The 69,556-nt window shown below is 33.5% G+C and overlaps 8 protein-coding genes and 1 long non-coding RNA gene across 16 annotated transcripts in view; 6 read left to right on the top strand and 3 right to left on the bottom strand.

Moving 5' to 3' along the window:
- Positions 1-1,472, bottom strand: part of LOC105799455 (mitochondrial fission 1 protein A) — a 2,554-nt gene extending 1,082 nt beyond the window's left edge. Inside the window, exons 1-2 of one of the 2 annotated variants that reach the window (XM_012630033.2) lie at positions 1,275-1,472; positions 732-870 (exon numbers count right to left, since the gene is read on the bottom strand). In XM_012630033.2, coding sequence (XP_012485487.1) covers positions 732-870; positions 1,275-1,367 — 232 coding nt within the window. In that variant the 5' untranslated portion in view covers positions 1,368-1,472. The other variant, XM_052621082.1, reaches the window with a different exon arrangement.
- Positions 1,473-3,372: 1,900 nt separating this feature from the next.
- Positions 3,373-5,005, top strand: LOC128032398 (uncharacterized). The gene is made up of 3 exons (XR_008188492.1): positions 3,373-3,438; positions 3,908-3,994; positions 4,782-5,005. It is a non-coding gene; the product is annotated as an uncharacterized LOC128032398 (long non-coding RNA).
- A 7,120-nt stretch (positions 5,006-12,125) lies between these two features.
- Positions 12,126-15,957, bottom strand: LOC105799451 (hypothetical protein). Of its 2 annotated transcripts, none has more exons than XR_008188765.1 (2): positions 12,903-15,957; positions 12,126-12,497 (listed from the first exon to the last, which is right to left on the bottom strand). XR_008188765.1 is itself a non-coding variant. In XM_012630026.2 (2 exons), exon 1 carries the CDS (start codon positions 15,705-15,707, stop codon positions 15,561-15,563), a length of 147 nt encoding a protein of 48 aa, XP_012485480.1. In that variant the 5' UTR covers positions 15,708-15,954; the 3' UTR covers positions 12,126-12,497; positions 15,517-15,560. The 2 variants fall into 2 exon arrangements, 1 of the variants encoding a protein (XP_012485480.1); XM_012630026.2 differs by having other exon boundaries at positions 15,517-15,954.
- Positions 15,958-20,992: 5,035 nt separating this feature from the next.
- Positions 20,993-26,010, bottom strand: LOC105799450 (uncharacterized). Of its 2 annotated transcripts, XM_012630024.2 has the most exons (7): positions 25,846-26,010; positions 25,631-25,712; positions 25,467-25,535; positions 25,074-25,171; positions 23,671-23,770; positions 22,104-22,286; positions 20,993-21,395 (listed from the first exon to the last, which is right to left on the bottom strand). In XM_012630024.2, exons 3-7 carry the CDS (start codon positions 25,521-25,523, stop codon positions 21,273-21,275), a joined length of 561 nt encoding a protein of 186 aa, XP_012485478.1. In that variant the 5' UTR covers positions 25,524-25,535; positions 25,631-25,712; positions 25,846-26,010; the 3' UTR covers positions 20,993-21,272. The 2 variants fall into 2 exon arrangements, with proteins under 2 accessions (XP_012485478.1, XP_012485479.1); XM_012630025.2 differs by having other exon boundaries at positions 25,467-25,712.
- Positions 26,011-34,765: 8,755 nt separating this feature from the next.
- LOC105799449 (uncharacterized) lies at positions 34,766-39,897 on the top strand. 2 transcript variants are annotated; one of them, XM_052620877.1, is made up of 8 exons: positions 34,766-34,835; positions 34,966-35,037; positions 35,568-35,710; positions 37,321-38,202; positions 38,356-38,496; positions 39,109-39,206; positions 39,304-39,372; positions 39,566-39,897. In XM_052620877.1, the coding sequence occupies exons 3-8, from the start codon at positions 35,581-35,583 to the stop codon at positions 39,707-39,709; spliced, it is 1,464 nt and encodes a 487-aa protein (XP_052476837.1). In that variant the 5' UTR covers positions 34,766-34,835; positions 34,966-35,037; positions 35,568-35,580; the 3' UTR covers positions 39,710-39,897. The 2 variants fall into 2 exon arrangements, with proteins under 2 accessions (XP_052476837.1, XP_012485477.1); XM_012630023.2 differs by having other exon boundaries at positions 34,802-35,037; positions 39,531-39,616.
- A 4,194-nt stretch (positions 39,898-44,091) lies between these two features.
- Positions 44,092-51,612, top strand: LOC105799447 (probable vacuolar amino acid transporter YPQ2). 2 transcript variants are annotated; one of them, XM_012630015.2, is made up of 12 exons: positions 44,100-44,630; positions 44,746-44,788; positions 45,879-45,905; positions 46,010-46,102; positions 47,385-47,530; positions 48,162-48,327; positions 48,423-48,545; positions 48,976-49,095; positions 49,903-49,923; positions 50,534-50,592; positions 50,703-50,793; positions 51,190-51,612. In XM_012630015.2, the coding sequence occupies exons 1-12, from the start codon at positions 44,416-44,418 to the stop codon at positions 51,259-51,261; spliced, it is 1,176 nt and encodes a 391-aa protein (XP_012485469.1). In that variant the 5' UTR covers positions 44,100-44,415; the 3' UTR covers positions 51,262-51,612. The 2 variants fall into 2 exon arrangements, with proteins under 2 accessions (XP_052477323.1, XP_012485469.1); XM_052621363.1 differs by lacking the exon at positions 51,190-51,612 and having other exon boundaries at positions 44,092-44,630; positions 50,666-50,788.
- Positions 51,613-51,954: 342 nt separating this feature from the next.
- LOC128031880 (thioredoxin-like fold domain-containing protein MRL7L, chloroplastic) lies at positions 51,955-54,368 on the top strand. Its single transcript, XM_052621364.1, has 5 exons — positions 51,955-52,919; positions 53,020-53,564; positions 53,674-53,755; positions 53,836-53,947; positions 54,037-54,368. The coding sequence occupies exons 1-5, from the start codon at positions 52,818-52,820 to the stop codon at positions 54,162-54,164; spliced, it is 969 nt and encodes a 322-aa protein (XP_052477324.1). The 5' UTR covers positions 51,955-52,817; the 3' UTR covers positions 54,165-54,368.
- Positions 54,369-54,689: 321 nt separating this feature from the next.
- Positions 54,690-58,152, top strand: LOC105799448 (hypothetical protein). The gene is given in 9 exon segments (XM_052621250.1): positions 54,690-54,693; positions 55,015-55,283; positions 55,390-55,444; positions 55,447-55,463; positions 55,595-55,687; positions 55,689-55,724; positions 55,827-55,922; positions 56,143-56,254; positions 56,336-58,152. Coding segments are annotated over 8 exon segments (585 nt in total). The 3' UTR covers positions 56,158-56,254; positions 56,336-58,152.
- Positions 58,153-64,298: 6,146 nt separating this feature from the next.
- LOC105799446 (uncharacterized) lies at positions 64,299-67,222 on the top strand. 3 transcript variants are annotated; one of them, XM_012630012.2, is made up of 8 exons: positions 64,299-64,487; positions 64,976-65,087; positions 65,174-65,234; positions 65,368-65,406; positions 65,565-65,677; positions 66,407-66,659; positions 66,769-66,815; positions 66,937-67,222. In XM_012630012.2, exons 2-8 carry the CDS (start codon positions 64,980-64,982, stop codon positions 67,099-67,101), a joined length of 786 nt encoding a protein of 261 aa, XP_012485466.1. In that variant the 5' UTR covers positions 64,299-64,487; positions 64,976-64,979; the 3' UTR covers positions 67,102-67,222. The 3 variants fall into 3 exon arrangements, with proteins under 3 accessions (XP_012485466.1, XP_012485468.1, XP_012485467.1); XM_012630014.2 differs by having other exon boundaries at positions 64,961-65,087; XM_012630013.2 differs by having other exon boundaries at positions 64,300-64,487; positions 64,970-65,087.
- Positions 67,223-69,556: the final 2,334 nt, after the last annotated feature.

The following is a 69,556-nucleotide window of genomic DNA, read 5'->3' as shown; positions in this document are numbered from 1 at the left end:
AATTGCCAAGGACCATATGTGGAGCCAGAATGGATGGTGGCACAAGAACACCTTTAATAATTCTACTGAAAAGTTTATGCTTTAATTACTCACCAAAAGGGGGAGGGGGGCGTATTTCTCAAGTTCTCACAACTAGAAACATTGCATAAACAAGCATTTTGAAGATTTAGCACAAATATGACTTATGATTAGAAACACACAGTAATGAAGCAAACAAACTAAGGTCTAGAAGATAAAAACATAGCCAAGTCAAGAATATAGTCACAATAGATTAACTTGGTATTATAAAATATTTAAAAGCTTCACTAAGGCTTTGCTTGGTATGAAATATGGGAAACAGTGAGGATGAAAATTTTGTTAATCAAATGGTTAAGATTATAACCACTTTCTTACTTTGTAGCTTAACCATTAGATTGAGAAAATTTCCATTCCCACTCTTTCCCATCCTCTATACCAATCAGAGCCTAAAGGTAACCATCTGAAAGCATTCAAAGCAATTAGAGGAAGCAATAAAGGAAAATGAGGATAGAGAGAGACCACCTATAAAATTTAGGAACATGAGTAAGATTTGACAAATATTTACGTTGACAACATTGGATCACTATTACTTTATTACAGTTACAAACAGGCAGACATGGTAGGACAAAAGTAACATACTCTGCATTAATTTGTGAAACATAATATAGGAAAGAAACCCACAAGACAGGGAAGATGGTATATCAATAATTGACCTTCAAGCATAGCTATCCCACGCTGCACATCTTCAGCTTGCCTAGAGTGAACAAGCGCCCATGAAAGTCGCATGATGCTTTCGCTCTTCTGTTCCTCCGAACTACCCTTGGCAGCATCAGCAACTTCTCTCTCACACCCCTTCCACCAATACCACAAGTGAAACCAAATGCCAAAACAATAAAAAATGAAGAAAATGAGTGTCCACGAAATACAGAAACCCCAGTAAATCAAGACAACATAAATATGTAACATTCCCCAATGCTCCACCCACTTTCTTCTAATTCTATGCTTCCAGCATTGCCATGATAGCCAACATTCAGACTTTGCTTGAACATTTTAAGAAGCTTTACAATGATATTTACCACTAGATGCCTCGAACCCTTTATACGGACCAAAAAAAAAACAACTAGAGAGAAATACCAGACCCTAAATGAAAAAATTAAGAGAGAAATAAGCTATGAAGGCGCGTATTATTGCTACTAAACCAATCTGAAATGGATAAAAATACAAAGAGTAAATGGAAAAGTTGAAAGTATACTAACGGCAATGACGTCGCGGTCACACCAAGGTATCTGATCGCCACCACCGAAGAAGGTCCCGATCGATTCAAGGAATTGCCCGATCTTCGCTTCCATTTTTCAATTATGAGTCACAGTTTTATCAACAAATCTTAACGGAGCCTTTGGTTGGGTTTTTTTTCCTCCCTCTTTAGTTCTCTCGTGTGGGCAGAACTTGAGGATTAAGAAATTGACTTTTTGGTATTGTCAGTTGCGATGCACGTGAGGTATTTTTACTTTAGAAACTACCAAAATTTACGGGAAGAGAGTTATAATGGTCCGTCTGTTGGTTATTTATTTAATAAATTTGATGTTTAGTTGATTAATAAATGCTTTGAGACTAATTTGCAAACGAGATCAAAGTTTTGCTATTACATAGAACAATGGTTAATTGAATGATTAAACCAAGATGTAAATATGATAGTGGATCTTTATGTCATCATTCATATTGATAAGATTTAATTAATTTAAAGAATGGTTAATCATAGCTTAATTAAAAAAACCAAACTATATAAGTTAAAATAATAAAACAAAAGATGATAATTTTTATATCTTCCTCATTTTAGTTTCTTAAATGTTTAGAGAAAGATAAAGGATTTAACATTTCAACCTTTAAGCTTTAATTGATCAAGACACAAATCAATCGGACATTAATCGCGGAAAAACTAAAGTAGCGGAATAATCGTTGGTCTCATGCTGGAGCTGGTTCTACTTAGGTAATTTCATATTTCAATTAAAGTAAATGATTTGATTTCGATATGTAAATTGATACCTATAAATATATATATGAATTAGTGGTTGAATTGCTTGATTTTAAGAAAAGGGAAAGACCATGATTAAAAGATATCATGGCATTATACTTGAAAAGGAAAAGATCATGGTCATCCTCGAAACAATGGAAAGGTTGAAAAGGACATCAATTGAATGGCTATTATGTCAAAGTCCTAAGGTTTGTTATGTGAATTTTTGAATACATAAGTGAGATTTGGGATTATGTACGTGTTATGTAAAGTAAATTTATAATTAAGTTATGTTTACATATATTTGAACTTACTAAGCATATTGTGCTTACATATCGTGTTTTTCTTGTAGATTTCGCGAAGCCTAGTAGATTGGAAGTTCAAGTCAGAGCATACACACTATCCATCTCTTACTTTGGTAGATGTTTTGAGTTATTTTGGATGTTGGTTATGAATGGCATGTATTAGGACTTTCGGTTGATTTGTCCATGTTGTTTATGTTTGGTACTTGATTTGGTAATATTTTATGGTCATGGATTTGTTTGGTACCTTGATCTAGTGAATTACTTGTAAATATTTTAGGACTTTTGCTTAATGTTGTGATGATGTATATATAAGTTGTTTATATGTATATAGAATGAAATGGAAATTTGAGTAGTTCTAGTCTATATATTTAAGGTGATAGTTTGATATGAATTATGGTTTCTTGAAAGTAGACACAAATGGTATGATTGATTTGCAAATTGGCTAGGTGATAGTTTGCTTATGATCAATCTAAATACAAATGAGTTTGGTGCTTGATAAGTGTTGATTTGGTTCATTTTTTTGCTTATAAATTGTGGTGTCAATGAGGGCACATTGGTTAGACAACTAGATTGATTGATTTTTGGCTTGTTTAGATGTCTTTGAATGTGTTTTAATCATATGAATTGGTTTAGTTTGATGCCCAATGTAATGGCCTAAATTCAAGGTTATCGGAACAGTGGTTTCGGGACCACAAATCCGATGAGGGAAAATTTATTTTTCTTATATTTTTATGGTCTATGATTTCATGGAATGATTTTGTGAAAATTTCGTTCGAAAATTTCTACGTTTGGGCACTCAATTTAGTCAAAAGGACTAAATTGTAAAAAGTGCAAAAGTTGTGTTCTACATGTTAGAGGTGTCCAATTGTTATGAAACTTTAAATTGGAGGTCCTTATATGGTAATTATACCATTGGTAACTTGGTAGACAAAATGGACATGAGATAAGTGAAATAGAAAATTTTTAAGTTAGGGGCAATTTGGTAATCTAGTAATTAAAATGAATTAAAAGGGAAAAGATGGCAAAATCATCATCTTCTTCATTAGGACGAAATCAGCAAGGGGGGAAGCCATAGTTAGGGTTTTCAAGCTTCCAAGCTCCATAGTAAGTGATCCCAAGTCCCGTTTTTAATGTTTTTTACGTTTTTGGAGTCCCAGTAGCTTAATTTAGCTTATTCTAGCAATAATTTAACCTAGGGTTTATATTTGGAAAAATACCCATAGGTGAAAAGTGTTTATTTTGATGTTTTATGATAGAATATGAAGCTAGAAATTATGTTAAACAACTTTTGTTAGCCGATTTTAAGCAAAAACGAGTAAAACGACATAATCGGTAAAAATACCTAATGTTCATAAGTACATGTTAGAGTGGGAATTTGATGTTGGCATAGAAGAGAAAAATGTTCATCATGTCATAAAACATAAGAATAAGGGATGAAGTTTAATTTCCGAGCCTTGGGTCAAAAATGTAATTATGTAAAAGTTTAGGGGCAAAATTGTAATTTTGAAAAAGTTAGAGTCAAGGGCTGTTTTATTGAATGTGAGTATTAAATAAGTTAAATTTGCTATTTTAGATCAAGAAGAACGAAACTCGAGGTTAGACAAAGGGAAGAATAAAGTTGAAGACTAAGTTGTTGAATTGGACTATATTTGATACCGAGGTAAGTTTACGGTAAATAAATGCAATATTTCAATATTTATTATCAATGCTGTTATTTTCCAGCAACTATGAATTTATTTTATGAATTTATTTGATGATGATCTAAGCATGAAATGATAGAGAATTAAAATTAAAAAGTCCCGTTGATACATAAGGATGGTACTGGATACGAATGTCATGACATTTGGGTAAAGAGGTCCCATGTAAGACCATGTCTAGGACATGACATTGGCACCGAGATGAGAGGTCCCATGTAAGACCATGTCTGGGACATGGCATTGGCACCGAGATGAGAGGTCCCATGTAAGACCATGTCGGGACATGGCGTTGGCATCGAGATGAGAGGTCCCAGTAAGACCATGTCCGGGACATGGCATGGGCACCGATATGAGAACATCCCATGTAAGACCATGTCTGGGACATGGCTTTGGCATGTTATTATCGAAGAGACCCGAGTATCCTTATTATTCCAATGTAGCTCAACGGGCTTGTAAACGAATTATGTTCATGAAAGTTCGTTTAAAGCATAAATGGCAAGCTCGTAAGTTATAAGAGTTAAGAACTTATTATACTATCAATTGATGTTCAACGATGCAGCAAGAGTTGAGTAAGTTATGTACACAAGTATTCTAAGTAAACAAGCAAGAGAACTAGTATGAGATTAACTAAAGAGTAAACTAGAGATATAGACATTTGAGTTTAATTATTTAAGTTAAATATTGTTATTTATTTGCTAGTAAACTTACTAAGCTTTATGCTTACTTCTTTTATTTCTCTTTCTCTTATAGTATTGCAAAGCTACTTCAAGGATCCTAAAGAAGTCGGAGATCGTCCACACTATCAACCACAACTGCTCGGTATTTTATATCGAATCACGTTTGAGTTATGGCATGTATAGGGATTTAGTTATTTTGTATGTTTATGATTATGATTTTGCTAAAGAATGGTGTGTAAGTATTTGATGATGTATGGTTATTAAAATGGTTAAGTATGAAGGTATTTGTTGTTATAAGAGTCTAGGTGATAAATTATGTATGGAAATCATGAAAGGATGAAATTTTGCAAAGAAACAGAATTCAGGCAGCAACAGTGACGTGACTTTGAAAAATCACCCAAGATAGTATAAAATGAATTAGAGGGTGAATGATATATGGAATTAAATCTTGTTGAGTCTATTTTCATGGAAAAATAACGGTGTAGCGAAAGGAATTTTATATTTTAAGATATGTGAATTTTCGTGAGACAGGGTCAGAACAGTTTTTGGTGTCCCCTGTTTTGAGTTTAGAAAATCATTAAAAATTTTAAAAAAATGGTTATGAGTTATAGTTTATATGTATAGATTTCTCATTGAGTTTATTTTCTGTAGAAACAAGTAATAACTTCATATGAAAATCCTACAGTGAGAAAACTTATTTTTAGTGACTAGAGGTCAGGGCAGTCAGGTGGTGAAACAGGGGAGACTTTAACTAATAAACTGTACTAATTGGCTGAACCAAAAATTATAAAAATTTTATGGTGAGTAGATATATGAGTCTAGTTTCAGGGAAAATTTACGGAATTAAATTTCGAGTTCTGTAGCTCAAATTATAATTAATTTAGTAACTGCTGCGTGATTGGACAGATTTGCTGTAAATAGTGAAATAAATTTTCAAACCTAGTTTTTATGCTCCGAATTGGTAAGATAAGCTAAGTAATGCCTCGTGCTCGACTCCGGAAACGGTCTCGGGTAAGGGGTGTTACACCCAAGCAATTGGGCTTGAATTGGCTTGCATTATGAGTAATTTGTGAAGCACACGACCTAGGACACGGTTGTCGCATAGTCAAGTGCCACACACGGCCACACCACATAGCCGTGTGTCATTTAAATTTTAAGTGTAGGATGAACCACACGATCTAAGAGAGTCATACGGCCTGATGACACGACCGTGTGACCAAACTTCGAATGTACACACGGTCTGGCACACGACCTGCGACATGGCTGTGTGACCCTATTTCGAATACCCACATGGGCAGACATACGAGTTGGGACATGGCCGTGTGACCCATACTTCGAATTGAACACGACTGGCCACACGACCATGTTTTCAAGCCATACAGCAGTGTGACCCCCTGTTTTCAGAATTTTACACCTTTCCCAAATTTCTCTGTTTTGTTTTAAAATGGTTCCCGAATGTTCCCAAACTGTTTTTAGGGCCAATAGGCTAGATTTAAGGCCTGTAATTGTATTTTATGCTATAAATGAAATGTTTATATGAATGTTAGGAATTAACTTGAATAATTATCTTGTTTGTGATTAATTGTTTGTACTTATTTCTGTTGTGACAGCCCGAATTTGGGGTTAGCCGGAATAGTGGTTTCGAGACAAAAAATTCAACGAGAAAAAAATTTATTTTCATTATATTTTTATGGTCTACGATTTCACAAAATGATTTCGTGAAAATTTCATTCGAAAATTTTGACGTTTGGGCACTCAATTTAGTCAAAAGGACTAAATTGTAAAAAGTACAAAAGTTGAGTTCTATATGTTAGAGGTGTCCAATTGTTATGAAATTTTAAATTGGAGGTCTTTATATGGTAATTAGACCATTGGTTAAGTTGGTGGACAAAAATGGGTATGGTTAGGCATGTTTCCAAAGTTTTTCATTAAGGGCGTTTTGGTCATTTAGTTATTAAAATGAATTAAAAACAAAATTAAAAGCCAATTTTTGTCCATCTTCAACCCCTAGGCCGAAAATTGCATGGAGAAACCATGGCTAGGGTTTTTCAAGCTTCCAAGCTTGATTGTAAGTTCGTTCTATCCCGTTTTTAATGATTTTTACGTTTTTGAAATCCTCGTAACAAGATTTACCTATTTTTACCATTGTTTTGAACTAGGGTTTGTGTTTAAAAATTTACCCATGAATGATATGCATGTATTTTGATGTTTTATGGAAGAATATGAATGTTTGGAGTGTGATAAACGATTTGTACTAAGTAATTTTCGATGAAAATGCCTAAAATGATTAATTTGTAAAAGTTATAAAATATGTCACAAGTGTGTGAATAAGTGATTATTGTGGACTGCTATAGTTATGAAAATGGTTCAGGTAGACCTAAAATGTAAGGAAATTGAATAAAAATTAATTTACGAGCCTAGGGGCAAAATTGTAATTTTTTGAAACTTTAGGGGCAAAAATGTAATTTTTCTAAAGTATGATTTTTGGACTGGAATGAATAGTATGAAGATTATATAAGTTAATTGTATTGTTATAAACAAGAAAGACGAGAAATTGAAATTGATCGATAAAAAGAAAAGTGAGAAAAAGTGAAAATTTCTCCAATGAACCTTTGGAATAAAAAGGGATACGAATGAAGTGACAGAAATGATCACATGTGTGGCACGGATTGTGTGTAGGCCACTATGTAAAAGTGAAAATGATGGTCACGTGTGTAGTACTATGTGCAGGCTACTACGTGTACCGGAATGATAGGTTGCATGTGTAGTACTATGTGCAGGCTACTATGCGTACCAGATAGTTTCGATCACGTGTGTAGTACTATGTGTAGGCTACTACATGTATCGGATGGTAATGGTCATATGTGTAGTACTATGTGCAGGCTACTATGTGAACCGAACATCATTAATTAGTAAGGTGGTTGCTATGTGCTGATTCTACCGGACATCATTGATTAATAAGGTGGTTGCTATGTGCTGAATCCATCGAGTATCTGTTATTATTCCGAAGTGTTCATCGAGAAATTGACTAAGTGTAATTGAATAATGAATATAGGTGTGGAATTGAATTGAATATCGACTTAGAAATGGAAAAGTGAATTTTGAATTGAATTGTGATTGAAAGTGAAAAAGTGAAATTATGAAAGAGTACATTTAACAATAAAACAGTTTAGACAGCAACAGTTGTGTGACTTTGAAAAATCACCAAAAATGGTTGATATTGAATTAGAGGCTAAATAATATATGAAATTGAAGTTGAATGAGTCTTTTTCACATAAAAGAAACATAGAAAGCAAAAGAGTTATATATTTTGAGATATTTGAAGTTTAGTTAGACAGAGTCAGAATGAGTTTGGAATCCCCTGTTCTGACTTTGGAAAATTTTCAAAAATTGTAAAAAAATAATTATGGGATAAATTTTATATGTTTAGAATCCTTAGTGAATCTATTTTTAAGAGAAACAAACGGAAAAAATATTCAAATTCTGTACAATGGGATAATTAATTTTTAGTAAAGAGAGGTCAGAACTGTCGAGCAGTGAAATAGGGGAAACTTTAAAGAATAAACTGTACTATTTTGCAAAGCCAAAAATTCTGAAAATTTTACGGTAAGAGGATATGTGAATCTAGTTTCGGGGAAAATTTATGGATCTTAATTTGGAGTTCTGTAGCTCCAGGAAAAAATAATTTAGTGACTCTGACTCGAATAGACAGCTTTGAATATACATGTGAGTGAATAGTGAAATTGTAGTTAATGTTGTTTAAGTGTGTTATACACATTAAGGATGTGGAATGGAGAGGAGGAGGAGGAAAATTGGAAGAACATATGAATGATTTGCGTATAATTGGTCATATGCTCGATTATAATCGATAAACGATTAAAAATAAATGATGTTTATAATTGTGCATTATTAGTTATAGTTAAAGTTCATGTGAGAAAAGAAAGTTTCATAGTATGTGTATGTGGTATACTTGGTATATGATTTGGTATGTAGCAATGTCAGAAATGGTTTATGAATTAACTCATGTTGATAAGTTTGATACATAAATAAATGTGGTGCTTATCCATGCTTATAATGCTTATACTATATGTTTATTTGGCTAGCATGTTTGGTGTGTATGCTTAGGCTTTGGCCAAGTTGTGGCTGGATTACGCCACATTAAATTTATAAAATTATGCATTGAGATGGTAAATGTCTAGATGAAAATATGCTTGTGATCATAAAAGGGTGGTAAGGTTTAAAGTTTGTAACTTTTATTAAAATGGTTTATCATATGGTTAGTCTTCAAAAAGGCTAGCTTGCGACTACGGTTTAGTGTAATGTTTATATCTTGTGTGATATGCATAGGAAATGAGAGTGGAAAGGAAATGAAATACTAGGTTCATGCTTGAAGTGTAAAATGATGCAAAAAGGGGACGTTAAGTTAAACGATAAATATGTATTAGTATTTAACTTAATGAAATTGAATTATACGTGAATTAAATGGAAATTGCAAATGATATGATTTGAATTAAATGAATTATTGTGGTATTGAAATGTATATTGGATTGAGAAATTGAATTGAATCGTGAAAATGAGAATCGTGAATTAAATGAAATGGAAATGAAGTATTGAATTGCATGAGTATGTATTGGGTCTCATAAGCCCTATTTGTTACAAGTATAGTATTTTGAAGTTATAACGTGAAGATTTATAAAAGCATGTTAAAAATTTGAAGAGTTTAAATTTGAATGAAATTTTATAACTCAGTTTAACATGTTTATAAGTGTATGTTTTCTGGTAATGCCTCGTACCCTATTTCGGCATTAAATACGGGTAAAGGGTGTTACAATGTGACATCGTCAGATTCGGTCATAACGTTTAGACCGGATTTTGGGTGCTACATCTGTAATACCCCGTATACTTAATTCGACGATAGAGACAAGTTAAAGGATGTTACAGTTCATATAACAATGTACTAGATAAAAAAAAAAAAAAAACATTTTTAAGAGTACCATTGCATGAAGCCACTTAAAAGCATGCATGAACAAGCATAGTTAAGGAAAAGGCTATTTGATGATAACCAAGATAATAAATAGAGGCTTAAGGTGTTGAGGGGCAAGTGACTCCAATATTGAAGTTTTTACATTAGGAGTTAAAGTGCATTTTATTATCTTTATTGGAAAAATAGACAAATTAGCTTATGTACATTAAATCAAAGTGTAAATTGATTATTGTATTAAAAATTCTATCCATTTTACTATTAAAATTGGTTATTGTACCACATGTAACTATTTGATTTCTTTGTTAGCCACACTAAATTTTAACAATAAAATGGATAATTTTTTTAACAAAAAGATTAATTTACTCTTTGATCTAATGAACATGGACTAATTTGTTTATTTTAAGTAAAAAGATAAAATATAATACATACAAGAACCGCCATGATACTTTTATCGCTCCTATTCACATCCCCACAATTAAGAAATTAAGATGGTGTTGGTTAAAAAGGCTATTGATACATTGTGTTACATGTTAATTAATTATTATTAGATTAGTTTGTTATCATTATTTTATTAGGAGATTTTATTTATGAGTATTTTATGTCTTTAAGAGATCTTTTAATTAGAAGTATCTTAGAGAGAGATTAGGAATTTTTCTTTATTTATGGTTTCCTTAGGTTATAAGTATTTTATTCAATAAACCTATGTAACCTCTATTTGTACATTAAACCAATTTTTAGGAGATTTAATATTCTCTCTAATGAGGCTAAGGAATGAAATTCCCTTTGACAAGTTTCACTTATTCAACATAGATCATTCGCAAAGAAGAAGTAAAAACCAAGAAAAGAGTCTAATAAGACAGATGGATTGCCTGTGGATCTTTCAATAACAAGATGTATCAGTTGGGGTCGTAACAACTTGAAATCAAAGCCAGAAATAATCGGTGATTCTGGTACGAGAGAGGAGTTGGAGTCATTTAAAGTAAGAACATAGTCAAGAATTGATTAGTTCATGCTGCAGGGGAGAAAATTGATGATTTTCACTCAAAACTTTGATAAGGGAAAAGGGGTTGACAGCAGTAACAACAATGTTAACAAAAACAAAAGTCGACTAGAGAAACACAGTAAAATCGATTAGAGACTGCGACAAGATGGTTCCCCGATCCACGAAGTTGGATTTTCCTACTTTTGATGGGAGAGAAGATCCTCTAATTTGGTTGCACCGATACGAAAAGTTCTTTGCGAATCAGAAGACAACTGAAATAGACAAAGCAAGTCTACCCGCTTTTCACTTGACAGGAAAGGCACAATTGTAGTATTATCAAATGGAGTAGGAACTACGATTTGGACCACCACTGCGCGAGAATCCTTTGGGGGAATTAGCAAAGTTGAATCAAATAGGATCGGTGGAAGACTATCTTTGCCAATTTCTAGAATTGTTAACCTCTGTAAATTCCATGAGAGTGGATCAACAAATTAATTTATATACCATAGGATTATCACATTCAATCTAACTTGTGAGATAAAATATAAACTAACTCAAGTTGTCGACTTACATAGTTGGGAATCGACAAAGGATTTTGGTGCTAGCAAAAAAGATCCTCCTTTTATTAAAAAGTTGACTCGTGTAGAGATGGTAGAGCGAAGAGATAAGGATCTTTGCTACCATTATTATTAAATCAAGAGGAGTTTAAATCTCAAACTTGCGGACAAGCCATGTTAACTAATTATTATTAGATTAGTTTATCATTATTTTATTAGAAAATTGTATTCATAAGTATTTTACATCTTTTAAGAAATCTTTTTAATTAAAAGTATGTTAGAGAGATATTAGAAGATATTAAGAATATTTCTTTATTTAGAGTCCTTTATTTTGGTTTCCTTAGCTTATAATTTTTTATTCAGCAAACCTATGTAACCTGTATTTAAGAGGCCAATTGGTAGCAGTAAAAGGAAGTTAGATTAAACCAAATTTTATAAGATTTAAGATTCTCTCTAATAAGTTTTAAGGTTTAGAATTTTCCTGGATAAGCTCCATTTGTTCAACATAGATCATTTCCGAGGAAGAGGTAAAAATCAAGAAAAGAATCTTAACAAAACAGACGAATTGCCTATGAATGACCGGTGACAAGATCCATCAATTGGGGCCGTAACACCTTGGCTCAAATTGTTTCTACTTTCTTTGCTTACAAGTGCTTATCATGTTTTGAATATGCTGTCTGCAAACCCAAGATTTCTTAGTATGCCGAGGACATACATGCCATGTTCCTAAGTACATCACATGCACTCGACCTATCCATCTCCATATTACATCCTGGCTTTACTAAGCTTTATAATAAGTTTATAGGAACCCTAATGCATCTACCTATAATCTCATATAGATATCGTTGCATAAGAAATAACAACACAAACCTATTGGTAGTTGGATCAACATCATAACACAAATCACCAGACTCTCATCATCCAGACATAGTTGTATAAATTGAGTAATGTTCGGATAAACCAGTAAGACTGATCATCAAAGATTCGAGTGTGCCTTCCATGAATGCCACAAATCTGAAGAAAAATTGTCTTTCTGTACAAAGTACGCTGTTCATACATCCAGTAGTCTTATCAAAGACGAAGACCAAACCATGGAGCTTTGTAATACAGGCAGACTAATATTATCAAACTGAACCGACACTTTACAGCACACTGGAATTTAAGAAAACCAATAACCGAGCTTTGCAAGCCACACCAATAAATGAAATTAGAAATGGTTTTAGCCTTTTGGTTCCCTATGCTCCTAATTCTTCTTTCAGGTTTCTCCTGCAAAATATAGAAATAAGAAAGTATCTTTTAGACAAGGATAGACGCATAACAATAAGCAAATACCACAATCAAAATGATGGATGAAAGCAACATTTTGGACATGTTATACAAACTGATAAGAGGTTAGCACCCCAACTTGCATTACTGCAACAAGAGTAGTTTTGATTGGCAAGGAGTAATCTCAGTTAAAGTTACTGATTTCTACAAATGGCTTATTATAAATGTTTAAATCTGTTCAGCACTTAGCATAGCTTGCAACAAAGCTTCAAATCACTTCACATATTAAGCTCAAAATATATTTAGTATAGGAAAGGGCATGGACAGGAACAAGAAAATGGATAACTATCATATTATTTCCTTTTCACTTTTTCTCAGTACTTTATCTTTTCTTCTTCCTTTTACCTTTCTTCTTCCCTCCTTTAATACACCTTTTTCCTTGCCAATGAGCAAGCCAGCACCACTGCCTGCAGCTGTACAGGCTAGGAGCTGGTAACAAACAGTGTCAATTTGGCCAGATCTCATGCCACCAAGTGCCAATCTGGATCAGAGAGCCTGGATCAACACTGGCCAACCTCCCTAAGGCCTTGGCAATTCAAAACTGGATTGGTGCCAGCAGCTGAGGAGGAGAAAACAGAGAAAGGAAAGAAAAAAAAGAAAAAAGAAAAAAAATAGCTCTCCAACTCAACATTTTTCTTTTTCTTTTTCAAAAGCACTTTGCCAAATCATTATATTTATTAGTAGTTTTTATGGTTCGTAAGGTATATTCCATGAAATAGTCTTCCTGTTTGTGTCCCAAACCAAATGAAAATAGACCAATGTCATTGAATATTGGCTCAACATGGCAGATTCGGTATTTATCCCTAACAATTAATTAACAGCCGACTTCCAAAACAATAATAGGTCCAAAAGAAACAACAGTAATAATTAAGCAAAAAATTGTAAATACAAAAACAAACAAACCCTATGCCGATGCCATAGAGCCCATTACAAAGCCTTCTAGAGCTGCAGTTCAGAAGTGTTAAACAATGTTCCATGATAGCAATGATAATAAGCAATCAGGCTTCACCATATTTAAAAACTAAATATCTAACATGCATACACACATGTATCAATTCTTAGCCCGAAAAGCATGTACGTAATCAATTTTGTATGTCATTAGATGGTAACATAGGGAACAGAAATGAATTATCCATATAAAGTAACACTTCTTGGAACCAAACTTAAGTACATCTATCTCTTCCTAGAAAACTTTGTCAAACCCAGAAATGAGGACTTTACAGGATCAAAAATCACAAAACAACCTTAAATCAATAGACCAAATTAGAAGATATCTTGAATAAAGTTAAACCATTGATTGCACCAAAAACCTTCAATGAAGCATATCTATACTCTAATTCCAAAGGTTCCACAAGTGCCAGGTCAAGTAAAGGCTTCCTAGAAAGCTATACGTAGTAATTCATATGTTATAAGTTCTTGTCCAAAGCTATCGCAAGAAGTTAGATGCAAGAATGGAAACCGGGAAATGAGACGATTCTCATCACCTCACTTCCTTGTGAAGGAATCCACAACAAGAAACTTCTTCAAGCACCAGAGTGTTGGAACTCTAAAGAACCAAAACACCTCAAACCATAATACCTATCTGGTCTAACCTAATCAAATATATGCATTTTTACTCTTTCATTTCATGTCCTGTAGTCTAGCAATTTACAAGAAATGCCTTCAGAACAACTCGCATATGTCCTTCAACTGCAATTATTACACAACACAGCAGTAGGAAAATTTTAACTATGAAGGCCAGACAAATGTCACCTTAAAAAAATCCATTAGTTGTTACTAAGTTTGATGACATGCAATCAATATAATTAAGTTGGAAGATACAGAATAATACTCCAACCAACATATGCTCTAATTAAGTTCATAATTGTATATTTTACCTTTCTTTTAAGGAAAAAAAAGGGTTCTCTATAATTCATCGTATAGGTGTTTGATCCTAAGGAAAACAAGTGAATCCCATTACAATTAACTTTAAAATTCCGAATGCATGCATCAAACATAGAACTTTGGCGCATCCACCACTACCTAAATTGTAAAACAGGGTGAGAAACCATTCATGCTAAGAGATATCAAATTAAAAGATAGCTGAAAAGCAAAGAAAACTAGAATTTTGCAGACAGATAACCGTTGGAAAACAACTCAACAAAATCAGATCCAAATGTCAGCTTCCTAAAGCTTTAAATATGTAATAATTAGCAAACTGAGGATCAGCTAAGAATCTTTTTCATTGGTAAATAACAAACTCGTCTAACTTAAGGATATTACAAAAAGTAACTGAAAGCTGTCTAAGTATCTCTAAATGGGTTTCTTTTATACACTTCGGTGCAAAATGAAGCCATCAATAATCAGCTTTCAAGTAAATCTCCAATGTGAGTTTCAGAATTAACACTTTAGCAATAGGATCATGCTCGACTTGCCACTGATGGGGAGTCCTCCCAACCATATCCCGATTCCCTAGCAGCTTCTATCCCTTTACCCCCTATGCTTTGTTATTATTATTATTATTAATTAAAATTCTAAGTTTCCCAAGTCGAATAAGGGTTCATCTAGTTAACATAACAATTTATGGGAACATGATACCTATGAAGAGTATGACAACTTGAAGAACTGATAATTTAGTAAAAAATTATGCTCCACAAGTACATCTAGTTGGAAACAAAAATTCGAAAGGAATAAATGGCAAGATATAAACAAAAATTCCTCTTCAACATAGCAAACTACAAGCAAAATAACATTGTAATGACAAAAACCAAGTAGTATTATGAAGAACCTGAGATGGAATCGACCATGTAACACGCCAAACAAGAATAAATAGAGAATGCGAGTCTTATACCAAACAAAGATTTCAGAAGTAGTAATATAATTTTAAAAAAGAAACTGATTTTGGTCATATATAAACATAAGAAAGAAAAAGAACATGAAGGAAAGAAGTATAATTTGATGGATTGAGAAGAAAACTAACCAGAGATGTGGATTTGATTGAAAAAAGAAAAAGAAGAATTGAGATTAGCCAACGTGGAAGGGACCAATATCACCACTTCGGAGAGAGGCAGCGACTTCATCAGCAATTGTCAAGCAAGAACAAACCCACCCACTTAAAGCTATCCACACCATCTTTGCCATCTCTAGAGCCACGCCCAATGGCATCGTCATTTTCTCCCCTGCTTGCTTTCTCTTTGAAATCAATAAGTAATTAGTGGTGTGGTTATTTTAAAAGGAAAGGAAACCCAATTTTTTGTATAAAAAATAATCAACCCTTTTGAGGAAAGAAATACAGGAGATGATTGAGAATCAAGTTTGGGTAAAGTGAAAGTGAAACGCAAGACTTAAGATTTCGTGCCTATCTTTCCTGTTTCCTTTTTCTTGGTTAATTACACGCCGGTCGTCTCATATTATATTGGTTGAGATGCATTTGCCAATGCCATCTCGCCACCCAATCTTTTTGCTGTTAGAATAAATGTATGTTCCACATGAGTTCTTTTTGTCTTTTTTTAATTTTTTATATGTACTAGAATATGTCCATACTAAATATTTTAAAAAAAAAACATTTAAAGGTTGTAATACACATTTAAAATTTAAAATTTATTCCTTAGTTTTTATACTTTAATTTTAAAACATTCAATCTTTACTACTTTCAGTTTAATTGTGCATTAAAGTTAATGATATTCAAGATAAGATAATATTTTATCCTCACTATTTATATTTTTTGTCAATTTGGTCATTACCCTTTAAAAGTAAAAAAAATTAAAATTAAAAATATTTTAAAAAAATAAAATTATGATTAAAATTAGAACTCTTTAAAATTCAAAAAATAAAATGATTTTCAAAATATAAAAAAATAAAATTCAATATTATCTAAATTAAACCAAACTAAACAATCGAAGTAGGAAGGGATTGAAATATCTATTCGAGGAGAGATAAAAAATCAGTTGATCTTCCTATCTCAAGGGCTACTAGTTTTTTTTTAGAAGTATTATGATTTTCTTGCATTTCTTGTATCATTTGAAAATGTTTCTTGTCGTTGCTGGAGTTGGGTTTGGGGCCTTGAATATTGTCCGGGTTAGTATCAGGGTTGAATTAGCAAGTTATGCGGTCTGGTTCTCCCAGGTAGGGTAATTAGTGGTATGAAATCTAAAGAAAATTGGAAACAAAATGTATTTTCTTTTTCCATATTGAGTTAAAAGATGGAAAGAAAAAAAATAAAACATTTGAAAAATTCATAATTTTTAATTAATATATATATATATTCTCCTCTCATCATTGTAATTTAGAAATACTGATTTTAATACATTAAGATGAAAATGATCACCCATCCTATTTCTTTCCTCTCATTTTTTTTCCCAACCAAACACTATCAAAATTGATTTTTTTTTCACTTTTTCACTTTTTCACTTCATCTTTCAACTTTTCCACCCAACCAAATGCACCCTAAATGGAGATGAAAATAGTAATTGTGTTTGGTATGCTGGATAAATATGTGTAAGCTTATGGTTGTGCATTGCTTTTGGTCCAAATATGCAAGATACTATGAGTAATAAGTGAAAATATCACAATTTACTTACTATCTTAATTTGATGTCCCCAACGGATGTTTCAACACGAGTTGGAATGAGGTAGACTTATAACAATTTTTAAAGAGAATAAAGCTAAGTAAAAGATGACACACAAGATTTACTAATGTGGTTTAGATAACAATCTTAAATTCAATCTACCCTTACAATGGTTACAATCACTAATCCCGTTTTAACTCTCCAAAAAAGTGTATAAAAATGAGTGTAATAAACAAACCAACTACAAGTAGTAACAAGACACAAAAACAGGTCAAGCAAAAGCACTCCGAAGACACATTCAATGTGCATGGATGCTGCCTATTTATAGGTTATGACAGACTGCTTTCCAAGTAACTTCGAGGAGGGCAAAATACTAAAAAAAGCCAATTTTTTTTAAATTTATCGAAATGGGCCCGGTATTTTATTATTTACCGGAATGGGCCCATTTCCCCTAAATCGCGTCCGTGTCGGTATAAGTCGAAATGTAAGTCAAGAAATCGCGTCACGTCAGCGCTATGTCGACGTGGCAACAAAGCGCTTTCAAGGTCAGCGCTTTGTTGCCACGTCAAGATAGCGCTACCGACGTGGACGCGATTTAAGAGAAATTTTTTTCGGTTTAAAAAAAATCGAATTTTTTTAAAATTATTTAAAAATAGGGATTTAAAAGGAAATTGAGAGCTAATTGAGATTAAATATAAATTTGAGAGAAATTGAGAGGAAATTGAGAGGAAATTAAGAGGAAATTTGAGAGAGGATTTGTTTGTGAAAAAAAAAATGGGAGGGGGTATTTATAGGGTTTAATTTTTTTTGACCGTTTGCACTGTTCACGCGCGGTCTAAATCGCGTCTTCATGGACGCGCCACGTCAGCAAATCGCGTCCACGTCAGCATAATGAGCTGACATGGACGCGAATTGCTAACACATTCCCTGACTTCGCACTGACCTGGACGCGATTTAGGAGAAAGGGGCCCATTCCGATAAATAATAAAATACCGAGCCCATTTCAGTAAATTTTAAAAAAAATTGGCTTTTTTGGTAAATTGCCCCTTCGAGGAGATAAAACAACATTTTGAATTGAAGAAATTATCCACAAAAATCTTCTATTTGAATTTAGAATATCAAGCCTTTATAAACAAGTAAACTCAAAACAACTTACCCTCTAAAGTAAGATTAAGTCAAAGGCTTAAAGATAGAATAAGTTTTGATTTGAATAATCCGATCAATTTTCTTCTTACCTTCGTAATAAAGTCCATCATCGAAGTAAACATAATTGCAACTTCAAACCAAATTCATTTGATAGAAAAAAAATAACCAAAATAAATCAAGTAAAAAATGGCAACAAATTCATTGCACTTTAATTGCCTTAGCTCACTATATCAAGTGCTGTCCCAAATGGTGATCGAACAAACAGTGGAAAGTCCCAACAATAAGAATTTAGATAATAATAGTACAAAAATAGCCAAGGAGGCCTAACCTGATAATTTTGTCCTGTTATTGCATGTTGGTTGGTTGCATCGAATCGCATTGAGGTAGCTAGGGCATAACAAATTTTCCAGTCCATTTACTAGGGTGTTTTAGTTTTTTCAAGTGGTTTACTAGTGTTTTTAAGTTGTTTTTGTATATGTTTCGTTTTAGCGTTTATGTTCGTTTTGGGAGTTAATGTTTTATGCTTTTTACGAGTGTTTGAATGTAAATAAATAAGATCCTTGGAGCTTAATTTTGGTGGCTGTAGGCTGGAGATCAAAGGTTGGTGAAATATGGTAGAAAATTGTTCATGATTGAAGTAATTTGGAACATGACTTGGACTATTCTATTCCCAAGTATCGACACCTGACTCGGATATCAGTACCCTTGAAATCAATATCTTAATGAAGATTTGAGAAAGGCATTATATCTATACCTACTTTTGAGGTATCCTAGCCGCTAAGCAGTTATTGCTTGTCGGCTCTCATTGGCGCTTTGGTGATGTGGCTACGATTGATGTGTTTAAGGACCCGTGGCTTGGTGATGATAATAATTTTTATGTTGACTCTATACCCTTGTCGGCGTTGGAAGACATGAAAGCAAAGGACCTGAAAATTGATGGTCTATCATGGGATAGGGATTTGTTGGATGGTCTTCTGGCTCCTTATGATGTCTCCCGAATTTTGCAAGTGCCGGTGGCTTTAGTAGGGCCTCTGGCGGACTGTCGTATTTGGCATTATTCTAGTGATGGTCAATATTCGGTCAAATCGGCTTGTGCGCTTGCATTTAATAGAAGGGCTCGTAATGCTCGTTTGTTGCAGTCGAGCATATGGGCATCGTTGTGTAAATGATTTCACATGGTGTCTTTTGCGGCAGTTCATACCTTGTAAGGCTCGTCTTTTGGAGAAAGGAGTGGTGCTTCCGTTGGATTGTAGCACTTGTGGTGAACCTGAGGATTTGGACCATGTTTTCCTCCGCTTTTCGCGTGTTGTATACTATAGGTATGGCAGCAGGCTGGATTCACTGTTCAGCCTGCTACTGTTCTTGATTTTGTTGAACAGAAACTTGGGGGGGTGAAGCGGGGCATGAACGAGATCGTCTGCTTACACTTCTTTGGAGCATCTGGTATAATCGTAATCTTCTCTGCTGGCAGCAAAAGGTGGTGCCTGTTTCCCATGTTGTTTTCTTCGCTGAAGCATATTTGATGGAGTGGAGGGAGGCGACCGGATTGCTTGATCGGGTCCAGCCGCAGCTGTCTTTCGCGCCGAGGGTGCTGCTAACTGGCAGCCGCCGCCTGCAGGCATGTTGAAATGCAACGTGGATGCTGCTCTCTTTCGAGAGGAAGCCGCGGACTGGGCTGCTGTTCTCCGTGACTTACGTGGTGATTTAGTTGCATGCTGTACAGGTTATCTTGGCGCGAGTTTGTCTCCTTTGCTGGCGGAGTCAATGGTGGTACGAGAGGCACTGTCATGGCTCCACTCGTTGGCCGTTGATCGGGTCGTGATCAAGTCGGATTCCTGTAGACTGGTCCAAGCTTTATTGGGTCGCCATGCTTGCTCTGCTGATTGGGGAATCTATTTAGCCGACTGTCTCATTCTTAGGTAGTACTTTAGTATGGTTTCCTTTCAATGGATTGGAAGGCTTGGTAATCGGGTGGCGCATACCTTTGGCTCGTGTTGCCTTGACTAGAGCAGACTTCTTCCAGTGGGATGGTATCCCCCGATATCTCTTCGCAAATTTTGTCTGATGGTACTTGTTGTAATGAAGTTACAAAAGATAGCACGAATAAAAATGAATGTATCGAATAAGCCTATTGACTTAAAATTAATTTATGTTCTTTGAATCATTTTTGATGTTTTTGACTAAGTTTATCCTTAAAAAAAACAATAATGATGTTCATTGATGGATAACATTGTTAGTTGATGTATAGATATTGAAATCTGATTATTTATGCTCAGATTTGGTCTATGAAAAGTTCAAGAAAATGTTAAAAGATATGTATTTGAGCATCACTTATTCAAGACAAGAGGCGTACAAAACAAATTAACTATCAACTAGTAATTAATAACGTCCGAGTAACATTTTGATATGATTAGTTTAATCATACGCATCCTCTTAATTAACAGCAAACATAATTTTTTAAATATTAATAACCAAATGATTTTAGACAAACTGTACACCATTAATATATATGTATATGACAATTATATACCATAAAAAATTGATATTAAAAATTAAAATTGGATATATGTTTCAAGTCGGAAAAAATGAAAACTTTGAACTACTTAATTACAATTGAGTCTTTCAAGATCCAATTTAGTTTGAATAAAAAATAATATGGCTTAAACTCAAGAATGATACAAACCTAAGAAAACAAGAATAAAACAAAATTGATTTGAAGGTGTAAAATAATCCATACTTGAGATAATTCAACATCAAAATGCTCGAGCTTAGAATACCTGACCCAAAGGGTCCATACCAAAATCCAATCCAATCCACCCATTTGCCATCACTACTGATGTGCAGGATTAATAACATTAATAACTTCGGAGTATAGATCATATAAACCCTAAATGAAAATGGAAGATACATTGTGGTCAAGATGACATACAAAACGTATATTAATGTTCTTCAGAAACAGAAAAACAACGGAAATAGAACATCGGCAAGTGCGCAAGGCCATTAATAGAGGTAAGTAAGGCATGTTACTCATCATCCTTGTAAGGATACTCTTCTGGAACTTGCTTCAAAAGTTTAACCTGCAACTCATATGCATCATCTCCTCTAAGCATATCACGAATCCAGGTGACTTCCGTCTTCATTGCCACCTGAACAACAGAGGGAATCACATAATGAAAAAAATTACAAAGAGACCCAATTGCCCACAAGTACTGAGGATTTGGAATATTCTAATGCAAAAAGTGGAAATATGTCCCAGTTTTCTATTTCAGCCTCCTATTCTTTAAGTAGAGGATGAATGAATTATTGCTCCATGAAACCATCAACAGACTTTAAAAGTGCACTGATTAAAGTTAAAGAGGCATGGCATTAAATAATAATCTGGCATCGACGTATAAGAAGCTGACAATAGCACGTCATTGAAAAATTATAGGTGAACTTTCGTACAACACGAATATCTTTTACCTGTTGGAAAACAGAGAATACTTTTACTCTGATTGAATTGCTAGTAATTAGGAATGATTCAATGCATACAATACCTATGAAGTTCATGACTTCCATTCATGGCTATGATTATAATAGATGGCCACATAGTTCCATCTCTCTAGAGGTCATGATCAAACTCACACTTTAAGCAAAATAATAAAGAGGTGTAAAGTTTTTATATGTTCTATACCAATAATACACAAAATAAATGAGATTTAGGGCATCAATGTACTACAACAGCCATGGCATGATTGAAGTGGTAGTCAAAGACCAAAGATGTCTCCATACTTCAATTGCCCATCAAATGCAAAATAGATCCATAATCTAGAAACTATAAAATAGAAGGGGATCAAAGATGTATTTCCACTCACCATCTCTAGGGCTCCTCTTATGACTCCACTTAAAATGTTGCAATAGTAGAGGCCTTGACAAGTATCAGGAAGCTCTACAAAGTCCACAAGGGGATTATCCTCCAAAACAATGCTGCAACAAGTGCCATCAGCATCCCAGTTCATGACAGATGCAGTGACCCCAAGGAACATTTTGAAACCCACCTATAAAGAAGCTTCATTAGGGCTAACAAGAATGGGGGGCTACTTCATACTCGTTAAAAAACAGAACTAGGATGACATCTTAATAGCTCCAGCACAAACAAGTCCAGCAAACATTTCAAACCTAAGGCAATGTGCAAATATTAATCAAAAATCTTTCAAAAGCTCATGTTTGTTCATTGAACTGTAAAATAATCTATCTGAAAAGGGGAATTGAATAAAAAATGAAGGCATCCGTATGTCTTTGTGAAAATGCATGTCCACAATCATACACGTTTCCATGCACATGTTTTGTTAATCTATTTTCAATTGACAATTTATGTACCAGAGAACAAGAATGCATAGACCATCATCCATAACAGTCTACTATAGCATAGCCTGTAATATAGATCTACTTGAATGGAGAAAATAAATTAGTGATGCAGTTGACCTGCTGTAACAAGCAGTAAATCATACATTGTTTTGGCAGGAAAGCAACTGATAAGCAACTCGGTCAAAGAGAATATTGCCACTCTGTTACTGCATATATGTAATAATGAAGCATGCTGGCAGCAGCATGGAAAAGTGTTTAGGTGTGATAAGGGAGGCTCTAATGCACAAGCCATGAATTGACACATATCCAATAATGAGAAGTTTAGATGGTAACTAAGTAGGCTTTAAGTCTTAAATATATGTTTCTTCAAGTAAAAGTTGAAGGTTCTTAAAGGTTCTTAAATATATGTTTCTTCAAGTGTCATAGTAATCCTTACAAAATTTTGGGTAGTTATAAATGCACGTTCTGAGTTTAGGGGGTTAGTTCGGGTTTTTCTTATGTTATAGCCTTATAGGGTCTTTATTTATAGTTTAGGTGTTGTTTTATATTTAGTTTCTTATTTGGAGTCCAAGTAGCTGTAGAAGTTCTAAGTGCTAATTTACTCTTTCTGGATATATCCAATCTTAGTTTAATCTCTATTGAGATAGAGAATTCTTATTACCATATCCCACCATTATACTCTTTTATTGTGCAATGGAACCAACCCAAGCTGTCTATTCTCCCCATTTTCTACATTTAATTGTCTGTTTCATGGAAACCCCAAATAAGCAAATTGTAATAAAGTCCTAATATCTGTTCCTCGTAATCTAATAAGAGATTTACTCATATTTATTACACTGACCAATATTCAAACTCATACATCTTCATTAGTTATTTCAATAAATCAGTTAGTCTTTGCTAATTGATTTTTATCAGCTCAAAACCAAAAAAAAAACAATATGCTTAAAGATAACAGAAAGCAAAAATATGCACTACTCCAAATAGCATTATATGAACGGCAGATCATAGAGCAATTGTGGAACAGATGAAAGAAAATTTGATTCAATATAGATAAACCCAACAGTAATTGTACACCTTGGCAATCATTTCCGCTGTCTCCTTAAAGTCAACACATCTGGACACATTTGATTTTGCTAGAAACTCATCAATTAGTCTAATTCCTATATTATAGCCCCTGCGTGGTACTCAAAATAGCTTAAGTAGTCAGAAATTTGTCATTATGTAATCAAGTTATTAACTAAATTACATAAAACAGAAAGCTATCAATACTGAGAAATGCTAGCAATCCAAAATGCGCACAGTAACAAACGAACAATAAAGTGTATCCACAATCCAGTTTCTGAATTTAGCTGACATGCCAAAGAGGAGAAAGCACATCCAAGAAGACATCAATTCGGTCAATAATCTAAATAGTACGTAACTCCTAAACTGATTATTCTCCCTCCCTCCATTCCCCATGCAAATACCAGTCACATGAAAGCAATCACCTATTTACCTGCTCTCACTTTTTCACAGATCTTACAAAATCACCATCTCTGCTCTAATAATAAAACAAATTCAGAAACATACATTGAAGATGTCTCGTCAAATTCATGCATAGATCTCCCCCCCACCCCCAAAATTCCCACTGTTGAAAAATAATGAAAAATGAAAGCTTTTACTAACTCCAAGTTCCTCTCAAATTGAATCCCAGGATAACCCCTCTCAGCAGAAGTAGATCACTGTTTCTCTAAAGAAACATGTCAATGAATTCCCTAATTTCCTGGTCATCAAAATCCATAAATAAATAAGAGAACAAACATCCTTCCCAACAGCCAAATGGCATCTAAACTTATCTCCAAGACCATCCCAACAATAATCATTTGACTTTCATAATAATTACAACATATAAGCTTAATTAAGATTTAAGAATGACTACAAACTGATCCATCTATTACACATAAGATTAGGCGACTGTCTAAAGAAAGGGTATGCTAAAAAATTAATCCACTATGGAAATGAATGAGGACTGAGGAAATAGTTTTGAGCACAGAATAAAAATGAAGACATAGGTGTACAGTGCCCATTAACTCCCGGTTAAGTTGTAGAAAGCTACAGGAGTTTTTATGATGTTCCAATAACTAGTAGTGTTTGTGAGCCAACCCTTCATAGCATCAAGTTGAAAAAATATATGGCCTGAATGAGTCGAAGAAATGCATAAAGATGCATTTAGACATGCACAGATACATCATATACACCACGCACATGTGCACCCAAATGTTGATGTCTTGGAATCAGGCTCCTATCATGATAAGAAGATAGCATAGCAATATTCAAATACAATAGTGTTTTATTGGTAATTCAATGTCATAAAAAAAGAAGAGGAGTTAAACCTCGGCAAATCAATATAACAATGACATGAAACCCATCATAAATCAATCATAGATCAAATGGTTATACTAAATAACTATTGAAGTTTGTCAAAAGAAAGAGTGTACATTTGATCAAGCTGTTTGTTAACCTCCTCAACCTCCTCCAAGTCAGTAAGCAATTGACGCACTATTGCTCCATAAGTCAAAGTGAATAGTTCTGCATTCTGCATCAGTTCAAGTTTTTCAAGTATCAGAAACATAACAATTATCAACAGCACGACAAACAGCAGTATAACTTCAGTTTGGTAGCCAAAAGATATTAAACAGATTCTACAAATCAAACCTAGAACAGATCCCTCCATCATAAAATCTCTCTTGCTCTCTCTGAATACTACGGCGATAAAGGAAATGAACAAATCCTCAAACGATAAAAAAGGAAATTAAAAGAGGTGAAATGGTCCACCAATGTTCCAAACAGAATGAGAAAAGTAGAAGAATTTTAACTGTGTTTTATCTTACCACGCGTTCTACGCTGGCGAAGATCGCATCTCCGGATCGAGGAGCGGCGGGAGGCATTTTTCTTCAGATCTAATCAACTCAAATTCCGAAACTCGGTTCAAATTAAATTAGGTAAATGTTTACGCAAATTTCTATAATAACTAAAACCCGAAATCACATATTACCTGGAAGTGTTCAAACGGAGGGAAGTACCGTAAAGACGAACGAAAAGGCCTGGACCAGTTGCTGTAATGAAATTTTCCTCTTCTATAAAAAAAAAAGAAAAATTGCAGTCGTCGTATTAGGGAAAATTCTAAAAAGAGCCCGCTTAGCCGTTGGATCAAAAGACAGTGATGTAACCCATTGATAAAAAACAAAAGACCAAATAAACCGGGATTACCCAGTTGCAAGTTCAGAAGAATAAAGATATCTCCTCTCCGTTTCACGAAATCTGAAAGGTAGAAAAGTGAGAGATCCAAAGATGGCACCAAATTAGAGGATGAGTTTTAAGGACGAGAAAAACCCACGACCTCTACATGAAGACGATTTCGCGCTTCTCAAAACCTATATGATCAACTTCTATCGCTTTTTCATTTTTATTCTTGGGTTAATATATCTCTTGCTACCTAAATTTAATTTCAATTGTCAATTTGGTACTTAAGATTATTTTCCAATTGGATACTTGAGTTTAACTTTAAGGCTTATTTCCCAAAAATTTGATTGTTGACCTTCATAGTTTTCCTCAATGTCAAATAGGTAAGATAAATTACCAATCATACAGCTAGAGCATCTGTTATCAACACCAAACATGACACACATGATCAATAATGACCTTTAACAATTGATTTGTAATCAACATCTCTAATCATTTCTCCTCCATATAAGATTTTCCTCTAACATTGAGTGCGGCCGTGAGTAATTGCAACAACTATTATATTTGTTTGTTTCAGCCTTAAGCTCTCAATATCTTGAATCATATTGGTTTGATATGCCAGAACTTCACAATAGTGACACACAATATTATGATTGTGGCACCCCTACTTGTTTGCACAGATTGACAACACATTCATAGAGCATTCTTCACAATCAGTGTTATTTGTGACTTTGAAAAACATTGTAAGAGTTTATGCTACGACTTTCCTTTTCTTCTTGATATATCTTAAGCCATTTTGGGGGGGGATTTCTTCTTCCAATAGTAAGTATCTCACCAAGTTTCTTACCAATAGTATTGGGTTTTTCAACATAGACTGAGCTGCCACAAGATCCTTTTGTGTAGCCTCCAAACAACCAGTCTTGACATGTAAGAAAGAATTTTCCACCCCAAACTACTTGATCAACTTTTGATTCACTTTCTTCATACATGAAATTTAATCCACCAATTTAACATTAATATCACAAACTTATTCCTATTTCTCCAACATAGCCTTGTAAGTCTACAAAAGTTCAACATTAGATTCATTATTTGAACCACCATCAGCGTCAATGTTAATTTCATCTAGTGTACTGACTTGTGTGGTGAAAACAATATAGTTTCTTACATAATCCTCATCATCCTTGAACTACTGGAAGAGCCCTCATTACTCTTGGTAACACACAAGGATTTTTTTAGGGTATTATTAACACACTCAACTTATATGTGTCCAAATCCATGACATTCATGACATTTTATGCCATTCTTTTTATCCTTGATAGCCTTATCATTGGTCACCACCCCTTTGTCTTTGTTATTGGTGAAGTTTTTGGCAGCATCGAACTTTTTATTCTTCCTAAATAACTTCTTAAAGGCTTTATTTTTTTTTCATTGATCACCTTTGGGCATGCTCCTCCTTGATTCATCAAGATTGATTTTAAATGTTTGCAGTAATCTAATCAATTCATAAATCCTCATCCTGTCAATTTCCTTGGTCTTTTCAATGACATTGACTTTATTGGCAAATCTCTTAAACAAAGATCTAATAACTTTTCTAACCAACTTCTAATTAAAGTATTCATGGCCAAGTGCAAAAGCCTGGTTGGACAAATCATACATCTTTGCATAAAACTTTCCAATAGACTCATTCTCCAGCATATTGATAGTCTCAAAGTTTGTGGTAAGCATTTTCAACTTAGACTGTTTTATGATGTTTGTTCATTTATTAGCAATCTGAAGGATATCATAGGTTTCTTTTGTTGTTCTTCTATTGGATATTCTTTTGAATTCTTTGCCATCAACTCTAAAAAATATATCATTCAGTGCTTTAGAATTTTCATTAGCCAACTTCTCTTCTTTAATGGTCCAAGTGAGCTTAGATTAAGGAGTTTTTACATCAGAAGCGTCAGTTTGATGGAGGTTCCTAAATAGTTAACATAACACACCAAGCCTTTTCATCCATAGACTTGATGAATGCATTCATTCTAATCTTCAGTAGGTGTAGTTGGAACCATCAAACATAAGGAGATAAGAGATAGACGAACCTTCTGTTTCAAGCAAGAATCAACACCAAGAACACCACTTAATACGTCAAATGTTAAACTTTGATGCCAATTTGAAGAAAACAATTGATTATTATAAGAAAAATATAAGTAATTATAATTGCTAGGCATAACAGCTGAAGAACAAAAACGCAAACACAATTAGTTATGCAATTCAATTTCCACATACGTCTGTGGGGCCTTGCCCAAATAGATAATTCACTATCTTCAACCTTGTAGAAACAATTATTTAAGTTTTACTATTCACCAGTGTAGCAACCTCACATTTGTACTCAAGATCTAGATCTCTCTCTACTAGGTTTGTAATACCCCGCCCAGCGTAGTCTTGTTGATGATTTGTATGCGCTAAAAGTTAAGTACAAATTTAAGTCAAGGTAAAACTGATTTATGTTCTATCTGCTAGTAAGGTATTTGTATAAGTTGTGCACCATGAGTGGTGGACTGTTTGATTTATAGGTAAATCTGTTATGTTTTACTTTTCGGGAAAAGTTTAAACTGTAGTTTTGTGTTTTGGCATGGTCATTATGAGGAACCCGCCAGAAGTGTTTCTTTTCTAAAATTTTTGTATATTAAGTCCTTTTGTTTGTTTACGCCAGTAATGATTTATAGGATTTTGAATCTAATTGTTTCCTATTTATGCATGTGTGCCTACTATTATGTTTAGTTAATTCCTTATTAAGCCTAATTAGGAATTTATAGAATTTTAATGATTATTTTAATGTACGATTTACCTATAATGATTATGTTGGCCATGTTAGAAAATGAGTTAGTGATCTGTCGTAATTTAGTATAGCAGGTTAAACTAATTTTGCACTTTATAAGCTTGAAAGAAAGCATTTCCATTAAGTTTTAATTATATTTATGTTTTCTCAAAGTTAATAAAATGTATAAATTGAATCTTTTATTGACCTCAAGGGCCGAATGAAGCCTAAGGGTGAGCCAATGAACTTTGCAAGTGTGCGGGATACCATTAGAAGGCGTATGAAATCAATATTGGTCACTATGTCGCAACACAGAATAAACAGTGTCGCAACATAAGGAGTAGAATGAAAAAATCACAAAACTACATTCGATGTCGTGACACAGCCTAAGGGTGTCGCGACATACCTTTAAAGATATCCCAATAGGAGTATACTAACTCCTCTGTCGCGACACAGGTCCTAGTGTTTCGTGACATCAACTCTAGACAAAAACTAACGCGAGCCAGGGGGCATTTTGGTCTGCACAATCAAACTTAAAGCTCGGGAACATCATCTAACCTAGGGTTAAGGACAACGACCACCTAAAATCTATAAATAAACTCCTTTGTCACATGTTATAGACATAAATTCCTTAGTATTGTTTTCTACTTTTAATTCTAGTTTAGATTTTCTTTCTTTTAGGTTTTTAGATTTATTTTCAAGTTGTTATTGTTTTATCTCGAGAGATCTGATTTGTGAAGACAATCAGACTTTGTGGATTCATATTTATCTCAAACATAAATTAGGTGTTTTCTTAAACTCTACACTTCAATTCATTTACCATGTTCTCTCTTTATATCAATTCTATATTGTTTATGAAAACCATGAGGAACTAATCCCTTTATGGGGGATTAGCGAGTGGATGTATGACCTACTAACTGTTTTATAGGGTTACTCAATGGATCAATTGTTTGAGAAAGGAAGAACCTAAAGGCCTGGCAACCCTAGGAAGTCATTAATGTAGGAATTAACCCAAAACTGGTTTGGCTTATCCGAGAACACCTTCACCCCAAACTAGTCTAGACTGTGAGGTTAGAAGATAAGTAGTCATTGCTGACTCATTATTTGAGTGGAAGATCAGAAGATCCTGCTGGAATAATAGCTAGTTAATTAATGAGGAACTCGAAGCGATAATTGATGGGGATTACCGAAGTGAGTTAATCACCCATAAGCAGATTTGACTTATTATATTCTTTGATCTATTAAATTTTATTTCTTTATGGTTATTTTATTATTACAAAAATCTTAAAAACTTATTGTATTTTACTTTTGTATTATAACTAAATTAAAATACTAATTAGATCTTTCAGTGTTTAGGTCAAAATTGATCTAGCACTCACCTCCATTAGGTACGATCACCGGAGTACTCACTACTCCATTGTAACTATATTAAAACTAGACCCGTATACTTGTGTATACTGCCTTATATATCCATATCTTTTACTACAGTATTCATACTCTAGACGTTAGTACGTTCGGAGGCGGTCAGTTAGCATTGCATGCCATCCACGTGTTAGCTTTGGGAAAAGAAGCTATGAGATATATATAAATGAAAACCTTTGTAGTGAGGGGTTTTTTTCTCCTTTATTTTACTTTGTTATACTCTGAAATCCTGTTAAGAAGAGTTCATTATTGGAGAAGAAGCAACTGATCGATTCGAAAGATAGAGTTATGCATGAAGCAGTAGATATAATATAGCAAATTTTATTGAGATTATTGGTGAGTTTTCATACTATGCTATTCTTCTCTGTCTTGCATATAACAATAAAGTGTGTTTGTCATAGTTAGAGTCTAGGTGTGAACAGGACCTTGAAACCTTGGAAATGTGTTATATAAAATTGTTTGTATGTGCACATGATCATGATATGAAACATATATGACTTCCTTGGGGGTATGAACTCAGTATCCAGATACAGTGAGCTATTGGTAGGGCATGTTAGTTGCAAACCAAAATGGCAGATAAGTGTGACTACTGGTAGGGCATGTTAGTTGCTAACCAGATAGGGATATATGATGGGCCACTGGTAGGACATGATAGTTGTTAACTAGTTTGGTGGTCATTGGTAGAGTATGTTGGTTACTAACCAGTTGACGTGAGCGTTAGGTTTTGTAGGGCATGTTAGTTGCTAACTAGCCTAACGTTATGGGTGTTGCCTACGGTAGGACATGTTAATTGTTAACCACGACAAAGAGCCCTGAACTCACAGGAACACGTAGGTGTTCAAAATGATATGACACGTATGATCTACTCTGATATGTGGGATTCGATGTTCAATCCAAGGAATGTTGTGTAAAGAGTAAGTTAATGTCTCTGTATGTGTTATATGATTTGTTATGTATCGAAAAGAATAAGTTAATACGATTCTATATGTGTTGTATGATACATATATCAATTGATTTCCAAAAGAATAGTTAATGATTAAGAAGTATGTTATGATTCATGTTGATGAACGTAACGTATTTGTTAAGAATTAATGATTGGTATATTGAATCCGTCCTAGTGAGTTTTGGAAGCATGTATGAATTTGCCTAAAGGGATGTTTGTGATACAAAGGTAAATGTGAGAAAAGATCGTGTTTGATAAAGAAGCATCAATTCTATTCAGATTATAATTCTCTTTGGAGGAAAGGATATAAGTGTACGTACAATGTTATGAAAGATGGTATGCACCAGATGTGAGAATTCGCCTAAAATGTTATACGCCATGGTAACGTGTTCACCAATGTGATAAGAGTGTCCACCTGTATGTCTCGGCATGTAGAGTTCTGTGTATTAGTCTATGTTATGAACTTGCAGTGTAATATGTTCTTATTTAAGTGTTGAGTTTTCCTAACTGGAACTCACTAAACTTACCCTATTTTCTTTTCCTTCTTACAGGTGATATTTCTTCGTAGACTATTTGAAGAGACTCAGCTAGAAGAAGCAATCTCTACAGTAAGCTTCATTTGTTTTTGTTTGTAACATGCATATATTTTGGGGGTGTCTTATAAATCTATTCTAAAACTAATTATGTAATAAATATATTTCTTATTCAGTTACATATTTATAAGAATGTTACTTATTGAGGGACTTGTTACAGTTTATTAAGTTATGATTTATGAAATGATTTCTACTTGTCTATGCCAAACTATTTTATAAGTAATCGTTACTACTAGTATTGTATTTCAAAGAAGAGTCTTCAACCAAAGATTTAAATCCATTTACTTTTATCCTGTGGTGTATATTGTTTGATAAACTTGTGTTTTGAAGATGTTTTCTGATTCTCTACCTAGTGAAGTTGTTATGGATCACAATTGAACTAAAAATTGAGCTAAGTTTGTCTTCTGTTTATGTAATGCCTCAGTCGATTCATGGGGATTGAGGTGTTACAAGTTGGTATTAGAGTTTAAGTTGAGTCAATTTTCGGACAATTGAGGGCTGAGTTACGCCACAGTATGCATGTTACATGTTTTTATCTAGTCCTTTATAGATTTGCTAAACTTTGTTTGTATATATGTATTTGAGATGTTTTTGGATTCTCGTGATATTATTGATAAAGGTTTGGAAAGTAATAATCTTCAGACTCATGGTTCAGAACCGTCAGTTGATCTAAGAGTAACCAGAAATACTGCAAATGATGTTTTTGTTAAGATGATAGAAAGATGGTTTCAGATACATGTTAGTGAGACCATGCACAATTATCTCGGGCTTCCGTTTATTATCGATAAGAATAAAACTCGAGTATTCCAACACATTTTCTGTCATTTTTGTAATAGGATAAATAATTAGTCGAAAAGGCTATTATCCTATAGTGGTAAAGAGGTCTTTATTAAAGCTGTATTACAATATTTGTCTACTTATGTTCTTTCAATTTTTCATGTTACCAAGGGCACGATCGATAATATGATTTCTAGGATGCGAAGTTTTTGGTGGGCTAGTGAGTCAAAGGGTCGAGCTTGGGCTATAATGGCTTGGAATGTCTTATGCACACCAAAGGGTATGGGAGGGATTAGATTCAAAGACATTAGTCTGTTCAACATTGCATTGCTTGGTAGACAAGTGTGGTGCATTATCAATTATAGATATACCCTTTTGTTTGTAAGTTCTTAGTGCCAAATATTTTCTAGATGGTGAAGTGTTCCACCTGAAGGAGGTGGATAAACCTTTTTTTACATGGACTAGTATCGTGACGGTGGCTAAAGCCTTAGAAACCAATTTTGGGTGGCAAGTTGGGGATGGCATGAATGTGAGGATCGGGTCAAATCAGTGAGGTTTCGAGGGTCTTAATTGTAGTGCCTTGCGGTGCCCTTATGAGGGTATTTGGGAGAGGGTGATTCGCGATTTATGGAAATCTCACTATATTGAGTGGGATGGCGAACGTGTTTGTGAGCTTTATGGGGAAGGAATGGTGGAACATATTTGTGAGTTTCTTATCATTCCTAACGGGCCGCCAAATATAATCATTTGGTTTCATAATATGAAGGGGATTTATACTACAAAATCTGCCTACTCTTAGCTTATTCTCAAGCAAATTGGTTTCGACCCATATCAGATCTTTTGGAGTGTCATTTGGAAGCTTCAGAGTTTGCTTAAAATTTGTATTTTTGCTTGGAGGGTGGGGCATGAAGTACTTCCGACAAATGTGAAGATCTCATCCTTTAAGTAGAGTGTTGATCGTGGATGCTTGAGGTGTGGTGCTAGGGATAAGATGACCATCCATGCTCTTAAGGATTGTTTGAAAGTCCGTGCGATCCTCTCTCCTGGTGGGATTGATGGTCGGTTGCTTGACTTTGATTACGAGAGGTGTATCGATTGGATGGAAGCAACCATGGGCTTCGTGGATAGGAAGGCTTTCAAAGCCTTTGTCACAACCTTTTGGAATATTTGGAATAGCCGAAACAATGCCCTTTTCTGGGGCAAGGATGAAGATGCAATTGTTATTTGGGACCGGGCTAAGACTCTTACTTCTAATTTTAGGATCCATAACCTTACTCACGAGCTAATGATTCCTAAGACTCATTGTACTCAAAATTGGGAGAAGCCACCTAATGGTTTCACTAAAGTAAATATTATTGTTGTCGTGGTTGATAATATGGTTGTATTTGGGGTCATTATGCGGGATTGTGATGACTTTGTTTTGGGGGGTATAACTGTGTAAAGAGGAGCGTATGATTGTGGAATGGGTTGAACTTTGCACGTTGATTGAAGGCATTAATTTAGCTAACACGAAAAACCTTGGGAAAGTCATTTTCGAATCCGATAGCACAAGCATTGTTAATTAGGTTTGGAATTTTAAGGAGGATATTTCTATCTTTGGTCATCGTGTTAAGGAGACTATTGGCATGCTTGATTTCTTTTCCAAGTCCGAAGTTAGGTGGAGTGGGCGATCTAAAAACAAGGTGGCAGATCATCTTTGTAAACTTGCATTAGCTAAAAATGTAATTTGTTTTTTGAAATGGATTATCCTAGTAAAATCCACAACTTTGTAATTTTTTATTCAAGTTAATCGAGGTAGTGGCTTTCGAGCTCGTTTTTTGTAAAAAAAAATAGCCCTAAACATTCTTACTAGTATGTGGCACTAAAAAGTTTTTCTATAAATTTTTTTGTTTGACACAAGTAAGATTTGAGTTTTTTAGCACTAGAGAACCATTTTTTTAACAAAAAAATATTTAAAAAAAACTTTTGACCACTTATGATCTTTTTAGTGCTGGAAACTAAAAAGCTAAAAAAATCTAACTCTCAACATTTACATATTGTGTAATTTGATTTTTTTATAAAACGCAAAAAAGAAAGAAAGAGATAGACGAAATTACACAAGATTTAAATGTTAACAGTTAATTTTTTAAATCAAGACTAAATTGAAATATTTTATAAATGTTGAGAGTTAAAGTTACTATTATGATAATTTTAAAATCTAAACATTGTTTGGCAACTGGAGACAAAAAGACTCACAAAATTGAATAGTTGGATAACCAACTTTTCATAAGAAATTTATTAATAATTGAGTGACTAATAGTGTAGTTTAACCATAAATTAATTAACCGGATAAGAAAAACCCGAATAATCAAATTATTTCGGTTTAGTTTTCGGGTGTATTCAATTTAACCGATAATTTACAAACCCCTGTTTGCTGGACTATATATATTTGTTTATCACCAGGATGAATAGTTGATACATAGGACCCTTCCCTTCCTTTTTCGTTCGTTTCCCTCATCTCCTTCTGCTTTCGTTTTACTTTTTTGTTTCTTCCTTATCTTGCAAGAGTGCAAGCCGTACTGCATAACTGATTTTTTCTGAGCTCTGGCTTTTTATTCCTCTCCTTCATGCAGATTTCCATCTTGATTTTGCCTCGCACGCGAGATTAAACGTTGTCCAAACTCCAAGCCTTTACCAATTCAAAGGTAATCTTAATATATAATTCGATTTCTTTATTTATTTGTTGTTTGGGTTTTGGTTTGTATGTGGTTAGGTATTTTAGGATTTGTTTAGTTTTTGTGTGGGGTTTTTTGATTCTCTGCCTCGACATGATTTTAAGCGAAAAAATCTTTCATCCCGACTTTCTATTGATTTTTTTTTCTGTAATTTATAATTATTCCGCGATTGTAATGAAGCGAGCTAGGTTTGATTTCACAAACGAGTTTTTTGATTCTCTGCCTCGACATGATTTTAAGCGAAAAAAATCTTTCATCCCGACTTTCTATTGATTTTTTTTCTGTAATTTATAATTATTCCGCGATTGTAATGAAGCGAGCTAGGTTTGATTTCACAAACGCCCAAAAAATAAAAGGAAAATCCAGTTTTTCTTTTTTATTTTCTTCCAATAACATCAATTTCTTAGTGTTAGCAGCCAACGTAATAGGTTGTCTTAGAACGTGTTGTTCCTTTATTGCTTTATTATGTTAAACTAATGCAGAAATATGTATTATTTTAGGCAAGTCGGTTTCATGGACTCCAATTTACAGGCTTCGCCTAATAGTTCTGATGCAAAAACAGCATTTCGTAAGCCTTCTACTGACTCATCTAACCGACAATATAGGCGTCGTTCTCCAGTCAGCGGGTTATCTTCATCTGAAGGTTTGATTGTTAATTTTTGTTCTATGCTCTTGTTGGTTCTTGTTGAACGTTCTTCTTTGTTGAATTTGTACCTTCGCACTCGTTTAAATCTGTGTTCTTCCTTAAGTGGAACGACATCACAGTTAACTAAAAACAATTAAGGCTTTTTATTGGTTTAGAAAGGAAAACTCAGTTTTGAGGGCAATATAAGATTAAGAAAAAGATAAAAGAAAAGAAAATGGATTGAATCTATCTTTTGGTCTGGGATATAAACAGTAGCATGGACAGTGATTCAAGGTCAGGTTGAAGCTTGAAGGATTCTTTCTTTTGGATTAGGTTGGCTTGAAACTTGAAGGATGCTTTCTTGTGGATTTTGGTTTAGGTTTGATGTCTATTCTAGGGTCTAAAGGTAATGAACGATTATAATATGAATGCCTGAGAAGAATAATTACTCTCCTCACACAAGTGTGAACTGAGACTTGTTTAGAAAAACTTTGTTACACTGACTCTTCATTTTTCTGGAACTGTGTCTGACATCTGTATCTGACATGAGGACGGGGTTATGACCTTCCAAGGATCCTTCAAATGCATGGAAAGACAGAAAAAATTGAATATACCTATGCCTGACACAGATCCCTATCCGACACACCCAAGTCCAAGTAACACTGGGGAAACAAATTCCCAATAACTCCTTAATGCTATAATACACCTAACCCAAGCATAAAGTGGTACTTAACAGTAAACCTTGTGACCACAATAATGACCTAATTTAGTTGAACATAAAATGAAAACCTCACTTCCTAGTTTGCTTGGATATATATCTTGAACTTTCTTGACTGCTTAGTTTTCTGGTACATATCCTTTTTTTGCCTAAAGGTTCTCTTCCTTTCCATCATGTGTCACATGGGTCATAAATACGTGGTGAGTCGACCCTTCTGTTGTCAATTTATCACTCTGATGCTCAGTTATGTTTGCATGAAGCAGTTGATTTGTCATGATTTCTTATAGTTAAATTGAGAATAGTCATTTTTTAAAAATTGCTTTTGATATTGTTTGGTCTTCGCTGCTGGTTATATATCGCTTGAGTCAGAATTTGGGATAAGCAAATCTGTCTGTACTGTTTGCTTGTTACCCTTACTATTTTGGTTAATATATTTAGGTATGATGATACAAACCATGAAAGTTAATATGTATGAGAAGCCTTGTTTCGGTTGATTTTGTCCTGCATTGAGAGTTAAAATTCTTTAATCATACTAGAAATGCGTGGAAGCTCTTTTTTCCGATTGATTTTGCGTGTCAAATATATTTACTCATGATTGCTATTTGTATGTAAGGAGTAAATTTTAGAAACACAAAATAGAGCCTTTTCCATTTTACAAGTCTTGACTAATTTATGGTATTCAGAACTTGACCGACTGTTGGACTAATGAGTTAATGTTTAAAGCATTAACCTTCAATTTTAAGAGCTCAAATATCTTTCTTCTTTTAAGCAAATGCTTTTATGACTATCATCTTGACACAAAATATTCATGTTTCTCATCTCTTCCAACTCTGGACCTTGAAAGTTTGAATCATATTAAAAAAAAAGTGTCACATTTCTAAAATCCCATTTCTGATTTTGATGTTTACAGGAAGTTCTCCCCAGCGTGACCGTAGCATTAGTCCCATAGTTTCAAGGGATGGTCTGGAAAAAAGTGCTGATACTCGACCGGGGAGAGATGGGAGAGAATTGGATAGTGATTCTCGTGGGAATTGGTATAGTAGAAGTGGTGATTCTTATAGATACTCCGATCGACAGTCTTCCAGGAGCTCTCATGGTTACTCCAGGCATGACAAGCGTGCAGATGAAGATAGCAAGTATGATAGATTTTCCTCCCGTTCTGATCGAGAATCAAGAATTAGCAATCATTCTGATCATCCAAGACAAGCAAGTGACCTTAGTAGGTCAAAAGACTATTCACAAAATGCTGAAAAATATTCTCGTGATAGATATGATGGTTCTGGACATAGGAGCAGGGACAAGGGGAAAGAATCACCATTTCTAGAGCGTTATAAGGATAAGTATTCGTCTTTTCACAGGGTTGGCTCTGGTAGGAGACATGGCAACTCTCTTTCTGAAGAGATGGATAGAGATCGAAGGAGGTGGGACAGAGATGGTCGAGATGAAAAAGTGGACTACCATAGAAGCTGGAGAGATAAAAAAGCCGATCACACTTCTTATGAAGAATCCAGGGGCCATTGGAATGATTCATCTTCTGTGAGGGAGAGGGACAATGATAAACGTCGCTCTAAAGATGGTTACAGGAGTGGGCATGAGGATATAGATGGCCTGAAGCCTTCAAAGAAGGAGAGAATGAAATATGATGAAGGGGAAGTTAATGTGGAAAAGAAGGATAGGTATGGTAGAGTAGGGAAGGAGCAGTGTGAAGACCAGTCTATATTTGACAGCAAAAATCAGGAGTCTCCAGCCAAGAAGTCGAAACTCTTTAGCTTGGGCAAGGGCTCTGATTATGGTAAGGATGGTAATCATATATATTGTGGCTTTTTTTCTTAGGCTTGAGCTAAAATTTAGCAGCAGTTAAATTCATATCTGTTTCCCAGTAGATGTTTATTCCACCTCTGTTTTATTACTATGTGATTAGTTTCTCTGTCTTCTCATACTATAGGTGATGAAAAATTGTCGAGTTTGGAGCAAGCTGAGGAGACCGTTGAAAGAGTGATCATGGGACAGGTCCATAGCAGTAATGTTGACATCACTAACGACCTAAATGCTGCAAAAGTTGCTGCAATGAAAGCTGCTGAATTAGGTATTCTTAAGATTCGCTTTAAGGGTCCCATCTTTATCTTTCTCTTTCTTATTTTAACTTAGGGCTTAAAACGCATTAATGAACAATTTGTTTGGAATTAAAGCGTGGAAGTAGCTGTAGTCTCTGATGGAAATTTGAGTCAATGGCATGCTCTTCTTATAAATTACTTTGAAGCTTAGGTTTACAAAGAACATATGCTATCATATCAGACATTATTATAATGGGCTATCTTTCTTACTCGTCTTTTGTACGACATGAAGCATCCAAATTTACCATACTTCTGTCTCTAATAATCATGGTCTTTACTTTGAAGCTTAGGTTTACAAAGAACATATGCTATCATATCAGACATTATTATAATGGGCTATCTTTCTTACTCGTCTTTTGTACGACATGAAGCATCAAAATTTACCATACTTCTGTCTCTAATAATCATGGGCTTTAGTTAAACGGAGTCTCTTTTGTCATTTCCGACCATTTCCTATCTGATAGTAGTTATTAAGTCATTATGTTTGTATTATTTGGCACATTAAAGGCTGGCAGATGGATTTCCATGAAAGCTTATTTCTCCCTGTTGCTTTTACACCGTAACTGAATTGATTGTCAATGTAGTTAATAGGAACCTCATTGGGGCAGGCCACAGTAATATGACAACGGAGCAAAAGAAGAAATTGCTGTGGGGGAGCAAGAAAAGCACTCCTGCAGAAGAGGTATTTCTGCTGTATTAGCTAGATTTTCAAGATTTTTGGAAATTTATTGCGTTCAACATAGATTGCTACTTGTATCTATATATTTGGTTGATGGCAGTCTGGTCATCGCTGGGATACTGCACTATTTGGTGATCGTGAGCGACAAGAGAAGTTCAATAAACTCATGGTAATACCCTTTTTTCTTTTTATGCTTTGGTTGTTTTTCTCTAAGCAACTTGGTTGCCATACAAGTCAGTCATTGCAACCATGTACGGAACAAACTATCGCATGTGCTATGATGCATTCTATCTATTAGTTCCTTCACATACTAACACATATTTGAAGTCTGAGGTTGCCTTGGTACCTATGGCCGATTGTAGGGTGTAAAAGGAGATGTGAAGGTGGAGCATAAAGCCGACAATCAAGATGCAGAGAAGCAGCGGGAGCTCCAGCTGGATTTGGAGAAGCAGTACACAGCCGGACTTAGACGAAGGGATGGTCGCACTGTTGGATTAGGTCTTTAAGCATCAGAATTGGAAACTTATGGTGCTGCGGGGAACTTTTTTGTGACATTTCTGTTCTACTATCTTATTCTGTACTCCTCGAATTATGCATTTTGAAGGAAATGTGCTTTGCTGGATGTTTCAGGTGTCGGCAGAAGGCTCTTAACCTTTTTGCCTTTCAATATTTTATAAATAATCTCTCTATATAATCCTCTGGTATCGAGTTTTAAGGTTTTCCATTAAGAGGGATAAATTATGGGAAAAAGTACACAAACTGCCTAGGATATATTTATGTATATACTTCGTCTCTTTATCTACGGAGGTTTGATGAAAAATTAAAATACCCGAGTGCCCTGTCGTTTATTTGCTAAGTTACCTATCTATGGATACATTTTCTCAAGCATGAGATAAATCTTGGAAAGAATAATAAGGTGCAAATCAATGAAACTATATGTTATGGATGTGGTACTAAAGGTCATTGGTCTATAATATGTTGCACTCTACAATATTTAGCTGATCTTTTCATATCACTAAAAGAAAAGGAGAAAACGTCGATGTGGATTTATCTGAACTTTTTCATCCTACTTATTAATACCCTTTTGGTGTTTCTAACTCTTTTGAAGTGACAATAGAGAAGTTTAAATAACCTTATTTTATGATATATATTTTCTACTATTCTCTCTAATTATTCAAATATACTTTAATATATTTAGATAATGCAAAATAGCATATTATGGAGGATGAGATATGCTTACTAGAAAGTGGTACTGCGACAGTACAGATTTCTTATAATTGAAGTTAGTGTTAATACCGTATTTGGTTGTGCAAATGGAATGAACGATCCGGAAGAGTCCACTATGTTTCCAAATGAAACATATTCATGTATTGAGGATGCATTATACTCTAGTAGAAGAAATATGCTAAATTTCAAATATATATGTAGCTACAGGTATCATGTTGAAACAAAAAGTACAGGTGATATAGTTTCATATAGGAAATTCATATTAGAGTAACTTTTATGTTTTTCGTATGGATTATGTTTAACTAAATTAAGATTATAGAATCAAATTTTATACATCGAAATGCTTAGATCCTAAAACTTTTATAATTTGGCATGATCAATTACGTCATGTAGATTCTACCATAATGTGATGTATTATTGAAAATATACATATATATCTATTAAAAGATAAAAGCAAATCCTTTTACCTAAAGATTATTTTTGTATTTTTTGTGCTCAAGGGAATTTGATTATTAAGCCCTCTTCTAAGTTATTTATGTTCCACTTTTTTTGCAGAGAGTAAAATGAGATTTTTGTAGGCTTATTCATCCATCATGTGAACTATTTTGGTATTTCATGGTTTTAATTGATGCTTTCACAAGATGATTACATGCTTGTTTACTTTCATCTTGCAATATTGTTTTTTTCTAAATTTCTTGCTCAAATTATAAAGCTAAGATCAAGTTTTCCCAATCAACCTATCATGTTAGTACGTTTAGATAATGTAAGAGAGTTTACTTCAAAAGATTTTTATAATTATTACATGTCAATTGGAATCCATGTTGAACATTTCATTGCTCATTATTATGTTCAAAATGGTTTATCATAATCATTTATTAAATATTTACGACTTTTTGCTAGACCTATGCTTATGAGATCAAAGCTTCAAATATTTGCTTGCAGATATGCTGTTAACATGTTTGTACTTATTTTATTTGAAAGGGTAGTAATTTATTGAAACAAATCTTTGACTTATGATGATATCGTGAAATGATTTGAGATCAATTCACTTAGAGAAACATATATTGACGGTTGGATTGTGAAAATTATGCCTATTGGCAGTGACAGAGCCAAGGGGGCTGACAGGGGCCCCGACTATAAAATTTTAAATTACAAATGGTAAAATTGCACTTTGGCCCCCTAAGAATAATAAAAATTATAAAGATATGGACTATTAAAATGGTAAAACTGCATCTTTACTATCGCAAAAATATACAATTTAATTCTGCCCCTTACAAAAAAAATAAAATTCTGGCTCAACCACCACCTATTGGAAAGTATAAATGACGGCTCATTTCAAGTCTATTGATGAAAATGCTTGACACGTATTCTCACTAGATGATAACCTCTCATGGTGGAAATTAAAGCTGGAAGAGTGGTCAAATCTGAGCTGGATAGGACAATAGATGAGGAACACCTTTTCAATGCTAACTCTAAAGCATTGTATACTATTTTTGTGGAGTTGACCATCAAGAATTTAAGAGAATCTCAAAGTGCACCATTACTAATGCAGCTTGGGATATTCTATAGACTGCACATGAAGAAACCAACACTATCAAGCAGTCCAAGATGCAAATGCTGACCGCTAGATTTGAGAATCTTAGAATGCAAGATTCAGAAACCATAGATGAATTCTATGTTATATTGTGTGACCTATCGAATTAAAAATTTGTTCTGGGAGAAGAATATTCTAACACCAAGTTGGTAAAAAAAGTATTGAGATCTCTCCTTGATAGATTTTCTATCAAAGTCATGACCATGAAGAAAGTAAGAGGCTTTAAAAATCTATAAATATATGGATCCATTAAATACAGCAGAACAAAAAGTAGAAGTGGATTGCATTGCTGACTCAAAATTTCAACAAAACTTTTAAAAAGCAATCAAAGATGTCAAAAGAAGTATGAGTCTAACAGAAGTGTTCCCAAGAACAAACAAAAAAGAGTGGTCATCAAAGAAGAATCAAAAACCAAACATATTAACAGTATATCATTTATATTAAACATTATAATAAGATATGATTGATTAGAGCAGATGTGAAACATTATAATAAACTACTGGAGATTGATCTTGCCATAAAATTAAAATAAATATCAGAGATCGAGATCTCCACAATCAAAGGCGATTTCTGTTAGTACAGATATAAAATAGAAAATAGATTTCTTTATTATGGTGATCCATAATCTAAATAAAAATGTATGTAATAATTTTTTTAAAATATATAACATCTCTGAAATAGTAAAATTGAGTTTAAAAATTATAATATTTTGAGTTTAATTTTGGTGTAAGTATTTTTTAAATTTATAGGAATGGTATCAATTGTTTTATTAAAAAGATAAACGGATTACATTTTGCCCATTTATTAAAAAATTGACAAATTAGATCAAAGAACAAATTGGTCTAATATCTAATATATGGCTTATATATTTAATTTAAATTACTTAAATACTAATAGTCATTTTACTTTCTAATGTAATGCCTAAAATAAACCTTTTAATTTTCAATCACAACTTGTACAATAATGCCAAACTAGCTTTAACACATTTCTAGGGCTGAAATCATGGCTTTTAAGACCTTGGATAACTTTAGCCCATTTTGTCATCATTACTTTGAATTTTAATTAATTAATAAATATGCAAAAGTTAATTTAATCCAGATTTCTCTTTTGCAATAGGCCAACATACAAATATATATTGTCTCAACTTTTTAATCAAAGTTATTAATTTTTATCAAAATTTTCACAATCTTTGTAATACCTATTTAGATATTTTGATGTATAATCTTTTTAAAGATTTTTTAGAATTTTAAAATTATTAGATGGAGATGTGGCAAAAGATAAGTGGTTGGATACCCCATTTGTTTTGTTTTTCTAACATCAAAGAACTATACTTTAGTTCTTGATCTGGAAAAAATATTATAGTTTAAGATTAATATTTTTTATATAAAATTTAGAAAGGTTATTACTAATTAAACATTCTCATCTCAACCGAAGTCTCATTATTCAATTATACAAGAAAATTATAAATATAATTTTTCACTCGTGTATGCCACAATGTAATATATAGTTTTATATTTCAAATATATTTAAAATAAATATAAAAAATGAAATTGATTACAGTTGGATTATGAATTTCAATACCTGTAATGGATCAAATGCCCCAGCTTGAAGCAACTTCTACTCACCATTTTCTCTAATTGAATTAGAGTTAATTAAATGATTTAAAGATTATAATATTTTTATTTAAATTTAATAATATTTAATATATTATAATCTAAATTTAAATAAATAGTCTAAGGTGAAATAAATATAATCCAAATACTTAAATGAATCCAAAATTGGAAATTGACGAAATCTAAGGCATGATTACGTGATTTTTATTTTCGTCATGCAAAATGGAAAATAACGAAAAGACGTGTTTGTTTAAAAAGTTTAAAATTTAATACTTTTATTTTATTTCTTAGATTTTTATTATAGAAAGATAAATATTAAACATTTTTTATGTTTTGTTATTGGAAACAAAATTTTATTTTAAAATAAAATAAAATAAAATTGATAATAATAGAAAGTATTAAGAGAGTGAGTTGCAGAGGCTGGAAACTAGCGGTAGAAAAGGATATGAGCAAGATCAAAGTGCCTGACTCCTACCCGCTTTTTTAATATATATATATATATATATATATATATGAAACCAATGAAAGGACAACAACCCAGACCTTTCTTCTGTATTATCTCAGTGAGGCTCATCTAAGACCCGTGATTTTCTTTCTAATCTCATCTCGTCAATCCACTTGTCTTATTTGATTTGTTATTAGTTAATTCATTCCTAAGAAGACGTTTGTACCGAAAAGGAAATTTTCCAAAGAAGGCGCGATTTGATTAATAAATACTAGTTTGCGTTATATATCAAGTAAGAGATACTAGGTTGAGGCAGAAGCAGAAGCAAAGACAATGGCGACGTGCGGGACAAGTGGGGAATGCTGGGAATGGGCGAGAGTTTACTTAGACGACTGTATTTGCAGCCCGAGAGACCAAGTTTCGTTTGGCTTGGGGTTGATCAGTGTGCTAAGTTGGGGCGTGGCTGAAATCCCTCAGATTATCACCAACTATAAGGAGAAATCCGTTGAAGGCCTCTCCCTCGGTTTCTTGATAACTTGGATTATTGGGTGCATCTTCTTTATCTCACTTTATCCGTTCTTTACCCTTTATATTTCCCTATTTTACCAAATGCAATTTATCACCATTTGTGTTTCTCTAACTTGATGTACCTTCTCTTTCCAGGGATCTTTTCAATCTTTTCGGTTGTGTTCTTGAGCCTGCTACCGTGAGTGCTTTTTTTTTATACTGATTCATGTGTTATTTAAGATTTATATATATCTTGATTCTTGACACGCTAATTATTTATGTTTTGTTTGTAAGCTACATGTTTACTTCTGGATTATTTTTTATGTTATTTTTAGTATCCTCTTTGTTTTTCCCCCCTGTATCCCTGTCTGATGTTGCTGTGTCTATCTATCAGAGAAGTCAATTCTGTACCAACACGGCCGGAATGTCTTGTTCCGGTAATTAACCAGAACATCCAACTTTACTTTTTGTTCCGGTATAAATTCCAGTTTGTATCGGTGTCTTCCGATAAATTCAGCCCCTACCATTCGAAATATGATGTAGCAGCTGGTAAAAAAGCAAATAAATTTTAAATATTAAATAAGGCTTAAAAAAGAAAATAAGGTCAAAATTTGAAATTTATTTAATACAATTTATGAATATTTTATATTTGAAATCTAATTGATCTTATTCATGTGCTGTTTTTATATAAATATATAAACAATTTTTCCAACTTAGTGATAGAATCATGACAGTACATTGAAATGAACCGGCAATACCAATAGAAAAACGATATGTCTGGTAGGTATTAATTACCTTACCATCCATTTTGATAGATTATTACTGACCTACCACTTTTATTTCCTTGTTCTTGTGCTCCTCAAACGAACCAACTTTTTTGTTACTTTAACACTCTTTCCTTTCATTGCATTACCATTATGACTTTGAGATTCACTGACAATGTCTACTTTCTTCACATAAAAGAATGTGCTTGATTGTTACTTTCATTACTCACTTTTGCTTACTAAATGCTAGTTATACCTTGTATTTATTTAAAACTGACAAAATGCTTGTTTCATGTAAAAAGTTATTTCTTATCACTTTTAGATTCTCTTTGATAAATGCATTTGTTTAATACCAAAAAATAAAAAGCATAACTCATGAAAATCGTAAAACATGTACTCATTGCTAAAAGACGTTAAGAATGAATTTTCACGAGTTCAAAAGAAAATAATTATTTTTATTTCTATGGGGGATTTTGTTACAAGTTGCAACCGGTGTGCTAAAACTTTTTTTGCTTCTCTTTGCAGCTTCCAACCCAATACTATATGGCAGTTGTAAGAACATTTTCTACATCCAGAATGTTGTTCGTTTATTATATTTTTCTAATGTTTTCAACAATGGACTTACATGGCCTTCTTGCGATGATGTCAAACTGCAGTTGTATACAATGACTACCTTAATTCTGGCAGCACAAGCCGTATACTATGGTCACATTTGTCCTCGATTAAACTACAATAATATGTGCAACAAGGTTAGACATTAAAATTTATTTCTCTTGGAAAAGTTTATGTTACCATTCATCCCTGTTCAGAGTCAAATAAGTCAAACCCCTGCACTCTGGAAACTAGTGAACCTAATAAAGGAAACAAGCTATTACAGTACATAGTGAGCAGCACAAATGACTGATAGTTTTTATTCAAAGAAAACCAACTTGTCTGGTATTTTGGGCTGTATTTAAATGATACACAAGACCCAGTATCTAGTCTTTTAATTTGATTTAAGTCAAAAGTTAGAGAAAAAGGAGTCTAAATTATTAAAGAAGATGCACTTTCAGAAGAGTATATGGTATTTTATGGAGTTATGTGTCTAAATGGATTTTATTGCTTTAGCAAGTTAAGAAGCTTAAAGGTAAGACTTGTTTTCATTTTATTTTTAAAATCAATTTCAATGGAAACTAATAGTACTCAAGTTTACTGGAAATCCATAAAAGAAAGGAGGAAAAGAATGAATGGAAATGATAAACTTTTGTATCAGAAGAATTTAGAGCATTCTTTTTGTGGTCTTAACTTTGTCCAAGCACTTCAGTTTTTTGTTTGTTCAGACTAGCTTTTGAAAACAAATTTCCTAACCTTTTCTACTAATAGATTTGTGTTTGGACAACACATTTAGGATAAATCTTGATATAGAATGATCCACTAAGAGGTTGTTCATTGCTAAGAATTTGAGGCACGTAGCATAATTAATTTATTATTATATTTAATTTTGTTTTTTTTTTTTTTAAAAGATATCATTATATTTCGTTATACTTGATATGACTAACACAATTCAAGATCGGATCATTTGGAAAAGTTTTTAATACTTAAGCTTGTAAGGCATTTGACCTTGTATGTCAAGGTATGATACTGTCCACAGGCCTAAACTTTTGCATTTTTTATTTTTCAAATAAGCATATTTAGATGGTGGATTTGAGTAGCCAAATTTGTTATCCTTTCAGATGGTGGATTTGAGTATACAAATTATGCGCTGATTTTGTACTTGGTATGTTCCATTTTTGCTGTTTGAAAGTCTTAACTTGATGGATCAAGTCTTAAGTAACTTTTTCTTTACCTTCAATATGGTTGTGGAGATCTCTTTCCCACATATTTTTTTAGTTTCCAACCAATTACAGGAAATGTAAGAATAACCACTGAAAGCATTTGCAGTAATATTAAAAGTTCTTTATTGAGTTTTGACTTTTGATTATCGTTTTTTATATATTTTGTTTTTCATTGATATGCTACACTCCAGAATTCCCCAATGTGTTTCATGTGTAGGATTCGAAAGAGTACCAACCTGAGGGAGTGGACAAGATTGGAGAAAGCATTAGCAATTTTCGTGTGAAACAACTTACTGATGTTGACAGATCAAGTTCTCCTATTCCCCTTCCAAAGAGTTCTCCTGGCAGAGAATTATACTACAGGTAATTAGTATTTACCTTACAGCTCTCATATTACCTGTATTTCTATAAAAAGAGGAATACATAATTTGGTTCTTTTTCATTTATTTATTTGTGTCTGTATTCTGATTCTTTTTAAATTTGTTGGCGCCACTAACTTAGAATTGGTTTCTCCACCCAATTAAGAGATGGAATTTTCATCAATATCTCCTCCATTATCATTTAGTTAAGTATTTCAAGGACTTGGAATTGGTTTAACCACATTACTATAGCTGTGCAGTTCTAAATAGAAATATTAGTTAAATTCCATTTATGCCATAAATAGTTATTCACCGTAATGTCATACTTTTGTTGTTCAACAAAAATTTTGCGTCATCTATGAAGAAAATGTAACTGATAGAGGCATGCATGCTTCTTGGACTAAGATAAACTTAGGGCGAGTTTTCTCCCTTTTTTTCTTTCTTGAGATTCTAAGGTGATGAGAACCAAGATTACTGTGACCTGTAGGATACGTAATGAATTGAACTATCTGAAGATGTGTGTCACATCGATAGGTTGAGGGAAAATAAACCCTACATATTTTGCTATGCCCTTCTGAATGTTGCATGCTATTATTATTTAATAATTTTCTGTTTCTTTGTTATTTATGTGTTAGGTCAGCAAGATCTCTATCAAGTAGTCATACTCCAACAGCAGGATCCCTTCTTGCACAAAGAATGACCCCTCCTCATTCAGGAAATTTAGTTGAAGAGCCATTGCTCAGTGCATATGTTGCCAAACAATCTACCCCTCCTTCAAGCACCAAATCATTGTTATGCTTGGTGATTATAACGTAACTTAGAGAACTAACATCCCAATATTGTCCTAAAGGAACATAATATACAGATTGTCTCTTCTTTTTCCTTTTTTGTTTCAGGTGTCTGCAGTAATGTTCATCAGCTTATTTAATTTCCAGCTCTCGGCCGTGAGTAAAGTTCACATAGGGAATGAGAAAATAAATCTAGGATTTGTGATTAAAACAGGAAGAAAGCTTCTCCAGGTAGGTTCAATCTGCAATGAAATTGCTCTATGTGCAACCATTTGCTAGAATAGCAAACTTACACTTATGGCCAGATTGTAAACCATTTTAGGTAATTTATAATTTGTCACCAGTTTCTCCTGGTCCTCTATTCAACATGTTTGTTAACCATTATTTAGCTTATACCTCATGCGTGATGTATTTTATTTGACTTCTTGCCTGTCAAAATTTAGTATTCACTTTTGTTATGGATAAGCACTTAAAGTGGATGCTATCATGTTCTAGGGATAGGGACTGGAAAAGCTACATTTTTGAATGCTTACTGGCTCTATCTCTTGTTTTTATGCTCTTTTTCTTCAATTTAGATTGAATTCATATTGGTTTCTTAAATAACTTTAATGAGGAGAAGAAGTATCAACAACTACTGAATTATTTGTAATTTGGATTTCAGGCAAATGCTGTATCATTAGGAGACAATGGTTTTGAAGGAGGCAGCAAGGTTGGAACTTTTCTTGGCTGGGCAATGGCAGCTATTTACATGGGTGGACGCCTTCCCCAAATTTGCTTAAATGTAAGGTTCACACACACATAACTAGTAAAGCTTTTCATGCTTACACTACATGGAAGGTTTTAAATGCTAAATATTCTTTTTGTTTACTTGATTCGAATCCTTTGAACTTTGAACTACACTGTTTGATTGAACTTGTGTTAGAAGTTTATAACATGGTTCTTATGCATAGTCGTTTAGGTCCAACCTAGCCTAAAAGCTTACATTATAACTTGGGATACCCTTGTTCTTAGCCCTACCTTTCCCTTGCAAGAGAAACTGCTCAAGTACATGCCATCCACTTACTACCTCTTGAAACTAAAGTTTGACACAGCAAAGGGTGTTCCAGTTAAAACTATAGAGCATTATAACAAACATGTAGTGTTAACCATTAGACCCAAAAGCTTGAGCTTGTTGATTTAGCCAAACATAATAACGTATCACTTTTTAATTGTCACAATTTTCATGATAGTTTAATTTGACCCAATTTTCTGTAATTCTGAAACTATGGGTTTAAGTAGATCACATTGTAATCTTCGGTGAGTTATAAGAATCAACAAATTCTTATTAGAAGTTTAATTCTGTCAGCTGAACGGTTTGACAAGCAAGTATCATTAATATGTTTCTCCAAGCAGAGTTCATTGATATTCTCTCTTATAACAATTATATGGCATGCGCCAATAGAATGTTATTTTCTCACAAAGCATATTTTTAATAAAAGTATGATTATGGTATGAAAATTTTGAGCAACTGCTTGTTTTATGCTGACAACTAGCATATCTTATATTTGTCTTGTTGAATTTAATGTAATTTTCGTGATCAATTTTGCAGATTGAAAGAGGCAATGTAGAGGTAAGTACATTCTTTAAATATTTTAGTTCTAAATGGTCATGCACGAGCATGGATTTGGGTATAGTTGTTCAATGCACTGGAATAAACATTGCAGTTTATTGACATTTTGTTTGGTTTTGATCGGTGATGGACAAAAGATTGTTCTCTGAAATGGAGGTTATTTATTTATATTTGAGAAGTGCTTTTGTATTAAAACTATTTAGAATAAATATCTTTTTCTGCCCCAAAACTTTGTCCAATTCCTTTGTGAGCTTTTCATTACTCTAAAGTTCCAAGTTAGAGCTTAAACATTTTGCCTCTAGAGCTCATTTTCAGATTTTAAGAAGATTTTTTTTATTATAAAGCTTTTAAGAAGTTAAAGGCTTTTGTCATATGCTGGTTAGCCTGATGAAATAGAGAATTGCTTTGGAAGCTAGCAGCATTTGCATGGCACTTGAAATATAGCTCCTTATCGATGCCACCCAAATTAAAAAACTGAAAAACTGAAAACAAAGGTAGAAGAGGAACCCTGCCTGAGGAAGAGAGGGAGGGAGGGTGGGGAAATATTGTAATTATGTCAATTTATATGGAGGGGCTGAATCTTGTATGACATGTTCTTCCATGCATGCAGGGACTTAACCCTTTTATGTTTATCTTTGCTTTGGTTGGAAACTCTACATATGTTGCAAGGTATCTACTCATCATTACAATTTGACTTAATTTGAGTCATCTTGGCCTTTTTATCGAGATTGACTCGTCCCAGTTTTTCTTTCCCTTCCTATTTTCTTTCTCTATAATAGCATACTTGTGAGAAGCATGGATTGGTTTAGAATCAGACCAAATTTACCATGGTTGGTGGATGCAGGAGGATGTGTTCTGCTTGATACTTTCGTATCCTTATTAAGGATGGTTATGGTTTCATTCATCTTAACTGTTCTTAATCAATGTGTTTTGTAGAGTCATTTAATAGAAGATGTTGGTTCTTTCTGTTCAGCAGTGCATTTTAATATTTAGATCTCTCTAAAGTTGCTTTTTTGTTTCTCCTCGTTAGTTGAGTTGCTATTTGCTGCAGTCACCTGATGGTTATGTTACTCCAAATTTTCATGTTTCTTGAAGCATATGAGTGCAACACATGTTTGGGTATGGGGAGATGATCCTCCAAATACAAGAGAATTTTGAAAAAAAAAATTGAGCATACCCCTTCTTAGATCCATACCCAAGTTTGGCATCGTAACATAGCCTAGTGGTATGTTCCTACACTTTGTACAACCTTATCGCATTTTGCAGATAGTAATACAGTTCATATGCTTCTATAAGTGGGCACCTCAAGATTCTGAGGACAAGCACGAAACATCATGAGAAAATGGCTTTTGTTGAAGGTTTTGAAGATGCTACGGTGGAGTGCCATATTCCCTTTGGAGATGTTAGCATTGCATTTTTTGAAGATCTCAAACTTTCTAAGTCACTGAAGAGGGATCATATGACATGATGGTGCGCATGTATGTGTGCGCGCTTTTGGCAAAAAAGAAGAAGAAAAAAGGCAGTGTTTCTTATTGAGGTGTTATTATTATGATTGGCGGATGATTAAGACTCCGAACTTCTTTCAGTTCTCTCCAACATGGATTTCTCAACTCTTATCTTTTTCTCATCTGTAGACCTTGAAAATATTGCTACTAGAATTATATTATATTTAATAACTTAAATTTCTAATTAACATTTCACATAACCTGTATTAGGAAATATAATAATAAATGATTACTAAAATAAAATATAATAGCAACCTAATTATGAAATTAAATTAATTGAGCTCCATGTTTCTAAATTTTAAATATAGCATGTGGAGTTAAGCGTTAATTATTATTAAAATGTGGGATAATGTCATGTTTCGTACTTATATTTTCATAAAATGTTTAAAGTAGTATTTGTACTTCAAAAATATCTAATGTGATATTTGAACTATTAATATGTATTTTATTATGATACATTTATTTTTATAAAATGTTGATACGTATACTTTGAAAATGTTTAATGTGATACTTGAATTGTCTGTTCTTTTATAATGTTTGTATTTTCGTAAAATGTCTAAGTGATTGAAGAACCACGTTGTTCAAGACGGAATTTAGTTAAGGTAGATTATATTAGATGTATAAAGAATTAATGTATTTTCTTAATAGTATCGCTTAAATTGTTTTATTTTTTCCAAAGAAATATCTTTAATGAATTGCTAAACTAATCAATGATTATTCAACAGGTAAAATTTTTTTTATATCATCGTGTCTTCATAAATAATAACACATGATAATTTAACATGGGTAAATTGGTAATCACTGTAATTTTAACAGCAGAACATCTGTAAATTACTTTCTGAATCCCCACTTTTATTTTATTTTTCTTTATAATTGTTTATCTAATTAGTGGATTCTGATTTTTGTGCTTGGATATGGGATTTTTTTGTTTGTATTTTTTAGGATGGGAATTTCTCTAGTTTGAAAGGAAGAGTATTATCGCGACAAAGAGAATAGCGTGGGATAGTGGCCCGTTTGCTGCGACTTGGCATTTGCCGATTCGTCGCCATTTGAAACCGCGAAAGACCCCAACGTAAAAGGAGCATTACTGGCCCAAGTTCTTTAGCGAATAAGAAGTGGGCTTTCGGTTAAATGTAAAGAAGCCCATCAATGGGTGACCTTATCTACATATACAGCTACAACCCCATGCCATCTTCCGTGGTTTAGCGGAGGGTTTTAGTTTATTCAAAGGAAGAGGGAAAAAGATTGGATTTGGATGATGAAACTGGTGACATTAAGTAGGCTTATTAATTTCTAAATCGGTTGCTTCCATGCAAGCATTTGAAAGTGTGTGTATTTTTCTCTTTTTGCACTGATAAATTTGGTAAAGGCTTCACAGAATTGATAGAAATGGCATTGCAACACTCGATCCATATTCAAAATTGGATGTCTCCTCCAAAACAGAATAAATTGAAGCCCTTATGTTCAAATTTACTTAAGATGCCTTCTTCGGTATGTATGTGCAAGCTCACCCCCCCCCCCCTTTTTTTTCCGGAATAAATTTCCTAAGGTCAAATTTACCTTTCTAGTTACTAATTGTTAGATAATGCAGAATCCAAGTTCCATAGGAAATGGAGTAAGAGCATACGGGATGGTAGAAAAATTTGGAAAAAAGTTTATGGGACAGGAATTAAGTGACAGTGATGATGATGACGATGAGTCATCAACTAAAAAGGGTCGGATGGACGATTCGTATCATTTTGATGCTGATGAGCGACGTGAATGGAGAGCCAAGATCAGGGAAGTTATCAGTAAGCATCCTGAAATTCAGGAGGAGATTGACCCTGCTGAAAAGTTGAACAAGATGCAAAAACTCCTGGCTGATTATCCGCTGGTTGTAGATGATGATGATCCAAATTGGCCCGAAGATGCTGATGGCTGGGGTTTCAACCTGGGTCAATTTTTTGATAAAATCACTATCAAGAATGCCAAGAAGGAAAACGATGACGATGATGATTATGATAGTGAGAAGGAAGTAGTGTGGCAAGACGATAACTATATTCGTCCAATCAAATATATTAAGATTGCTCAGTGGGAAGAGACTGTATTCAAGGACATTAGTCCTTTAATCATTCTTGTCCATAACCGCTACAAAAGGTTGCTTTTCTTCATTCTTAACCTTTTCGGCATTCAATATACTAACAGAAACACAATAATTGAGTTGCAATATATAATCATCTCCTTTAAAAATACGGATAACCTGCAGGCCAAAAGAAAATGAAAGAGCTTGGGACGAGCTGGAGAAAGCTGTGCACATCATATGGAATTGCAGGCTGCCTTCACCAAGAGTACGATATCTATGTTATTGTTTCTGATATGGTTGCATTTCTTTAAATTGTTGATCCTAATTTATCTTTCCTCTTGTCAGTGTGTAGCAGTTGATGCTATAGTCGAGGATGCTTTGGCCTCTGCTCTAAAAGTGTCAGTCTTCCCAGAAATAATATTCACTAAAGCTGGGAAAATTTTATACCGTGAGCAAGGTACTTGCTTAACGTAACAGTAGCAATCTCAGCTTCTTGCATCTTTTTTGTTATTGATTACATGAACCTGTAATCTTCTGCTTTTTCAGCCATTCGAACTGCAGATGAGTTGTCGAAAATGATGGCTTTCTTTTATTATGGAGCTGCTAAGCCACCGTGCTTAGACTTCATTGGAAACGGACAAGAGATGATTCCATCAATTGTTATCAAGAGTTAAAAACAATTGATAGCTACTTGCATCTGTCTTAAACTCTTGTATGAAATTATTGTTGTGCATGTGACTAACTTTATCTAGCAAGTGGTGGTTAATGTATTATTTTAAATGATACAACTGGTTGAACTATATTATTTAGGTCATACTAAAGGTTTCTGTTTATTTCTCTTCTTAAATCCAATTTTAACGTAGCTTGAATTCAATTCACTTTGAAGTTCTAGATATTTGGCTTGTTCTGTAAGGAATCCAGCCTGCAGGAATGATGGGAAAATCTTCTGGCTTCGGGCAACAGCAAAGCACTAAATTATGAAAATCTGTATTCCATATTTCTTGAACTCTTCCACTTAAATCAACATTTTCATCACCCTATTCCAGCTCTAGCACAAATATTTTTGCTCCACTAGATAATGTTGTTTGTCTGAGGTATGCATTCAACTCAACCTAGCTCTTATTCAGACCTTTTTGCTCCAATTAATGTTATTTGGCTGAGGTATGTATTCAACTCAACCTTTCTTTTTTGGAGGAATAATGGGTTTCTGTTGGGCCCCGCTTAAGCTTTCTAGTCATTGCAATGATCCCAGATTCAGATATCCATAAAAAGCATGTCTTGGTCTTGTTTATTTGTTATAAATAATCTGTGAAAATTAGGGCCTTGTGTTCATTGATCTTCTGCAATTGTTTGTAGAGTAAAGCAGCTAGTTGTCTACATGTTTTAAGTCGAAGATTGAAGCTTGAGTCTGTTTAGATTTGAAATCATAAGAGAAAAACTTTAAGCTCAAATGATCTTGTAGGCTTTTAGTATCTTATTGAACTTGATACAGGGTCCATTTGTTTTGCAAAAATTGACTTTCAGGAAATAAATTTTGCAAAATAGATTTATTTTCACAGACGCTCAGATTTTTTTATCCTACCAAATTAAATCATGAAATCTTTTGCAGACACTCATTAGAAAGGGTAATTCTTAGAATTGATAGAGGTTTTACAGGTGGAGTTGATTTTCTAATAGCTACAGCAATGGGTGCTGGTGAGTAAGGATTTGGTTCTGTGGCAATGGTTGCCACTTGATGTGTTAAAGCTTGCATTTGCCACACAAATAACTGTTCAGTTGTTGTTGTCAGTCAGGTATTAGGAAACCTTTTTCATTATGCTATAATTTCTCGTGGTTTTATGTAATTTATTGTCCATACCTTTTGTTATTATTATAATATGTATATTAATTTAACTTTAGCAAGAAGAACTTCGAGCACAGATTCCTGGTGTGTCTGGTGACCTTGTTAATTTCTTTTATATGTTGCAGAGGAGGTAATCCATAATATTTCTGATAAGATTTCCCCTTGCAATTTTCGCAAATTTGACTTCATTTTAGTTATCATGCTTACTTTTACTTTACTGCGTTCATCCCACTCTAATAGAATAAATTTTATTTCGCTCAGGGGCATGGTATCTTAGCACAATTGGGTAATGAGAAGTTGGATGATATGATTGGACAAACAGATTTATTAGAACCACCAGATATCTCCGTAGTAAAAAACCCAACATCTTGATCTGGATTATATCTCATCGGTATGTATTTAAAACATCACATGCTGTCATTACATGAGTGTTTTCCGGTAACTATGCTTATTTTCTTCTACGCATAATATGAGAACTGTCTTTGTTTTGTAGTGTTAAATTGCCAAATGTAGCAGTACTGAAATCATGAATCAAAAAGTTCACTCTAATCATCCTGTTCTCGATGATACTTTACTTTCTGATCCTGAGGTAATGCTTGGATGACTGATTATTAATGTAAAATTTTGTTGGTATATATGCTTAGAATACTGTACCCATATATATGTAATTTCATATTCATGATCAATGACTTTGTTCTTGACTGGGATATTAAATGGCCCACCTTATGAGATATAGTCAACTAAAAGATTTTCCAGTACTCCTTTCTATTTCAAATGTCTTTTTAATTTGTTTTATCTTGTTTCTACAGGTTTTACTTCTCTAGTTGTGTCATCTTATTGTGTATGAATGGCTATGCCTCAACCCCGTGTATACTGGTGTTGTGTCTATGTTCGATGCATCCATGCTTTCAACATGCCCAGGTATGCATTTAACTTGGCTGAATATTGAAAAAAAAATTATAAAATTAGTAAAAATTTGTTCAAATGTGGTTATCCTTGCAGAAATACAAAACACAAAAAGGGGGGGGGGGGAGTAACACTTGAAGCAAAAATGGAAATGGTACCACCTTTCACCCGAAAGGTGTAAGAAATAGTACAAAATAAAGGGATCGAAGTATTGTGGCTTAGGTGTCTTGACTTCCATGGCCACTTTTATCTCAGATAATTTTAATTTGAGACTTAAATCATAGAAGAATGGAGGTGGGGAACTGATAGTGGTCCACAGCTGGGTCAGAAAAGAGAAGAAGGGTAATTGTAGAAGTCAGTCGCTTTGCAAGAGAGAAAGGGTACTTGAGTAACGAACAAGGAACTCTTATGATCTTGAAAACGCATAATCACACATAGCTGTCGGCTCATGGCATTATGTTTTAATATCTTTGAAGTGTCCACCTTGAAGGCTATTAAGTCTATTTACAAAGATGTTTTCTTGATCATAAATCTACCTTAATAACTTATTATGAAAATTTTTTTTTTAAAGATATATTACTGTATACTTAATTAAGTAAAATACATTCTTCTGTTAAGGTACCATTTCAAGTCTATCCTAAATTCTTAAAAGTTGTCAAGTTATGTCCATATGATATCATACTTGGGCCCTTATCCTGTGCCAGTATTTGCACTTCCTTGGTAACAAATTTGCAGTTTTAGACTCCAAGAAAATTTTCAAGTTAAGGATGTCAGTATAATCATAGTTGCAAAGTTTCACGATAAGACCTGTCCATTAATGATTTGGCCATGAACTCTAGAATCAAATTTGCATGTGGCTGTTTCTGTTAATAATCCTTATGCTAAGTTGCTATCTGAATAAGAAACCCTACTAAGCTCAGGCATAAGGTTTGTTAAGAGGTCTAGATGGAAAGTATTGACATCTTTCAACATGCAATAAACTAGTTTCGAGTTCCGAAAAGACCTTTAGTTTTGACATGGAAAAACATAAAAGATTTTATCAGACTTTGCCCTATAACATATTCTAAGTGGTACTTTCCTACGTTAGTGAGGTTTCCGATTTGTTTGGCTTACTCTTAGAGTTTCCCTCTTCACCTATTATTAATTGATATTAGGTTGGATACTAAGATGGTATATGAGCCTAGGTGGTTCTGTAGGTCGTTGGTCTTGTTGTTTGTTGCCCTTATTTGTTCGTTCACATGCTAGGCCCCTTTGTTGAGTTGTTAGTATTTGACCTGCATGTTAGATTGTTAATTGCTATTATCAGCTTACCAGACGTTGGTTAAGTCATGAGTTTATTGTTTATTGTAGCCTTTATGCTCATATCAGGCCTTTCCACTTGTTGCCAATTGGTTTAGGTTGGATACCACAATAGGAACTAAATTGGTTGATATAAATACAAAATTTCGAAATAAGGTAACAAAGTGATAAGATGGATTTTGATATTTCAATTACGTTATGAAGAATGTGAATTGAGTTTAATTTATTCTGCAACATCTGTAGTATGAGTTGCTACTAGTAGCCAGCATAAAAAGTTTTCTTTAATTCTTCGCATATCTCTGCTGCAATTGAAAAGGAGAAAGAGGTACACAAGACTGTATAAATATACAATGTTGACCGTGCTGCTTGCGGTCGTGTAGCAGGTGTGATTGCAAAGAAATATGTGCTGACACTGGATTTGCAGGGAAGCTTAATTTAACGTTAGATCTGAATTCTGAATAGCTGATGTGAGTGCTAAAATAGTTTTATTGTTGTCCATAGATTTATTACCTGTAATGCTGGGCAGTCATTTGCATGCTTCCTGACTCCTGGAATGAATATTCAGCTTATTGGAGAAGCTAATGATTTTGGAGGAAAATTATTTTTTACTGAAATGCTACCTTCGTTTTCTGTTGGATAATTTAAGGCCTTGAAAATTCTGTTTCGTTCTCCTGTTAAGAATTTGCATTTTTGTGATTTAGTTGATATTTTTATTGACTCCAGCCCCTATAAACTGAACTGGTTATGAAACATTCTAAATATTTCCTTTATTAAATATGAAAAATTCAACACTTTTTGCATGGAATCGTTTTGATTTAACCTAAACTGATTTGTGAACAATGTTAGCCAACTTTTGAGTTTTGAAGGTGAGCCTCCAAGCAAGGACTGAGCTCTTCATTGTTTCTTAATACAACTGAGATGAACTATGTAAATAAAACAAGGGTATGGCTGGTGGTGAGTTGGTCGTAACTCCTGCTCAGATTAACTGTGTTCAGATTAAAAGTAAATAAAAATTTAAAATTAAAAAGAATCCGAATCCATTATTGTTAGAGCTGATTATCTTGTTGTTTTAGTTGGAAGATTGATTGTCATTAATTTAGCATGTTAACAAGTCTTATTTCATTATAAATTGAGAATACTTACATAGGTTATGTACTAATTTGAGAGCATTTATTTCTGCTTAGCGAGGAAAGTTTATTTAGAGTTCACTGAGTGTAGAATCAAGTGTGTTACTTGGTTTTTATCCTATATTTTCAGGGAGGAAATTTAGAGAGAACTTGTCTAGATCTCAGGTATAAAAGTGAGATCCTATTTTTGTGAGAGTTAGTGTTTGTAACTACTTGTTGTTATACAAAGTGCTAAGATGATGGATTATCTCACTGCTAAGGCCTCGTTGATGTATGGAAACTAAACTACGCAAACATATTGTTGTGTTCTTTATTGTTCTTCATCATTGTCGAAAATAGTTGACACTACTCAATTTGCTTGCAAGTATCGTTTTAGAATTTTTAAAATATAATATATAATATTTAAATTAAATTTTACTAGTAGAATTATTCAACGATTGTAGTGAAATAAATTTAGATAATTAAAGAATTTCTTGCTTATGTCTAAGTGGCTTAACCTTTGATGTTTATTTTAATATTAAAATTCTTTTGTCAATGTGGTCTTCGTTAGATGGCAAAATAGAAACTTTGTGATAACAGGTTGACTCCCACCATGCATAAATATCATTTGTGGGTTTTCAATACGTAGTTTTTTTTATTTATTTAAATCAAAACACGTGCCTTCCATATCTGTATATACGTCGATTATAAATGTCCGTTTGTGCATTAAATTCCATTGGTTAATTCTAGTCATAATTGTACGGACATATCGATTGTAATCGTGATTTTGTTTATGTATTGCACTAATTAATTGTTATTATTGTTACATAGATATATTAATTATAATTGTAACTTCAAAAATTATTAAAATGATTTTCATAATTTAAAGTAAATAAAGATTTAAAATTAAAAGAATCCAAATCCATTATTGTTTTAGCTGATTATCTTGTTGTTTTAGTTGGAAGATTAATTGTCATTGATCTAGTATGTTAGCGAGTCTTGTTTCATTATAAATTGAGAAGATTTGTATAGGTTATGTACTGATTTGAGAACACTTATTTCTGTTTATTAAGGAATGTTTATTTAGTCTGCACTTAGTGTAAAATCTAGTGTGTTACTTGGTTTTTATCTTATATTTTTAGTGATGAAATTTAGAGGGGACTTGTCTTAATCTTAGGTACAAAAGTGAGATCCTATTTTTGTGAAAGTTTGTGTTTGTAACTACTTATTGTACAAAGTGCTAAGATGATGAATTATCTCACTGCTAAGGCCTCGTTGATGTATGCAAACTAAAATGCACAAACATATTGTTGTGTTATTTATTGTTCTTCATGAGTGCCGAAAATAGTTGGCACTATTTAATTTGCTTGCAAGTATCGTTCTAGAACTTTCAAAATATAATATATAAAATTTAAATTATATTTTAGTAGTAGAATTATTCAATGATTGTATTGAATCAAATTTAGATAATAAAATAATTTCTTGCTTATTTCTAAGTCACTTAACTTTTGATGTTTTTTAATATTAAAATTCTTTTGTCAATGTGGTCTTGGTTTGATGGCAAAGTAGAAACTTTGTTATTCCAAGTCGACTCAACCATGCATAAATATCATTTGTAGGTTTTAATACATAGTTTTTTTATTTAAATCAAAATACGTGCATTCCATATCTATATATATTTTGATTATTAATATGTCTCTTTGTGCATTAAATTGCTTTGGTTGATTCTAGTCGTAGTTGTATGGATGTATCGATTGTACTTGTGATTTTATTTATGTATTGCACTAACTAATTGTGATTATTGTTATATAGGTATATTAATTATAATTGTATCTTCAAAAATATTAAAATTATCTTTTAAAGGGTTTTGTAAGTAAAAGTAAATAAAAATTTTAAACTAAAAAGAATCCGAATCCATTATTCTTAGAGCTGATTATCTTATTGTTTTAGTTGGAAGATTGATTGTCACTGATCTAGCAAGTCTAATTTCATTATAAATTGAGAAGACTATACTAATTTGAGAGCACTTATTTCTGTTTAGTGAGGAATGTTTAGTTAGATTGCACTGAGTATAAAATCAATTGTGTTGGGTTTTATCCTATATATGCGGGGAGGAAATTTAAATGGAACTTGTCTAGATCTTAAGTACAAAAGTGTGATCCTATCTTTGTGAAAGCTTGTGTTTGTAACTATTTGTTGTACAAAATACTAAGATAATAGATTATCTCACAGCTACGGCCTTGCTAATGTATGGAAACTAAACTACGCAAACATGTTGTGTTCTTTATTGTTAATCATCAGTGTCGAAAATAGTTGGCATTACTCAATTTGCTTACAAATATTGTTTTAGAACTTTCAAAATATAATGTATAATATTTAAATTATATTTTACTAATAGAATTATTCAACAATTGTATTGAAAAAAATTTAGATAATGAAAGAATTTATTGCTCAAGTCTAAGTCGCTTAACCTTTGATCGATGTTTAGTTTAATGTTAAAATTCTTTTGTCAGTGGTTTGATGGCAAAGTAAAAACTTTGTGATATCAAGTCGACTCCCACCATGCATAAATATCATTTGTGGGTTTTCAATACGTAGTTTGATTCTAGTCATAATTGTACTGACGCATCGGTTGTAATTGTGATTTTGTTGATGTATTGCATTAAATTAATTAATTGCGATTGTTATTATATAGATAATATTAATTATAATTGTAACTTTAAAAAAATATTAAAATGAGTTTTAGAATAATTTTATAATTAAAAGTAAATAAAAAATTAAGGTTAAAAAGAATCCGAATCCATTATATGAAGTTTTAGATGAATCTATGTATAACAATTTATTTGTTATATATATTTAACTATGGCATTAGAATATTTATTTTGGCTTAAGGAGAGTTGGTGTTGACCCCAAAAACTCAAATCACGAATTTAAACAACAGTGACAGCTCTAGTGTAGTGGTATGATTTGTTTTTATGGTAGAAAATCTAGGGAGCAGACCCAAAAGAAAAAATCCCTATCAAATATTAGAATTGCAGTTTATCCCCCATTAAAGAAATTTGGGTTAAAATTGCGTAGCATTTGTAGGTACTAGGTAGTGATTTAATTTACTGAGACGTTTGGCATTGGGTGAATCAGGACATGTAGCGTGTGCGCTGTGCGCGTCCTAAAACGGACTTCAGATTTCCCATCTCACATAGCATCACCTGTCAACAAATATTGCTCCTCTCCCCCAAACACTCTTTTCTCTTTAAAAACAAAAACCATCAACCCCTGGCGGTCTGGTCCTGCCCCTCGGCCGCCGTCTCCTGCTCCATGCAACATTTTCATGAAGTGGAGCTTAAAGCCGAATCATGCTCTTGGCCGTGTTCGCTGTGCTCCTTTTGGTGCTGCCACTGGTGTTGCCGCCATTGCCGCCTCCGCCCTTCGTCCTTCTCTTAATCCCAGTTGTGATGATGCTGGCTCTCCTTTTCCTCGCATTTTCACCGTCTAAGATGCCAGACTTGGATATCTCCTCCTCTGTGTGATCTAAAACGCATGTAATGCATGTATATTCCGAGGAGAATCTAGATTCGACAGATATATTTTGTTGTTTTCCCTCACTGTAGTTGCAAGTAATTATGAAATCAAATATAAATTGGGTATTGCATGTTGGTTTTGCTGCGGTGCTCTGTGTTTCTTCTAAATTTTAATTTTCACATACCATGTAAATATTTAATATTCCAATCTGAAACAGTGTAGAACCGATCTAGCCACAAGGAGAAGAAAATTTGGATTTGGAATTGTGAAGAACAAAGTGGTGCGGTGTAGTGAAATGTGGCGTAATCATCTACGCCAACCGAATTAGCATTAAATTTGGGGTCACGTGCCAAATTAACGGTGTCCACTTCAGTTCTGGGGTTTTCCTTGCATTTGCCCTCTAGTAGCTGCAACCTTGCATTTCCATCATATAATCCAAGTCCAAAATAAATGAAAAACATTGTGGACATGAAAGTCTTTCGTAAATAACTTGGACAAAGCAACCACTGCTTTCGGTTTCTTTGATTCAAGAGTCGGTGCTTTAACAACCATAGCTAAGTTTTCCTTTCAAGTAAAATGTGGCAAAGGGCAGTTTTATCAACCATGTGAATTACAATGTCATGAAGTTCGGGGGCAGTCCAAACCGATGATAGTTAAGCCCAATCAACGAACGCTGCTCATTCGGCCTACATACTGAAACAAATAAACTAATGTTTTCGACTCATCCCAATCAAGTTAAATACATGCTTAAGGGAATTAAGTGTGCATAAGCAATACCCAAATTTATGAGCAAATTGTAAATCAAGAAGGATGGCATGAGCCTCCGCCCATAAGTGCCATACGCCTCCCAATACCTTCTTGCATAAAGGTTACTTTTTATCCCACTTGCACCAACATTTTATTTTTATAGATTGTGAACTTCTCTTCTTCGTCGTCCTTCTTCTATTTCGTTCTTCCTTTTTCGTAACCTCAAATTTGAGTAAAAAAAATAATTTAAAAATAAAACAAGTAATAACAAAATATTTATCTCGCAAAAAAGGAGGTGCAACACGAAAACTCCCTAAGAGGTAACCCATCCTAATACTACTTTCGTTCAAACACAGTTAGCTATGGAATTCAGATGAATCCAATCCATTTATGCTAGTATGGTCGCACCTGTTAACTTCCGCATTATCTATTTATATAAAAGTTATCGTTTATTACACTTGCACCAACATTTTACCTTTACAAATTATGGTTTCTTCTTTTGGACCATCATCTTTACGTTTCATTTTTCTTTTCTTGAAACCTCAAATCTGAATAAAAATAATAAACAAATAAACAAAACAATTAATAATAAAAGATCTATTTTCCAAAAAAAAGGGTGCGACATGAAGACCTTTCAAAAAGTTATCTATCCTAATATTACTCTCGCCCAAACACATTTAATTGTAAAGTTTTAATGTGATTCAGTACATTAGTACTTTAAGATCACACTCATCAACTTTTGCACAATTTATTTACATAAAGGCTATCATTTATCACACTTGTACCAATATTTTACTTTGACGGATTGTGATATCCTCTTTTGGACCATCATTTTGTTTCATTATTCATTCCTTAGAACTTTGAATCTAAACAAGTAATAGTAAAAGATTTACATCGGAAAAAGAGCGATGCAACATGAGGACTTCCCAAGAGTTAACCATCTAAGTATTACTCTTACCCAAGCATACTTAAATGCGGAATTCTAATAGGATCCAATACATTAGTGCCGGTATAATCACTCCCATCAACTTCTATCTCATCTATTTACATAAATGTTATCCTTTATTGCTCTTGCGCCAACATTTTATCTTTACGGATTGTGAACTCCTCTTTTCGATCATCCTCCTTTAGTTTCACTCTTCTTTCTTTGAAATTTCAGATCTGAATAAAAATAATAAATAAATAAAACAAAACAAAACAAGTAATAATAAAAGATTTATTTCACAAAAAGAGGGGTGCAACTTATTAGGGAGTGGCATGGCAACAATTAATTAATTTTTAAAATTATAAAATTATTAAAACTATATTAAAATTTTTAAAAAATAATTGATTACTATGAAAAATTAAATACGGGGTTAAAATGATTTTTGTATAGAGGTTAGATTGCTAATACGTTAATATGACTAATGGAATTGGGTTGTTCTGGTTTCAATTGATGAAGATAGATGTTTTCTTTTTTGGGGCAAAATTGGCACGGAGAAGGGCTGGAGCTTGCGTCTAAAGGCGTGTGCTAGTACGAGTGCTGCAACTGCAAGCAATCCTTTCATCCTCCTCTGCAACCTTCTACTATTCTACAGGTGAAACTTTAATCTAAGATTAAATATATCAAAGTCCTCGTCTTTACTTCTTTTGGTTTTTTGCTTATTTTATTAATTTCTCTGTCATCTTTACCATTCTCTGTTTAGATTTAATATATAATCATTAGAGAAGAACCTAAAACATGAAGTAAATTTGATATTTATGCATTCCTTTTTTATGACCAAAAGTATATTAACGAGTATAGGATGCACCATGATGTAAGAAAAATCAGTTCAGAAGGGCACCTGCTTTTGTGTATAAACATCTTTCATACTTCTTATGTAAAATATAGATAAAGGGAAATGAGAGTTTGCTCCTGTTTTCAATGTAATTGATAATCCAAAAACAAAAAAGAAAAAGAAAAGAAGATAAACCCAATTATAATCTGATCAGCCTAAAAAATTTTGGTTGCTGTGTGTTAGTTTTGCTTGACCTGTTTTGTTTTGGCTGATTTCTGGATTCTATTAACTAGCAATGTCAGTTGTAGGAGAATGGCGAGAAAAGAAAATTTGAATAACTTCATTGTTGGGGATTTGCCAACATTGTTCTACATCCCTGACTTCATCACAGATTCTGAGCAAGCTCGGCTCCTAAATAATGTATTTATGATTGTTATTTTCTTTCTTTTCTCTTTATGATTGTTCCAAAGCTAAATTCATTGATCGCATTTTCTATTGACACACAGATCTACCAAGCACCTGTATCAAAGTGGAAATCTTTGAAGAATAGGAGACTCCAGAATTGGGGTTTGTTAAAATACTTGTATTCTAACTCACTTTTAGAATCTCTGAAAGCTAGATGCATATTATGGAAAAAGTAAAGATGGCGTTCTGTTTCTTCTTCTGATGGACTGCATTCCTATTTTTTTGACATTGACAGGCGGTGTTGTTCATGAAAAGGGTCTTCTGTCACAAGATCGTAAGTAGATTATTTGCACTCTGCACGCCATTTCTAAACTGTAGAATTTTTTTTTTATTTTTTTTCATTTTCCCCATCTCGGGTAGGCTTTGAGACTAGGTTTTGTGTTGTTGGTGGCAAGTTTAACTATGCCTTCCTTTTTTTTTTGTTGTTTGTAGTGCCACCTTGGCTAGCTAAGATTACAGAAAGAATATGTGAAGAATCAGGACTTTTTCCTTCAGCAATCAACCATGTTCTTATCAATGAATACCTTCCAAACCAAGGAATAATGGTTTGTACTGGCTTTTTTCTTGTTTGTATGTATATGGGTTTTTCCTCTTTGTAATAAAATTACTTTACTCTAACATAACACGTTCTCCCGAAGCTTTTAAGAAATGCTTACTCTTTGTTTGGTAAAGTGCAAAGAAAATTGGAAACATGAAAAATTGAAAGAGTAGAAAAATATATTATTTCTTTCCATTAGCGTGCTTGGTAGGAAAGAATAAGGGGAAAGAAAAAAATGACTTTCTTTCTCTTTTTTCTTGGTAGAATTGAAAAATAAGGGGAAAGAAAATGAAATGAAACTTGTGAACAGTGCATCACTATACATCTCTTTCATTTTATCTCCACTTATCATTCCAACCTGAAATAATTTACTTTTATTTATGAGGAGGGAAAATGGCCATGTCTCTTATTTTCTTTCCTCACTTTTCTATCAAGTACACTCAAAATTTATTCTCTTTCTATTTTCCCACTATCTCTTTCCATCATTCTACTTTTCTACTCAACCAAGCACACTCTTAATGTTTAGAAAACTGATATTAAATTCCGATTACTACTCTTAGATGTCTCCTTTTTCATTTGTAGTAAATGAATATCATGCTACCGTGTCAGTTTCTTGATATCATATTTTATGATGGGATTAGGAAAAATTTTCTATTGTTCTTTCCCCCTCCAAGAAAAGAAGATACTCTCTAGGGTCTATATCAAATTTTTAGTACTGAAATTATCTGTTTTACAGCCACACCAGGATGGGCCAGCTTATTACCCTGTTGTAGCAATCCTGTCTCTAGGATCACCTGTTGTTATGGACTTCACTCCTCATTCAAGATTAAATTCATGCAAAAGTACGGTGATGGAAAGTGTAGTAGATAAAACTTCTGATGTGAAGGCTGCGGAAATTGAAGGAAATGATGTGCTGGATAAACATCAACCCTTTTCCGTCCTGTTGATGCCTCGCAGTTTATTGATCTTCAAGGATGATGCATATTCAGGAAAGTTGATGTCCTAGGCTGCTTTCAGTTGTGTTGTTTATAGGATATGTCTTTATTACCTTTCAAAAAAGGAAATATAAATATGAGAATTCTGTTCTTATGACTGCAGATTACTTGCATGGTATTGAAGATAATGCAGTACATCGATTGGATAAGGTAAGAAATGAAATTGTATTCGACAGGTGAAAAAGAATTTTACCTCTAATAATTTGTCTCAGATGTATCAATAAACAATTTTTCATAGCCAAGTATCATTCTATCACGGTTCTCTTTCCAGATTGTAAATGGAATTGAAGCTTTGTCCGCTTTGTCCGGGTCTACCTCAAGCGAAGCTGAAGTGATTAGAAGTGAAGATAGCAAGACTGTGAATAGAACAATGAGCAGAATTTCTCTGACATGTAGACTAGTATTGAAGGTTCATAAAAACTTGTTCAAGTTTTAAAATGTGTTCTTAACCAATTACTGGTCTCTAGCTAAAGTTTCAAGATTTAGACGAATATCTGATTTGATAAACTGTGGTTTCATGCGGAGGCAGAAATATTTATACATGTCATGTTATGTTATATGATTGCTTTTATTTCGTTTGTGTTGACTAAATATTTAGGCAGGTCGCCAGTAGACTTCAAAATCTTATACAGGGTGAAAAACAAGGAAGGATTAGATGACTTTCATCCTTGTTTACAATCTTGCATGAAATGATGGCTTTAGCTATTGTTTAAGGAGTTACTGCAAAGCTTATTATTCTGGTAGATTCCTATCAAGGAATACTACAAATATTTTAGTATTCTAATAAGAGCTTCAAAGCGAAGAAAATATGGGTATGCCTGGCAATGTAACCCCGGCATCAACAATGAAAATGTTACCAGTTACATATTCGGAAGAATCATGGATCAAGTATTTAAGGAGGATCAGACGTGCCATATGAAAATTTTGACACGAAAATCAGTTTAGCTTGGCAAACTCAACTTTCACCACGTTACCATAAATTTCTTCACCCAGCTCTTCTTCCAATGAACTGTCTTCATGCATACCAATGGTTTGAAGAGCTTCTCCACGATTAAAAACTAAAGCATGACTCTGGTTTTCCTTCTCCTAACTTTGCATTCCCGGGCAACTTTATTCCATGGATTTCTTGGTCAAAATAGTTGTTAGGATAATTACCATTACCGGCCAAAGCACAAATGGATTTGGGCCGAATTGTAATAAGTTAGTAGGATTGGCTCGCAAACCAAGCTTGTAGGTTGGGCTCGCTTGATCTGGTCATAGGATAGGCTCGCAGGTTGAGCTCCCTTGATTGGCTCACAAGCCAGGCTAGGTCAAGCTCGCTTTCCCACGGGGTTACACGTACAAGCCAAGTTCGCATAAGACCTTATGAACACGTGTTTAGTCTAAAGGAGGATACGTATCTATATGTATGAGGCTTACCTACCAAGTACGTCATGTCAATGAACAATATTCATTTCATATAAATATACATATACTACTTACTACCTAGGAGGCATAGAGAAAAACATTCAACAATAATCAACACCTTTAACCTAATATTGTTATACCTCCCCATGAATGAGAACACATGGGGAACCGAAAGGTCACTTGAGCAATTCCCTCCACTTGCTATTGTAACCTCCCCAACCTGACCTAGACGTTAGAACTGAATTCGGGAGATTGCATCAGCCACCCGCTAGCAGGGTTATCGAAGTTTTTGAAAATAATGATTTTAAAAATTTTATCTAATTTAATAGAAAACATAATTTAAAACTATTCCTCAACGTTTTAATTATCATCTAGCAGCAGAAGAAAAATGACATTTACTTACGTATTTAATAAAACTGAGGTTCATGCATACTAATTAATAATCAAAGCAAAATATCTTAAGAATTCAAATAAAATGTCATGTAGAATAAAAATAAACCGAAGTCCTAAATCTCATGCCACGGTTTGAAATAAAATATTATAGTCCTTAAATAATAAAATAAAATAAATCAAAAGATTAAGCCTTAATAAATTGGAAATAAAATAGACAATGTCGAAACCATCCGGATGTCGTGCCTTCGTCCTAACCTAGTGGGTTATCTATAAGGATGAAAATTTAAGGGGGTGAGCTTTTACTCTCAATGTGAGTCCATTTACAATAAAATCAATGTGATAGTTATTAAAACACATTAATTAACATTGCATAAAATAATCATATATAGATATTGATTTTAGGTCCAATTAAGTCTTGTTTTGGTTTTGTTTTTATTAGAGATTTTGAAAGTTACCAATGATGAATATTGAATTTTTTGATGAATTAACATGGATTTAGAGCTTTAAATTTTTTATATGATGATTTTATTAAGTGATTTTAATAGATATTGATTTTAGGACTAAATTGTGAAAAGAATAAATATTAGGGTTTGGTATTAGATTTCTGATGATCAAGAGTTGTATGATAGATTAGAATATTTAGATAAATTTTCAATTGAGAAAAAATTAGTTCATTTGATGGACTAATTGGTAAGGGACTAAATTGCAAAAACTGTAAAAGTTAGGGTAATTGTGTAATTTTAAAAATTTAGGGGTATTAATTGTGAAGTGAATTGAAATTGAAATAAATGCTAATGAATGGATAATTTTATATTTTAGATCAAGAATCCGTAGACAAACGTGAAAAAGGGAAATTAGCAGAATAGCACTGAACTTCTACAAATTTTACAATTTAACCCAGGTAAGTTCGTATGGTTAAAATTTAAAGTTTATATATTAAATTGATGAATGGTATTATGTATTTATTCATATCTATTGTTGAAAATAAAAAAAAATTATTTTTGAAATTATGAAATTGAATTGAAAATTTCAAACGAGTGGAACGCTGGATTTAGTACAATCGTTTTATGGCAAAAGATGAATAGACGATG

This window comes from Gossypium raimondii, chromosome 9 (genome assembly GCF_025698545.1).
Source record: "Gossypium raimondii isolate GPD5lz chromosome 9, ASM2569854v1, whole genome shotgun sequence".
Classification (NCBI taxonomy): domain Eukaryota; kingdom Viridiplantae; phylum Streptophyta; class Magnoliopsida; order Malvales; family Malvaceae; genus Gossypium; species Gossypium raimondii.
The sequence above is the reverse complement of the archived record's forward strand: the minus strand, read 5'-3'. Positions and strand labels throughout refer to the sequence as shown.

Excerpts from the sequence above, each read along its gene's own strand:
- LOC105799451 (XM_012630026.2), bottom strand. The coding sequence starts at position 15,707 with ATGACGATGCCATTGGGCGTGGCTCTAGAGATGGCAAAGATGGTGTGG.
- LOC105799450 (XM_012630025.2), bottom strand. The coding sequence starts at position 25,523 with ATGCCTCCCGCCGCTCCTCGATCCGGAGATGCGATCTTCGCCAGCGTA. Across the intron at positions 22,287-23,670 it reads CAGCGGAAATGATTGCCAAG|GTGGGTTTCAAAATGTTCCT; the intron begins GTGTACAATTAC and ends GCTTCTTTATAG. Across the intron at positions 21,396-22,103 it reads TAAGAGGAGCCCTAGAGATG|GTGGCAATGAAGACGGAAGT; the intron begins GTGAGTGGAAAT and ends TCTGTTGTTCAG.
- LOC105799449 (XM_052620877.1), top strand. The coding sequence starts at position 35,581 with ATGGACTCCAATTTACAGGCTTCGCCTAATAGTTCTGATGCAAAAACA. Across the intron at positions 35,711-37,320 it reads CGGGTTATCTTCATCTGAAG|GAAGTTCTCCCCAGCGTGAC; the intron begins GTTTGATTGTTA and ends TGATGTTTACAG. Across the intron at positions 39,207-39,303 it reads AAAGCACTCCTGCAGAAGAG|TCTGGTCATCGCTGGGATAC; the intron begins GTATTTCTGCTG and ends GGTTGATGGCAG.
- LOC105799447 (XM_012630015.2), top strand. The coding sequence starts at position 44,416 with ATGGCGACGTGCGGGACAAGTGGGGAATGCTGGGAATGGGCGAGAGTT. Across the intron at positions 48,328-48,422 it reads CCAAATCATTGTTATGCTTG|GTGTCTGCAGTAATGTTCAT; the intron begins GTGATTATAACG and ends TTTTTGTTTCAG. Across the intron at positions 49,924-50,533 it reads TTGAAAGAGGCAATGTAGAG|GGACTTAACCCTTTTATGTT; the intron begins GTAAGTACATTC and ends CCATGCATGCAG.
- LOC128031880 (XM_052621364.1), top strand. The coding sequence starts at position 52,818 with ATGGCATTGCAACACTCGATCCATATTCAAAATTGGATGTCTCCTCCA. Across the intron at positions 53,565-53,673 it reads GTCCATAACCGCTACAAAAG|GCCAAAAGAAAATGAAAGAG; the intron begins GTTGCTTTTCTT and ends GATAACCTGCAG. Across the intron at positions 53,756-53,835 it reads GCAGGCTGCCTTCACCAAGA|TGTGTAGCAGTTGATGCTAT; the intron begins GTACGATATCTA and ends TCCTCTTGTCAG.
- LOC105799446 (XM_012630012.2), top strand. The coding sequence starts at position 64,980 with ATGGCGAGAAAAGAAAATTTGAATAACTTCATTGTTGGGGATTTGCCA. Across the intron at positions 65,235-65,367 it reads TAGGAGACTCCAGAATTGGG|GCGGTGTTGTTCATGAAAAG; the intron begins GTTTGTTAAAAT and ends TGACATTGACAG. Across the intron at positions 65,407-65,564 it reads GGGTCTTCTGTCACAAGATC|TGCCACCTTGGCTAGCTAAG; the intron begins GTAAGTAGATTA and ends TGTTGTTTGTAG.